Source organism: Triticum aestivum, chromosome 7A (assembly GCF_018294505.1).
Source record: "Triticum aestivum cultivar Chinese Spring chromosome 7A, IWGSC CS RefSeq v2.1, whole genome shotgun sequence".
Taxonomy (NCBI): domain Eukaryota; kingdom Viridiplantae; phylum Streptophyta; class Magnoliopsida; order Poales; family Poaceae; genus Triticum; species Triticum aestivum.
In genome coordinates this window covers 190,024,456-190,096,544 of record NC_057812.1, presented here as the reverse complement: position 1 = coordinate 190,096,544, position 72,089 = coordinate 190,024,456, and the positions used below count along the sequence as shown (strand labels likewise).

General features: G+C 45.9%; 4 protein-coding genes and 1 pseudogene across 4 annotated transcripts; 1 reads left to right on the top strand and 4 right to left on the bottom strand.

The window, feature by feature from the left end:
* Positions 1 to 38,683: 38,683 nt before the first annotated feature.
* On the bottom strand, positions 38,684 to 41,963 carry LOC123153247 (uncharacterized). The gene has a single exon (XM_044572459.1). It carries the CDS (start codon positions 41,480 to 41,482, stop codon positions 38,684 to 38,686), a length of 2,799 nt encoding a protein of 932 aa, XP_044428394.1. The 5' UTR covers positions 41,483 to 41,963.
* A 982-nt stretch (positions 41,964 to 42,945) lies between these two features.
* Positions 42,946 to 45,236, bottom strand: LOC123150312 (uncharacterized). The gene has a single exon (XM_044570169.1). It carries the CDS (start codon positions 44,166 to 44,168, stop codon positions 43,131 to 43,133), a length of 1,038 nt encoding a protein of 345 aa, XP_044426104.1. The 5' UTR covers positions 44,169 to 45,236; the 3' UTR covers positions 42,946 to 43,130.
* A 1,104-nt stretch (positions 45,237 to 46,340) lies between these two features.
* LOC123150311 (uncharacterized) lies at positions 46,341 to 62,001 on the top strand. The gene is made up of 2 exons (XM_044570168.1): positions 46,341 to 47,043; positions 61,769 to 62,001. Exons 1-2 carry the CDS (start codon positions 46,884 to 46,886, stop codon positions 61,999 to 62,001), a joined length of 393 nt encoding a protein of 130 aa, XP_044426103.1. The 5' UTR covers positions 46,341 to 46,883.
* Positions 54,756 to 58,560, bottom strand: LOC123150309 (uncharacterized; annotated as a pseudogene).
* Positions 60,699 to 70,072, bottom strand: LOC123150310 (uncharacterized). Its single transcript, XM_044570166.1, has 3 exons — positions 61,713 to 70,072; positions 61,266 to 61,632; positions 60,699 to 61,150 (listed from the first exon to the last, which is right to left on the bottom strand). Exon 1 carries the CDS (start codon positions 68,149 to 68,151, stop codon positions 65,299 to 65,301), a length of 2,853 nt encoding a protein of 950 aa, XP_044426101.1. The 5' UTR covers positions 68,152 to 70,072; the 3' UTR covers positions 60,699 to 61,150; positions 61,266 to 61,632; positions 61,713 to 65,298.
* Positions 70,073 to 72,089: the final 2,017 nt, after the last annotated feature.

Here is a 72,089-nt window from a genome sequence, read left to right as displayed (position 1 = left end):
GTGCGTCGGGCCACTGACCGGTGGCTAAGGAGCGGTGGCTTTTGTGGCGAGGTCGAGGTGCTTCTCAGCAAAGGTATCCAAGGCTTCCAGACAATTGAGGAAGGCCAACGTCGTAGCGTCCTCACTGGCCTTGTAGATACCTATGTACAAGATTTCCTCATACATGTGGATGTGTAGGTCGACGAATTCTTGCAGGGAGAGACGCCTCGCGGCGAGTGCGACCTCCAGGTGGACATTCTTCATGGCGTCGGCGGGCAGTCGCAGGGCCACCAGTGCTTGAAAGAGGTTCTGGCCATCGAGGCCGATTAGGGTGGCAGGCAATGAGGAGCCCGGGCGCGCGGGCTGGAGGAGTACAACGATGTCGTCTGTGAGCTTCTTGAGAATGGTGAACTTGTTGCTGGTGGCAACGATCATCTGGTCCAACTGAGAGTCATAGTTGGCGTCGAAGGCGGCCATCCACCAGCCGGTCTCTAGCACCGTCTGGAGACAATCCTCGGCGCCATGCTGCAGGCCGGCGTCGTGGACCATCTGGCGCAGCCGCTGGCCGCTCACGAGCATCGCCGCCATGGGTCTGGAGTGAGCTCTTTTGCGCTTAGTGTAGGTGCTTAGGCAAATGCTTAGGTGCGTACGATGTGGTAGATGCATTGGAATGGAGGGGCGCCTTTATATGAGGGCAATGAGGGAAAACTGCGTTGCATTCACATTGTGCAGCCTCTTTTCCTAGACCTCCTCCCATTACTTCCCTCATGCATTAATTCAAGGTGGATGCATTGGCCATTCAACATATCGAGAACCGCTACTCCCTTCCTCGTCTGCATTAAAGCCGTATCGGGAACTGCGCCGCCCGCTATCAAATCGAATACTCCCTCCGTCTAGGTGAGTATTAAGTCATCTTGCAAAAACCAAATAGTAAACACATATGCGTGGTGCATTAACTCTCACGTTGTTTCTTATTTTTTGACATAAATAGAGGAATCAACCAAGAAGAGATGTGGGGCTTGTATGCTTTTAATGTTGAGACTATCAAACATGACATGCAGTGGTCAGTTCGTTGCACAAGAACAAATACAACCCACGTCAGTGCACACACACATCTTATATAGCATCACATCCAATGGCTATAAAAGATGAATGAGACCAAATTATATCTCATGTAGATGAGTTCTAGCAAAACTTTATTAATAATACTTAGTACTCCTGTGCCATGTATCATATATTAGTATCATGTAGTACTTTATTTATTTATGAGGTGTCCAGATGGCACTGCACCGCCAAGAAAAGAGGGTAACATCAAAATTATGGACTACTTTTTTGAGTATGTTGGTAAGGTCCGAATGATTTCAGATTCACTAGTAGTAACAAAGAAAAGGTTGCCTTGTTAATTAACAGAAAACAGGGTGAAAACTATCACATGAGGCCGGTAAAAACAAGGCACACTGGGTTCAGCATCATCGTCACTACAGCTGTGCGCGCGCGAGAAGTCTACATATCGAGGGGGCTATCGAGCGAGCCAACGAGACACAATGTTTGAGAGAGAAACCAATTGACAGATTATGATCAGATCGAGTTGTCACCCTTCTGCTGTCATTGTTGGGGGAGGAGGGAGGGAGAGAAAGACGTATCGAGAGTATGCGCGGTAGGCACAGAGGCACAACTAGCGAGTGTGTGTGTGTGTGTGTGTGTGTGTGTGTGTGTGTGTGTGTGTGTGTGTGTGTGTGTGTGTGTGTGTTTGTGTTTGAAAGAGGAGTAGATAGATTATTATTAAGATCGATGTGCCACCCTACTCCTTCAGTGTCGGGTAGTGTGTGTGTGCGTGTGTGTGTGTATTTGAGAGAGAAGCCAGTCGATAGATTAGTATCAAGATCGAGGTGTCACCCTACTCCTTCGATGTTGGGAAGTGTGGGTGTGTGTGGGGGGGCAGTGACACTCACATATCTCTACTCTTATAAAAACAGAGTTGGTTATGATGGTGTTCCTGCCATCCTGCAATATAGGCCATCCGATTTATATCCGACGGACAGGAAGGAAACTATGGCAATTTTGCAAAAAGATACCCACACCCCTCTCCGCATTTGCAAATAAGGCATTCCCTCGTTCATCCTTTTCTCCCACAAGATAAACTTCTCATACAAATGCATCTTGATGTTCCGTGCAACGCATGGGCATCTTGCTAGTAGGGAGAAGGAGTTTGTGTGACACATATCTAGCTATATTAAGGGATAGGTAGATAGCATATGTGTGAGATCCATTATACTTTGAGACATTAGTGGCTGTGGGTGGGTGGAATTAAAGGGGTGGGCGTGTTAGACATAGAGAGTGTGTGTGTTTCTATGTGAGAGACTTGTAGGACGGGGTAGAAAGACGAATTTAACCCTGACGGAGGGAGAGAAATACACGAAGTGCGTGTGTGTGTTCCGATGCCCACAGGGAAATGAGATATGTATGCGTGTGAGAGAGATTGCACAATTCATTCACGTATCACTATCTAGCGATCGTGGACGTGCATCGCTTGAACATAAGTCAATATCTACTTTGTATCGTGGCCAAAGGTACAATATCGATTCAACGCTATAAAGATTGGACACTCACATATCACATTTTTTTTCTATTTAAATAAACCTTTTCAGTTGTGCATGCCAAAATTACATTGATGTTTCTTCAAACAACCAATGTAGCTATCATGTACATGCACCATTGTTACTCTTGCATTCAAATTCATTAGTCTTGGATGATTTAAGTTTCTATTTTGAAGTAATAGATGTAATATTCATATATGAATTCAACGAGTACGCAATTTATGAAATGGAGGCTATGTAATCATATGAGGTAACACTTTTAAGTAGCTGACTACAATATCCACTTCTTTTTGTGTGCCTCTACACTAACATGTCAATGCATTATGTTTAAAGTAAATAACCAATGGCACTAAATTATCTATTTACATGAGAAATACATAGGCTGAGCGTTTGACCCCTTTTTTGTGAACGCGCCACTACACCCATACGATTGGTCGCGCCCGTGTGAACTTCTAAGTTATCGGCGCATCATCCCGAGTTATTGTCTTTTTTCTGGGTGGACTTCACACCAGTTATTAACTGCTGACGCGTGCCCCGTGTACACAGTCTAGCATGACCTTCCCGCTAGCATGGTCCAAAATGAGTTGAAACTGGATACGAGCGATCCCGCGGGCGGCAAAATCTCCCGCCTCCTTCTAAAATTTCCGCTACCTTAGTCTTTAGCATGCGAAATCTCCCTTTTGTCCATGGTGCACGGAGACCAACAGTTACAATACCGTCCTCATCTACATGATAGGTCAGGGCTGCTTTGGTAACTTCCGGTTCGCCCACTACACGGCACCCCCATTTCCTCTACCCCTCCCGCAAAAACGACTAACTCCACAGCACCAGAGCATCTTACATCACGCCGTCCGTACTTCATCGCCCTTTCTCCCCTTCCCTCTCGAAACCCTAGACTGCTCATCCACCGGCGTACCATAGCCCATTCACTGCCAGCGGCGTCCACCTCGCCGGATCTGCTTCTCCGGCCGCATCTACCCCTCCCACCTCCCCTAGAAACAAGTAGACTGCTCATCCACCACTATACCACAGCCCATTCAGTGTCGGCCTTGTCCATGGCGCCGGATCTGCTTCGCTGATACTCTCGTCAACTGCCACGCATCTGCAGCGGCTCATTCCTACTCCCCACCAGAGACGCTTCGTCCACACCCCCCGAAGCCGCCCCACCGACGCCCCTGTCGACGGCCTCTGATCCTCTTCGCCGACACCTTCCTCAACCCTACCGGAGCCGCTTCGCCGACACCTTCCTCAACCCTACCGGAGCCGCTTCGCCGACACCATCGTCAACCCTACTGGAGTAGCTTCGCCTATACCATTCTCAACCCTACCGAGGCCGCTTTGCCAACTCACAAGTCCACGGCCTCAGATCCGCTTCCTCGCACCCTCATCCAACCTACCGGAGCAGCTTCTGAGGCCCCATCCACAGCCGTAGATCCACATCATTGACACCACCCTTAACCCAACCACCGGAGCAGCTTCTGACGCCCCGTCCATGGCCGCAGATCCACATCGTCGACACCATCCTTAACCCAACCACCGGAGCAGCTTCTGACGCCCCGTCCACGGCCGCAGATCTTTGTCATCGACACCATCCTTAACCCAACCACCGGAGCAGCTTCACATATGCCCTTGTCCACGGCCATATATCCGCTTCGCCCACACCGTAGTCCACCCTACTGGAGCCGCTCCACAAACACCCTACTCGACGGTTCTAGATCTCCTTACCAGACCCCGATAGCCAGCGCAACGTCATCACCCGTCTGGAGAGATGCCAAGCACCTGCCACGGCCTGGGTACTTGTCACCTTTAAACCCGTCCAGCATCACCTGCCCGATGTACTTCAAATATACTAACCGGTCGCTGTTACCTGTTATGCAGCTGGCAAACACTACAAGGACGATGTTTCTTCTGGATCTAACAGCTTGGCCAACCAAGATCCTGGACTGAGGCATTGCTATGATCTTGTAAGCGCGTCTCTCTCTCTTGTATTGTTCTATGCCTGCCAGCGTGCTTTGCTAGGATTTTCGACCAGTAATCCCTATGTGTAGACAATGATTTCTACTACTGGCTTCTAAATTAGATATGTAGATGTCATACATGATACTACCTCGTACCTCCGTTCTTAAATATAAGTCTTTCTAGAGATTCCACTATAGGCTACATACGGAGCAAAATGAGTGAATCTACACTCGAAAATGCATCTATATACATCTGTATGTGGTCCATACTAGAATCTCTACAAAGACGTATATTTAGGAACAGGGGCAGTACATTACACAAAATCGTAGGTGGCATGTAGGAATTCTAGTGCACTACATTAGCCTCCCTTAGAGTGCCTGCTAGTCCAGCATACAGAGTCATGGCTAGTTTATGGTACGCACACAATCGTTAATTGGTGGTTTAAATATGCGCAAGGGATATGCAATGTTGTATCATGTAGAGATGTCTGAAATTAGCCGTGTCAACTTGCAGATAGGGTTACACAATGAAAAAGTACAAGATGTATGTGGCAATTTCATGGAACATCGCAAAAAAAGGAGAGGCAGCGGTGAGCCTATATAGTGTGCTATGGTACATCACTCCTCCATTGCAATCATCATGACATGTTATTTGTATGCTAGTTCTATTAGCCAAGTTTCTTAGGGACAATTATTACGAGTTATCCTAAGAAAATAAGCACATGTGAATATAAGCTCCATGTAATAAGCCAACCAGTTCTTTTCATTGCATTTTCAGCTTATCTTTGGTATGATCAGTGGAAAGTCTAGATTGCATTGTTTTTTTCATTTTACTGCCCATATGGAAATTAATTTGACTTGCAAACATCACAAGTTGAACCCAATGCAGTAATTAATATGATAGGAAAACAAACAATCACTATTTACTCAAAATGCAAATACAAAGATACCATCTACTTGGCACAATCTACTTTGGTCAATGTTTTCCATAGAGATCCTATTGCCTAATTTAAACGAAGAACGCATGACCCACATTTAAATGAAGAACAATTATTTATTGAAATTCGATGGTCCAAGTGGTTGGTTATTATCGTATAGCGGCACCACCTGAAAGCATCATATAGCAGCAGCAGCTCATAGCAACTCATCATACAACAGTAGCAGTCTGCAATTCATCATATACCAGCAGCAGCTCATAGCAATTCATCATATAGCAGCAGCAGGAGCAGCTCATAGCAATTCATCATATAGCAGCAGCAGGAGCAGCTCATAGCAATTCATCATATAGCAACAGCAGGAGCAGCTTGTAGCAACTCATCATATAGCAGCAGCAGTAGTAGCTCATAGCAATTCATCATATAGCAGTAGCAGCAGCTCATAGCAACTCATCATACAGCAGCAGCAACAACAACAACAGCTCATAGCAATTCATCATATAGCAGCAGGAGGAGCAGCTCATAGCAATGCATCATATAGTAGCAGCAGAAGCATCTCATAGAAATTCATCGTATAGTGGATCAGAATGAAAATTTGGCAAAAAATCAGAGGAGATCCTCACCTTGTTGGATGAGCTCATCCTTCAACAGCACCTCAAGGCCATGGCCTGGAAGGAGGGGAGGGGGAATAAGGTGCCTTCTGCCGCAGTGTGGCATCAGCCGTAGTTGTGCAGCGCCCGCCGGAGTAGTGCGTTGGACGAACCACGGTGGAGCAGCTGCTGGAGACCATGAGAATGAGGGGCGGCGCCAGAGGGAGGAGCAGCCAGGGAGATTTGCCCCTACCCACCGGCCATGTAGCCTAGCTGGACATAGCATCGTCGAGGACCAAGCCAGATGGGACCAGTGGCGACGGCTCGCTGGAGGAACCCTAGTGCTGCAGGCAAGGGATCGAGGTAGAGGGAAAGGGGAGAGGAGATGCAAGCGGATAGGGCAATGAATGCTTGCGTGTTTGTTTTTACTTGAGGGTCAGGTGTGACACGGGCGTCAGTAGTTGCATTTTGTGTGTAATATAGGCAGACAACACAGTCATTTCACTATTCCCCTTCCCTTCAATTTTTAGTGAGGTTCTACCCGAAACACCCCCCTCCAAAGCGAAATTAGTTAAGCCCAAGCCCATAACTCAAAAATGACTTCTTTACATCTTTTATGGATTATTTTGACAATATGCCCTGAAAAGGCGGAATCGAACTGGCCCTTAACCTGCAATTCAATTGTACGTGCAATGATGAATCACTCCTACCTGCTATCTGTACATTTAGGCATCATCATACATGGCATAACCTAATACATGTGCATTCCATTGTAGAATCTGGAATATGCAATGTTTATGTTAGTTCATACGTTGCACATGATGTTTAAATGCCCCTTAAATCTGGTCAGTCAAGTGATGGTCTTTAAGCCTCCTTTGCTTCTTTTCTTGATATGTAAGATTTGCTCACACATCTGTTCAATTGCTTGTTTGCATCAGCCAGCCATACTAGGACTGTTTGCTTTGATTACTTGTTGTTCTTGACCTAACACTCTAACAGAGCTTGTCAACAATTTAAACACTAAGGGCTGCTGTAGTGGGGCCTTGTCTAACTCATAGGTGACATAAAGGTTTGGCTGTACACTACAATAGGCTCTCCAAGAGTACCTAGAGATCCAGTTCGAAGGTATGCCTAGTTTTTACATAGTGCAGACATAGTAAATGCTCATTTCATTGTGTGCAAGTGTAAGAGATGCGGCATGTTTCATTATGTGATGTTGTTTTGTTATAATCTCATTCTTTTATGTTCACAGACTGGAAAGTATGCATATTTATCTTCCAAGGAGACGAGTAACTAGTTTGTGTCACCTTGCAGAGGGGGTGCAATGAAGATAAGATTGAGGATTTCCAAGTACAAGATGTTAGGAAGGAGCCTTGCAAGAGAAGTAGGAGCTGCACTGATCCTCTTCAACCTGCTAAGGTAAGTCACTGTATGCAACTCAACAGTTCAATTCCTTGTTTGTTTCAGGCATAGTTAATTTTCTCTTTTCAATTGCTTTATTTGTCCTCAGTTAATGAGATGCCCAAATAATCATGCCTGATGTTCGGTACTTGTATCACTATTAGTTGACATAATTAAAGGCCTTACCATTTAATTACTCTGCCGAAGTGCGCCTGAAGCTTTGAAGTCTATTAACCAACTATTAGGGCATGAGGCTCACAATCTAGTTTATACTAAGCTAATGATTGCATAGTTTTGCCTGTTGTAGTATGTTTGTATGAAACCCTCTACTATTCATTATGCTCCCTAAGACTTTAATTGAGGCACAGAATGGCCAACTGCTTGCTTACTTATACGCAACGTGCTGTCTAAATTTGTAACTTGTCTGTGTTTTCGATTGGGCCCCAACATCATGCTCCTTTGGTGAGCTAAGAGGGATTTCTGTATGCAGGCTGCACAGACTATCTTTTTTATAATTTTTAAAATATCACCTGCTTATGCTTCATGACGTGTAACATTTTTTTTGAAAGTGACGTGTAACATTATTGTTAGTCCTGTTTTGCCATGTAGTACAAAATAGTGTCTTGTTCGCATCACTGTTGTAACTATATTTTTGCCCTAGTCATGTGTACTTACAGAAACATTTCAGGATGAAGTGACATCAACACAAAGATCTGCGAGCAGTGCGGCATGGCAATTACCGAATGATTATGGATTGGAATTGGAATGTGCTGATGTTCTCGAGCATCAACTAGAGGTGGCAAGACAACTTGTACATGATTGTCAACGTATAATCAACAAGTTGAGACTGGACATGCAGATATTAGATGCAGGAGTCAAAAAAATGAAACAAGACACTGAGGTAACCATGAAGGAATTGGAGATTTTGCAAACTGGAATTTGTGCTATCTGAATCCGGCCAATCCAATTTTATGAAGAGATTATAGTTCAAATGGAGTTAAGTTGATGCGCGTCCATGATGTATGAGCTGTATTTGCCCAGTGTATGTAATTTGCTGTTTGTGTATGCTTTATTATCACCTGTGCCGAACCATAATGCCCAGTGGGTATAATCGGCTACAATTTCTTTACTGTATAGTGTAGGATTATTCTACCTTTCTATGCCTTGATCTCTTTGTTGTATAGTGTATGCTTTTTAGAGGTGATAGTATTGAGTAGGATAATTCTTTGAATATGCTATATCATTCAAACGGGGGCCAACTCGCCCGACCATGGCCCTTCACGGGCCATCGGATCCATGGGCCTTCTACGTCTCATAGGATCCATGGGCCTTCTACGTCTCGTAGGATCCATGGGCCGTCGACTCATTTATGGGTCTTGTACGGGCCTTTAATGGGCCTTAGACGGGCCTTTAATGGAAATCGTCCGTCTTATGGGCTGACCATAACGGGCCGTTAAGAGGCCGTATTTGGTGATGCTAGGAAAATGGCCCAACAGACTAACGGTTCACAAACGGGCCGACTGTAACGACGGGCTGAATTTGGTCCACAAGCAGAAAATGACAGTAACGGGTCGTAAGTACCGGAATGCTGCAAATGAGCCCAAGAATAAATGGGCCCTCAGAAGGCCGAAAGTTAACTAGGGCTGGAAATGGCCCAACGGAATAACGGGCCGTCAATGGGTATAAAGTGATACACTGTTCATTACGGGCCAGTTTCACCACGGGCCGTTAATGGATGTAAAGTAATACACTGTTCATTACGGGCCAGTTTCAGCACGGGCCGCTAATGGGCCAAGAGTTACAAAGGGCCTCATATGGGCCGAAAGACGTCATGGGCTATACATGGGCTAGAAGTGAAAATGGGTTGGAATCATATTGGATGGCCCAGATGACGCTACTGGGCCTAATTCGGATAGGGCGTAACGGGCCTTGGGTTAGCGGGCTGTAAATGGGCTATATGCGAACAAGCCGTTAACAGGCTTTCCATGGGCTGGCCCGCCAGCTTTTGACCAAGTCAAACGGGCCGGCCTTTTCACATGAATGGGCCACTATTGGGCCATGCCACGTGTCGATGTATCATAGGCGCCTTCTGTCCAGTGAGTGGATGACATCTGTCCCAACGATGAGCCGACACGTGTTTCCTCTAGCCAATGATGATTTTACACGTGGAAAATCCCCATTGGTCGGGGCTGTTAACGGGTTATCCGATCCAAAACCCGACCTGATAGCTTAACGGCATTCCGTTACGGTGGATGCCACGTGTCGGTCACCCTTGACGAAATCACTTCTGTGACGCGCGATTTATTGTCATGGAAGTGGACACTTCCGTGATGATAATTTTGGTAATGTCATGGAACACTTGTACGACAGCACAGGTATGACTATCTTGATTCTGTCATAAATTTGTCGTGAATGTACATGCATGACAAAAAATGCGACCTACTGTCACAAGCACGTATCATCACGGAAGTGTATTTTTTTGTAGTGTAGGGCATAAGCACGGGAGGCAGGCAACCCAGCTTGGCCAAAACTTAAGTCATATCGATGCATATAATGGCGAAGAAAAGGTGCATATGAGGAAAAAACGCATATGTGATGAGCTTGATGCTCAAAAAATAACAATAATACGCTTGTGTGCAAGAAGCCCCCCAGGTATAATGGACGTACACATTTGAAGATGTGTACGTCATATGTGCATGTTTTGGCCATACGAAAGCTTTAAGGCTAAAAAAGCGAAAAGGAAGGAGAAAAAAATAATAAAAACGATAGGGAGAAGGAGACGAATAAAGAGTTCGGCGCTAGGCATAGAGTCTTCGGAGTCTGGCCGCATTCCAGGGGTTCGGCTCTAGGCGATTGTCTGATGCATCACGCAGGCGGTATGCTCCTCCAGTGAGAACTTCGTCAATGATGAAGGGACCCTCCCACTTGGGCTTCAGTTTGTCCTTTTTCTTCTTCGGCAAGTGTAGAACTAGTTCGCCAACATTATAAGTCTTGGCCCGCACTTCTCTGCTTTGATATTTGCGGGCCTGCTGTTGATAAAATGCGGACCGGGCTTTTGCAACGTCGCGCTCCTCCTCCAGGGCATCTAAACTGTCCTGCCGATCAAGCTCGGCCTCTCTCTCTTCGTACATGCGCACTCGAGGTGAGTCATGAATAATGTCGCTGGGTAACACAGCCTCTGCGCCGTACACCATGAAGAAAGGTGTATATCCGACAGTGCGATTGGGCGTGGTCCGCAGCCCCCAGAGTACGGAGTCGAGCTCCTCAACCCAGTGCTTGTCTGATTCTTTCAAAGACCGCACTAGTCTGGGTTTGATGCCGCTCATGATAAGACCATTGGCTCATTCGACTTGACCGTTTGTTCGCGAATGATAGACGTAGGCGTAATCGAGCTTAATGCCTAGATTAGCACACCAGGCTTTCACCTCATCGGCTGTAAAATTGGAGCCATTGTCGGTGATGATGTTGTGTGGGACACCATAATGGTGCACGCCACCGGATATAAAGTCTATCACTGGTCCGGCTTCGGCCGTTTTAACTGGTTTGGCCTCTATCCACTTAGTGAACTTATCTACCATGACCAGTAGATATTTTTTCTTATGGCTGCCTCCTTTAAGGGTTCCGACCATATCCAGCCCCCAAACCGTAAAAGGCCAAGTAATGGGGATTGTTTGTAGAGCGGTGGGCTGTTGGAAATATGCCCTAGAGGCAATAATAAATTGGTTATTATTATATTCCCTTGTTCATGATAATCGTTTATTATCCATGCTAGAATTGTATTGATAGGAAACTCAGATACATGTGTGGATACATAGACACCACCATGTCCCTAGTAAGCCTCTAGTTGACTAGCTCGTTGATCAATAGATGGTTACGTTTTCCTGACCATGGACATTGGATGTCGTTGATAACGGGATCACATCATTAGGAGAATGATGTGATGGACAAAACCCAATCCTAAGCCTGGCACAAAGATCGTGTAGTTCGTATGCTAAAGCTTTTCTAATGTCAAGTATCATTTCCTTAGACCATGAGATTGTGCAACTCCCGGATACCGTAGGAGTGCTTTGGGTGTGCCAAACGTCACAACGTAACTGGGTGGCTATAAAGGTACACTACAGGTATCTTCGAAAGTGTCTGTTGGGTTGGCACGAATCGAGACTGGGATTTGTCACTCCGTGTAAACGGAGAGGTATCTCTGGGCCCACTCGGTAGGACATCATCATAATGTGCACAATGTGACCAAGGAGTTGATCACGGGATGATGTGTTACGGAACGAGTAAAGAGACTTGCCGGTAACAAGATTGAACAAGGTATCGGATACCGACGATCGAATCTCGGGCAAGTACAATACCGCTGGACAAAGGGAATTGTATACGGGATTGATTGAATCCTTGACATCATGGTTCATCCGATGAGATCATCGTGGAGCATGTGGGAGCCAACATGGGTATCCAGATCCCGCTGTTGGTTATTGACCGGAGAGTTGTCTCGGCCATGTCTGCATGACTCCCGAGCCCGTAGGGTCTACACACTTAAGGTTCGGTGACGCTAGAGTTGTTATGGGAAATAGTATGTGGTTACCGAAGGTAGTGCGGAGTCCCGGATGAGATTCCGGATGTCGCGAGGAGTTCCGGAATGGTCCGGCGGTGAAGATCGATATATTGGACGAAGGGTATTGGAGTCCGGAAGTGTTCCGGGGGTACCAGGCTATGGCCAGCATGACCGAAAGGTGTTTCGGGAGCCCCGACAAGTGTTGGAGGGCCTCATGGGCCAAAGGGGAAGGGGCAAACCAGCCCACTAAGGGGTGGTGCGCCCCCCACACCCTTTACCACATTACTTGGGGAGGTGGGGCGCCTCCACCTGGCTTGGGAGGCAAGCCTCCACCTGCTTGGCTTGGGGGGCAAGTCTCCCTAGGATTTTCCCTAGGGAGATCCAATCTGCCTAGCCGCCGCCCGCTAGGGGAAACCCTAGGGCGCCTCCCCCTCTCCCCTTGCCCCTATATATAGTAGAGGGGTGGGAGGGCGGCCGTGACCTCTTCCCTGGCGCAGCCCTCCCTCCTCCTACACCTCCTCCTCCTCCATAGTGCTTGGCGAAGCCCTGCTGGAAAACCACGAGCTCCATTGCCACCATGTCGTCGTGCTGCTGGAGTTCTCCCTCAACTTCTCCTCTCCACTTGCTGGATCAAGAAGGAGGAGATGTCCCCGGGCTGTACGTGTGTTGAACGTGGAGGCGCCGTCCGTTCGGCGCTAGATCGGAATCAACCACGATCTGAATCGCTGCGAGTACGACTCCTTCATCCGCGTTCTTGCAATGCTTCCGCTTAGCGATCTACAAGGGTATGTAGATGCACTCTCCTTCCCCTCGTTGCTAGATTACTCCATAGATTGATCTTGGTGATGCGTAGAAAATTTTGAATTTCTGCTATGTTCCCCAACATGGGCGGCATATGGCTTTGGTTGGCGAAAAGATGGCATCCGACACAACGTTGGACAAGGTCCTGTGCATCTGCTTGGGCCGTCGGCCAAAAGAAACATGTGCGGAAGGCCTTACTTACAAGGGCACGAGCTGCGGCATGGTGACCACCGAGGCCAGCATGGATTTCAGCCAGGAGCTGTCGTCCCTCTTCTTCGGAGATACATCTTTGAAGTATTCTGGTAGCGCTTTTCTTGTAGAGCTCTCCTTCGTGGACCTTGTAGGCTTTCGAACACCGAACAATCCAGCGAGCCTCATTCTGATCCTCAGGGAGCTCTCGCCTATTAATGTAGGCCAAGAAGGGTTCGGTCCATGGGGCAATTACTGCCATTATCAGATGGGTCGACGATGTTATTTCTATGGCTGAGCCTCCGATGATATCGGTATTGTGTTCGGAATCTGTGGGTATAATCGTATCCGCACTAGTATTGCCGCTCTTGTCCTGCCATGCCACGGATGGCTTGAAGAGACTTTCCAAGAAGATGTTAGGCGGGACGGGGTCATGCTTGGCGCCCATGCGAGCAAGAACATCCGCCGCTTGATTGCTTTCTCGAGACACATGATGAAACTTGAGTCCCTCGAACCAAGCTGATATTTTGAGTACGGCGTTACGGTAGGCCGCCATCTTTGGATCTTTGGTGTCGAAGTCTCCATTTATCTGGGATATTGCAATATTTGAGTCCCTGCGTACTTCCAGGCATTGTATGCCCATAGAGGTAGCCATCCAAAGACCGTGCAATAAAGCCTCGTATTCGGCTGCGTTGTTGGAGTCTGTGTATAATACGTACTGAACCGTGTCTCCAATGGGGGACGTTAAGACAAGCCCGCCCCTAAGCTCGCCAGCATTTTGGAACCATCGAAGTGCATGACCCAGTTGGAATATGTGCCATACTCTTTAGGGAGTTCGGCCTCTGTCCATTCGGCGACGAAGTCGGCCAGTACTTGCGATTTGATGGCCCGGCACGGCTTATATGTTATGTCGAATGGAAGGAACTCAATGGCCCACTTGGCAATCCGGCCCGTGGCGTCGCGGTTGTTTATTATGTCATTCAGTGGTACTTCGGAAGGCACCATGATCGAACACTCTTGGAAATAATGTCGTAGCTTCCGTGATGCCATGAAGACCGCGTATGCTATCTTTTGATAATGAGGGTACCGGGATTTGCATGGAGTTAGGACAGTAGATACATAGTATACTGGCTTCTAGAGCGGGAATTTGTGTCCATCCTCCTCTCGCTCAATGACGAGTACTGCGCTCGCCACCTGATGTCTTGCAGAGATGTATAATAACATTGTTTCACCGACACTTGGCGTGGCCATGATTGGGTTGCTTGCTAAAAGAGCCTTTATTTCTTCCAATCCGTCCGTTTTCGCATCCGTCCACTCAAAGTGGTCGGTGCGTCGGAGAAGTCGATAAAGTGGCAATGCTTTTTCTCCTAGTCTGAAGATAAAGCGGCTTAAAGCTGCCACGCATCCGGCTAGTTTTTGGACCTGTTTAAGGTCTGTCGGTGTAGCCAATTGTGATAAAGCTCGGATTTTGGCTGGATTTCCCTCGATTCCTCTACTGGAAATAATGAAGCCCAACAGTTTTCCAGAGGGAACGCCGAAAACACATTTTTCCGGATTGAGCTTAATGTCATATGTCCGAAGGTTGTCAAATGTGAGGCGTATGTCGTCTATTAATGACTTGACGTGCTTAGTCTTGATGACGACGTCATCCACGTACGCTTCAACTGTCTTGCCGATTTGTTTCCCCAGGCATGTTTGAATCATGCATTGGTAGGTGGCACCGGCGTTTTTAAGCCCAAAGGACATAGTGTTGAAGCAGAAAAGCCCATATGGGGTAATAAATGTTTTTGCGGCTTGGTCGGATTCCTTCATTTTAATTTGATGGTATCCGGAATATGCGTCGAGGAAACACAGTGAGTCGTGTCCTGCAGTGGCATCAATGATTTGATCAATGCGGGGAGGGGTAAGGGATCCTTAGGGCAAGCTTTGTTGAGGTCTTTGAAATCGACGCACATGCGCCAGGATTTATCCTTCTTTGGCACCATCACCAGTTTTGCTAGCTAGTCCAGGTGTTTTATTTCTCTGATGAATCCGGCCTCAATTAACTTGGCTAGCTCCTCCCCCATAGCTTGTCGTTTGGGTTCGGAAAAGCGCCGCAGTGTTTGCTTGACCGGCTTATATCCCTTCAATATATTGAGGTTGTGCTCGGCCAACCTACGTGGGATTCCTGGCATATCAGAAGGGTGCCAGGCGAATATGTCCCAGTTCTCGCGTAGGAACGCTCGTAGTGCGGCGTCCACCATTGGGTCCAGTTGTGCCCCGATGGAGGCTGTCTTCTTTGGGTCCGTCGGGTGGACTTGAAATTTGACTATTTCTTCTGCTGGTTTGAAGGAGGTGGATTTGGAGCGCTTATCAAGGATTACGTCGTCCCTATCCACCATCGAGCGCAGCGCGGTTAACTCTTCGGCCGCGAGGGCCTCAGATAGTGCCTCGAGGGTCAGGGATGCTGTTTTGTTTTCAGCGCGGAGGGCTATATCCAGATCACTAGCGGAAGTGATAATACCGTTGGGCCCGGGCATCTTGAGCTTCATATACCCGTAATGAGGTATGGCTCAAAAGCGTGTGAATGCATCTCGCCCCAACAGGGCGTGGTATCCACTGTTGAAAGGGGGCACTTGGAAGATTATCTCTTCGGACCCGTAGTTCTCCGGCGTGCCGAATACCACGTCAAGTGTAATTTTTCCCACGCATCATGCATCCCGACTGGGAATGATTCCTCGGAAGGTCGTGCTGCTTTGCTCGATACGGCTCTTGTCTATTTCCATTTTTTGAGTGTATCCTCGTAGATGAGGTTTAATCCATTGCCGCCGTCCATGAGCACTTTGGTGAGCCGAAAGCCGTCCACAATTGGATTGAGGACCAAGGCGGCTGGTGCCCGAGCTGTCCGGAATTTTGGTTCGTCACTGGCATTGAAAGTTATGGCCATGTCGTTCCAGGGGTTTGTTGTTGTGACGTGGAAGACTTCGGCGAGGTCGCGGAGGGCCCTTTTGCGCCGATTGTTTGAAGCGAAAGTCTCAAAGACCGTCAATACCTTGAGGTCGTTGTCTTCCGGGGGGTGTTGCTCTGAGGTATTTTTGGTGAGGATATCCTCGCCACTTTTGGCCACTTGCCGGAGTATCCAACATGCTCTAAGGCTATGGGTAGGTATGGTATCCGGTGTTGTGTGTATTTTGCATGGCCTATCGAGCCATCCCTCCAGAATGGTTCCACGCCCTGTAATGGGTTTAGATTTCTTTACTGTTGTGTCGGACGCGCCATGAGGGTGCATCCTTTTTGTCCGGATGAGGTGTTAAGTGGAGAATGGTGGTTCCTAGTGAGCTGCCTGAGTTTTCCAGGCGCTTTCCATTGTGCAGTACTTCTGTACTATGGTTGCCAAGTCAGCGAAGTGTAGTACGTGACGGCAGTTGGTGGCGTTGAGGATTTGTTCGTCCGTACAATTACTGCACAATATTGAGATCACATCTTTGTCGCGGCAATCTTTAATCTTGTCCTTGACGAGGAATCTGGCCCAAAAGTGATGGACTGTTTCCTGAGACTGCTGCCATAGGTATGTGAGATCACGTATATCTGGGTGGGTGAGTGGATTTAAATCCGAACCCTGACCCAATTTGGGATCCGGAGTTTGAGAAATTTTCGAGCTTAATAGTTCGGGCTCCGGGAGATCGACCGATTTTTCAGGTCTACCATCTGATTCCGGGTTTGGAGGACAAGGCATGTCGTTCTGCGACAGGTATCCGTCCCTTCAAGCTCAGAGACCCGAACATAGTTCGTCCTCAGTAGAGGGAGAGTTGTTGTTTTGCTCCTCTATTACTGCTATCTAATGGGTGATCGGTGGAGATTTGATTTCTCTCTGATCGGGTTTAAGCCTAATCCGATCGTAGTCTGTAGCGACCCCCAAGGCGGCGATGCGATCCAAGAGTTCGTTCAAGGATGACAATTCCATTGGATCCATCCGTTTGGGGTATTCAGAGTCAATTCGGAGGCGATTTCCGATGACCCGAGAAGTCATCATCGGCTCACCAGCCGAACGGGCAGTCATGATAAAGCCACCCAGCCGGAGGGTTTGGCCTGAGGCCAAAGCTCCTCTGGCGGTGATATTGTCCTTGATCACAAGGCGAGCCATCAACCCTGACTTCGACGTCACAGTGGAACTCTCAATGAAAGCACCAATGTCGGTGTCAAAACCAGCGGATCTCGGGTAGGGGGTCCCGAACTGTGCGTCTAGGGTCGATGGTAACAAGAAATGGGGGACACGATGTTTACCCAGGTTCGGGCCCTCTCTATGGAGGTAATACCCTACTTGCTACTTGATTGATCTTGATGAATATGAGTATTACAAGAGTTGATCTACCACGAGATCGTAATGGCTAAAACCCTAGAAGTCTAGCATGTATGGTAATTATTGCTTCTACCTCTACGGACTGAACCCTCCGGTTTATATAGACACCGGAGGGGAGTAGGGTTATACAAAGTCGGTTACAGAGAAATGAATCTTCATATCCAGGCGCCAAGCTTGCCTTCCACGCCAAGGAGAGTCCCATCTGAACACGGGGGGAGAGTCTTTGGTCTTGTACCTTCACAGCCCATTAGTCCGGCCCATGCCAATAGGACAGACGCCCGAGGACCCCTTAATCCAGGACTCCCTCAACCGAACATTAAGCATGCAGGCCCTACGGGTTCGAGACTATGTAGACATGACCGAGACATGTCTCTGGTTAATAACCAATAGCGGAACCTGGATGTTCATATTGGCTCCCACATATTCTATGAAGATCTTTATCGGTCAAACCGCATAACGACATACATTGTTCCCTTTGTCATCAGTATGTTACTTGCCCGAGATTCGATCGTCGGTATCTCAATACCTAGTTCAATCTCGTTATCGGCGAGTCTCTTTACTCGTTCTGTAATACTACATCCTGTAACTAACTCATTAGCTACATTGCTTGCAAGGCTTATATTGATGTGCATTACCGAGAGGGCCCAGAGATACCTCTCCGACAATCGGAGTGACAAATCCTAATCTTGATCTATGCCAACTCAACAAACACCATCGGAGACACCTGTAGAGCACCTTTATAATCACCCAGTTACGTTGTGACGTTTGGTAGCACACAAAGTGTTCCTCCGGTATTCGGGAGTTGCATGATCTCATAGTCATAGGAACATGTACAAGTTATGGAGAAAGTAATAGCAACAAACTAAACGATCATCGTGCTAAGCTAACGGATGGGTCAAGTCAATCACATCATTCTCTAATGATGTGATCCCGTTAATCAAATGACAACTCATGTCTATGGTTAGGAAACATAACCATCATTGATTCAACGAGCTAGTCAAGTAGAGGCAAACTAGTGACACTCTGTTTGTCTATGTATTCACACATGTACTAAGTTTACGGTTAATACAATTCTAGCATGAATAATAAACATTTATCATGATATAAGGAAATATAAAAAACAACTTTATTATTGCCTCTAGGGCATATTTCCTTCAGGTAGTAGCTTCTGTCAAACAACATTTGTTTTGGGCCCAGCAACGGATGAAACATATGGCAGATAAGAACAGAACGGGGAGATCTTTCGAAGTTGGAGATTAGGTTTTCCTCAAGTTGCAGCCTTATGTGCAATCATCAGTCGTGCATAAAGCTAACCAGAGATTGGCTTACAAGTACTATGGCCCCTACACCGTACTGGATAAAATTGGTGAAGTCGCTTACAAGCTGCAATTACCTTCTGACAGCAGAATTCACCCTATTTTCCATGTCTCCCAGCTAAAAAAGGTGGTCCTTCCTAACTGCTCTGTTGCTAGTAAACTTTCGTCGTCCTTTGCTTCTCTCCAGGTTCCGCAGCGTGTTCTTCAGCAGCGTGTGCACCATCCCAGCAAACGTACGATCGCTCAACGACTGATACAGTGGAGTGGATCATCTCCAGAAGAGGCGGCCTGGGAAGACCTAGACTCTCTCCGTCAACAATTCCCTCATTCAGCGGCTTGGGGTCAAGCCGTTCCTCATCGAAGGGGGGATGTTAACGGCTCTGTACCTGCTATCCCTGAAGATACTTAAGAAAGCCCTGTATCTGGTCAAGACCGTGCCGACAAGAGCGGAGCGCCAACTTAGAAAGAACCGAGGCCCAAGTCCAACCGGCCCACAAAGCTTCCCTAGTGGCTTGCTAGCCCAAACTGGGCCCGTTGAGCGGGTGTACCGTTGTATAGCTACAGGAGTTGTTGCATTTGTCTTCGGCTAGGATTTGGACGGCTCTGGCCGTGGCTTGTAACTCGCTTATCCGAACAGAGGTGTGGGTGGCTGGGAGGAATCCCTCTGTCGATAATTCAAATTCTAGTTCCTCTTTGCCATGAAATCCCTAGATCGAGAGAGCTGCTAGAGAGATCCTCGCAAAAGGGGGGTGGTGCGGGGAGCAAAGTGGTAGTTGCTACCTCTTGAGCTTGCATTGGATTTCCCCGAAGAGGAAAGGATGATGCAGCAGAGTAGCGTAAGTATTTCCCTCGGTTTTTGAGAACCAAGGTATCAATCCAGTAGGAGGCCACGCTCAAGTCCCTCGTACCTGCACAAAATGATAGCTACTCGCAACCAACGCGATTAGGGGTTGTCAATCCCTTCACGGTCACTTACTAGAGTGAGATCTGATAGATATAATATTTTTGGTATTTTTGGTATAGAGATGCAAAGTGAAAAGTAAAAGGCAAAGTAAAAAAGCAAAGCAAGATTAAAGTGATGGAGATTGATACGATGAGAATAGACTCGGGGCCATAGGTTTCACTAGTGGCTTCTCTCAAGAGCATAAGTATTCTACGGTGGGTGAACAAATTACTGTTGAGCAATTGACAGAATTGAGCATAGTTATGAGAATATCTAGGCATGATCATGTATATAGGCATCACGTCCGTGACAAGTAGACCGAAGCGATTCTGCATCTACTACTATTACTCCACTCATCGACTGCTATCCAGCATGCATCTAGAGTATTAAGTTAAAAACAGAGTAACGCTTTAAGCAAGATGACATGATGTAGAGAGATAAATTCATGCAATATGAAATAAACCCCTTCTTGTTATCCTCGATGGCAACAATACAATACGTGCCTTGTTGCCCCTTCTGTCACTGGGAAAGGACACCGCAAGATCGAACCCAAAGCTAAGCACTTCTCCCATGGCAAGAACTACCAATCTAGTTGGCCAAACCAAACGGATAATTCGAAGAGACTTGCAAAGATAACCAATCATACATAAAAGAATTCAGAGAAGATTCAAATATTATTCATAGATAGACTTGATCATAAACCCACAATCCATCGGTCTCAACAAACACACCGCAAAAAGAAGAAGATTACATCGAATAGGTCTCCACGAGAGAGGGGGAGAACTTTGTATTGAGATCCAAAAAGAGAGAAGAAGCCATCTAGCTAATAACTATGGACCCGAAGGTCTGAGGTAAACTACTCACACTTCATCGGAGAGTCCATGATGATGTAGAAGCCCTCCGTGATGACGGCCCTCTCCGGCGGAGCTCCGGAACAGGCCCCAAGATGGGATCTCGTGGATACAGAAAGTTGCAGCGGTGGAATTAGGTTTTTTGGCTCCTTTCCTATTCGTTTGGGGGTACGTAGGTATATATAGGAGGAACAAGTACGTCGGTGGAGCTTCGGTGGGCCCACGAGGGTGGGGGCGCGCCTGGGGGTATAGGGCACGCCCCCCTACCTCGTGCCCACCTCGAAGCTTCCTTGGCGTAGGGTCCAAGTCTCCTGGTTCATATTTGGGAAGAAAATCATGTTCCAGAAAGGTTTATTCCGTTTGGAATCCGTTTGATATTCCGTTTCTTCGAAACACTGAAATAGGCAAAAAAAATAGCAATTATGGGCTGGGCCTCCGGTTAATAGGTTAGTCCCAAAAATAATATAAAAGTGGAAAATAAAGCCCAATATAGTCCAAAACAGTAGATAATATAGCATGGAGCAATCAAAAATTATAGATACGTTGGAGACGTATCAGGCATCCCCAAGCTTAATTCCTGCTCGTCCTCGAGTAGGTAAATGATAAAAAGAGAATTTTTGATGTGGAGTGATACTTGGCATAATATCAATGCAAATCTTCTTAATTGTGATATGAATATTCAGATACGAAAGATTCAAGAAAAAAGTTCATATTGACATAAAAATAATAATACTTCAAGCATACTAACAAAGCAATTATATCTTCTCAAAATAACATGGCCAAAGAAAGTTATCCCTACAAAATCATATAGTCTGGCTATGCTCTATCTTCACCACACAAAGTATTTAAATCATGCACAACCCCGATGACAAGCCAAGCAATTGTTTCATACTCCAACTTTTTCAAAACTTTTTCAATCTTCACGTAATACATGAGTTTGAGCCATGGATATAGCACTATATGTGGAATAGAATGGTGGTTGTGGAGAAGACAAAAGGAGGGGAAGATAACTAGGTGTATCAATGTGAGTGAGTAGGGATTGCCATGCAACGGATGCACTAGAGCTATAAGTATATGAAAGCTCATCAAAAGAAACTAAGTGGGTGTGCATCCAACTTGCTTGCTCACGAAGACCTAGGGCATTTTGAGGAAGCCCATCATTGAAATATACAAGCCAAGTTCTATAATGTAAAATTCCCACTAGTATATGAAAGTGGCATAACGAGAGACTCTCTATCATGAAGATCATGGTGCTACTTTGAAGCACAAATGTGGTAAAAGGATAGTAACATTGTCCCTTCTCTCTTTTTCTCTCATTTTTTTGTTTGGGCCTTTTCTCTTTTTTTATGGCCTCTTTTTTTCTCTTTTATTTCTCGTCCGGAGTCTCTTCCTGACTTATGGGGGAATCATAGTCTCCATCATTCTTTACTCACTTGGGACAATGCTCTAAAAATGACGATCATCACACTTTTATTTTTCTTACAACTCAACAACTCGATACTTAGAATAAAATATGACTCTATATAAATGCCTCCGGCGGTGTACCGGGATATGCAATGAATCAAGAGTGACATGTATGAAAGAATTATGAATGGTGGCTTTGCCACAAATACGATGTCAACTACATGATCATGCTAGCAATATGACAATGATGGAGCATGCCATAATAAACGGAGCGGTGGAAAGTTGCATGGCAATATATCTCGGAATGACTATGAAAATGCCATGATAGGTAGGTATGGTGGCTGTTTTGAGGAAGGTTTATGGTAGGTGTATGATACCAGCGAAAAGTGCACGGTATTAGGGAGGCTAGCAATGGTGGAAGGATGGGAAAAGGTGCATATAATCCATGGACTCAACATTAGTCATAAAGAACTCATATACTTATTGCAAAAATCTAGAAGTTATCAAAGCAAAGTATTACGCGCATGCTCCTAGGGTGATAGATTGGTAGGAAAAGACCATCGCTCATCCCCGACCGCCACGCATAAGGAAGACAATCAATAAATAAATCATGCTCCGACTTCATCACATAACGGTTCACCATACGTGCATGCTACAGGAATCACAAACTTTAACACAAGTATTCTTTAAATTCACAACTACTCAACTAGCATGACTCTAATATTATCACCTCCATATCTCAAAATAATTATCATGCTTCAATATTTTCTTAGTATTCAATGCACTCAAAAGAAAGTTTCACAAATCTTGAATGCCAAGCATATTATTATTAAGCAAATTACCATGCTATTAAGAGACTCTCAAAATAATTTAAGTGAAGCATGAGAGATCAATAGTTTATTTAAAACAAATCCACCATCATGCTCTTAAAAGATCTAAGTGAATCACATAGAGCAAAATTATAACGCTCAAAAGATATAAGTGAAGCACATAGAGCAAAACTACATAGCTCAAAAGATATAAGTGAAGCACATAGAGCAAAATTATAACGCTCAAAAGATATAAGTGAAGCACATAGAGCAAAACTACATAGCTCAAAAGATATAAGTGAAGCACATAGAGTATTCTATCAAATTTTAATTCATGTATGGCTCTCTCAAAAGGTGTGTACAGCAAGGATGATTGTGGCACACTAAAACACAAAGACACAAATAATACAAGACGCTCCAAGCAAAACACATATCATGTTGGTGAATAAAAATATAGCTCCAAGTAAATTACCGATGGAAGTGGACGAAAGAGGGGATGCCTTCCAGGGCATCCCCAAGCTTTGGCTCTTGCCACTCCTTGTTCCATAATCCATCAAAAAAATTCACCCAAAACTTGAAAACTTCACAACACAAAAACTCAATAGAAATCTCATGAGCTCCGTTAGAGAAAGAAAACAAAAGACCACTTCAAGGTACTGCAATGAACTCATTCTTTATTTATATTGGTGTTAAACCTAATGTATTCCAACTTCTCTATGGATTATAAACTATTTTACTAGCCATAGATTCATCAAAATAAGCAAACAACACACAAAAAACAGAATCTGTCAAAAACAGAACAGTCTGTAGTAATCTGTAACTAACGCAAGATCTGGAACCCCAAAAATTCTAAAATAAATTTCTGGACGTGAGGAATTTATCTATTAATCATCTTCAAAAAGAATTAACTAAATATCACTTTCCATATAAAAATGACAGCAGTTCTCATGAGCGCTAAAGTTTCTGTTTTTACAGCAAGTTCAACAAGACTTTCCCCAAGTCTTCCCAACGGTTCTACTTGGCACAAACACTAATTAGACACCAAAAACACAACCAAAACAGAGGCTAAATAATTTATTTATTGAATAAAAACAAGGAAAAATATTGGGTTGTCTCCCAACAAGCGCTATCGTTTAAGCGAGGATAGATCTAGGTATTGCCATCTTTGGTAGGCAATCCATAAGTGGCTCTCATGATAGTTTCATGTGGCAATTTTATTTTCTTTCTAGGAAAGTGTTCCATGCCCTTTTTAATGGAAATTGAAATCTAATATTCCCTTCCTTCATATCAATATCTAAGGAAAGGTCTACCAAGAATAATAGGGCAAGAAGGATTGCAATCTATATCAAGAACAATCAAATCTACGGGCACAAAATTCCTATTTGCAACAATAAGAACATTACTAATCCTTCCCATAGGTTTATTAATAGTAGAATCCGCAAGATGCAAGTTTAGAGAGCAATCATCAAAATCGCAGAAATCTAGCAAATCACACAAAGTTTTGGGAACAGTGGAGACACTAGCACCCAAATCACACAAAGCATAAAACTCATGATCTTTAATTTTAATTTTAATAGTTGGTTCCCACTCATCATAGAGTTTTCTAGGGATAGAAACTTTCAACTCAAGTTTTTCTTCATAAGATTGCATCAATGCATCAACAATATTTTCGGTGAAGGCTTTCTTTTGACTATAAGCATGTGGAGAATTTAGCACGGATTGCAACAAGGAAATACAATCAATTAAAGAGCAACTTTCATAATTAAATTCCTTGAAATCCAATATAGTGGGTTTAGCAACATCTATATTTTTATTTCTTTCAATCCCACTTTCATCAATTTCATCATAAAGATCTAAATACTCCGAATTTTTAGAACGCCTTCTAGGTAAAGGAAGATCATATTCAGTTTCATCAAGATTCATATTGCAAAACAAAGATTTGATAGGAGACACATCAATAACTTTTAGATCTTCATCTTGATTTTTATAGGAATTCGGTTTAGCGGCCATCTTATTGACTAAGGTGGCTTGCATATCCGAAATTTCAGCAGTCATCTTTTTTAGACGAGCAATTTGGGATCTTATACCATCAAATTCTTTAGACATATCATCAAGCTCTTTATTCATATAACTCATAAAACTTTTTTGTTCCTTAAGCTCGTTTCTAAAGAAATTATTATGCTCGAATTGCAAAACCATAAAATTCCTAATGTTGTTTTCAATCTCCTCTAACCTTTTAAGGTGAAGATCACCAAATCTCGGTTGAGCCATTGCGACAAACAAGCAATCCAACACACGGGCAAACAAAAAGGCAAGCGATAAAAAGGCAAACGGAGAAAGAGAAGGAGAAGGGGAAGGAGATTGGAAAAGAGAGGGCGAATAAAATGGCAAGGGTGAAGTGGGGGAGAGGAAAACGAGAGGCAAATGGCAACTAATGTAATGCGAGAGAAAGGGATTGTGATGGGTACTTGGTATGTTGACTTTTTGCGTAGACTCCCCGGCAACGTCGCCAGAAATTCTTCTTGCTACCTCTTGAGCTTGCGTTGGATTTCCCCGAAGAGGAAAGGATGATGCAGCAGAGTAGCGTAAGTATTTCCCTCAGTTTTTGAGAACCAAGGTATCAATCCAATAGGAGGCCACGCTCAAGTCCCTCATACCTGCACAAAACGATAGCTACTCGCAACCAACGCGATTAGGGGTTGTCAATCCCTTCACGGTCACTTACGAGAGTGAGATCTGATATATATAATATTTTTGGTATTTTTGGTATAGAGATGCAAAGTGAAAAGTAAAAGGCAAAGTAAAAAAAGCAAAGCAAGATTAAAGTGATGGAGATTGATATGATGAGAATAGACCCGGGGGCCATAGGTTTCACTAGTGGCTTCTCTCAAGAGCATAAGTATTCTACGGTGGGTGAACAAATTACTGTTGAGCAATTGACAGAATTGAGCATAGTTATGAGAATATCTAGGCATGATCATGTATATAGGCATCACGTCCGTGACAAGTAGACCGAAACGATTCTGCATCTACTACTATTACTCCACTCATCAACCGCTATCCAGCATGCATCTAGAGTATTAAGTTAAAAACAGAGTAACGCTTTAAGCAAGATGACATGATGTAGAGAGATAAATTCATGCAATATGAAATAAACCCCTTCTTGTTATCCTCGATGGCAACGATACAATACGTGCCTTGCTGCCCCTTCTATCACTGGGAAAGGACACCGCAAGATCGAACCCAAAGCTAAGCACTTCTCCCATGGCAAGAACTACCAATCTAGTTGGCCAAACCAAACGAATAATTCGAAGAGACTTGCAAAGATAACCAATCATACATAAAAGAATTCAGAGAAGATTCAAATATTATTCATAGATAGACTTGATCATAAACCCACAATTCATCGGTCTCAATAAACACACCGCAAAAAGAAGAAGATTACATCGAATAGATCTCCACGAGAGAGGGGGAGAACTTTGTATTGAGATCCAAAAAGAGAGAAGAAGCCATCTAGCTAATAACTATGGACCCGAAGGTCTGAGGTAAACTACTCACACTTCATCGGAGAGGTTATGATGATGTAGAAGCCCTCCATGATGACGGCCCTCTCCGGCGGAGCTCCGAAACAGGCCCCAAGATGGGATCTCGTGGATACAGAAAGTTGCGGCGGTGGAATTAGGTTTTTTGGCTCCTTCCCTATTCGTTTGGGGGTACGTAGGTATATATAGGAGGAAGAAGTACGTCGGTGGAGCTTCGGTGGGCCCACGAGGGTGGGGGGCGCGCCTGGGGGTATAGGGCGCGCCCCCCTACCTCGTGCCCACCTCGAAGCTTCCTTGGCGTAGGGTCCAAGTCTCCTGGGTCATATTCGGAAAGAAAATCACGTTCCAGAAAGGTTTATTCCGTTTGGACTCTGTTTGATATTCCGTTTCTTCGAAACACTGAAATAGGCAAAAAACAACAATTCTGGGTTGGGCCTTCGGTTAATAGGTTAGTCCTAAAAATAATATAAAAGTGGAAAATAAAGCCCAATATAGTCCAAAACAGTAGATAATATAGCATGAAGCAATCAAAAATTATACATACGTTGGAGACGTATCAGTGGTGCAGGAGGGTGTTATCCTGTGCTCGGCGGCATGGCCCCATGCCGCCACGGGTCAATGGCTCCTTGGGCGCATCCTAGGGCGCCGACGTGCTCCTCGGATGGTTTGAGGCGCTGTCGCGCTTCTCGTTCTCCGGTGCGTTTGTGGGATGCGACAGCGGCGGGGCGCCTCTTCTACTAGTGGTGCTCGGGATCGAGCAGCGGCAACAGAGAGGTCTTGACTCCCATTCTCAGGCCCTTCTCGACAGCAAGGAGAGCCGCTCTGACGCACTGGTGGAGGCATGGTCGATCTGTGATGGTTGGCGTTTGACTTTTTTTTCACCTACAGGTTGCTCCTCACTTTCCCCTCTCCACATTTCTCGTTGTTTTCTACACTGTGTTCAAATCCTCGTGGCATGTACTCGTTTTCTATGTGCAGGACTCTGCCGGAATAAAAAATGTTCGTTGTGCATACGATGACAGTGCTTGCATAACAATTTTGTTTCATTTTTTAGTTTATTCTTCTCAATTTTGCCATGCAATGTCCCAAGCAATATGCACAACCGTTAATTGGTATGAGTAGTTGCCATGGGAATTTTCTATAGTAGTTGCGATGACAAATTTTCTGTAGTGGTTGCCACGGGCAACATTCTGTATTAGTTGCCATGGCTAATTTTTGTAAATAGTTACCATGGGCAGAATTTCTGCGAGTAGTTGCCATGGGTAGATACATCTGTATCTAGACAAATCTAAGACAAGAATTTTGGAACGGAGTGAGTAGTTGCCATGGCAAATTTGCTTGGGACAATGGCAAATTCACTTGATGACCCACGGTAAATTCACTTTATTTCACACGGCAAGTTTCTTTTTTTTAGATAATGTCAAGCTTTTTTTAGAAACCATGGCAAATCTAGTTAAACGGAGTAGATTTGTCATACTACATGGCACCCCCCCCCACCCCGAACATGGCAATTCTATTTTTTACCAAGCATGGCAAATTTAGTTAAATGGATTCCTTTTGTCAAGTACAAAATTGTCATGGCGCATGCGATTGATTTGCCATACTACATGGAGTAGTGTCATGTCAATTTTCTATAGTAGTTGCCGTGGGCATAATTGCTACGAATAGTTGCGATGACAAATTTTCTATAGTAGTTGCCATGGAAACATTCTACATTAGTTGCCATGGCAAATTTCTGTAATAGTTGCCATGGGCAGAATTTCTGCGAGTAGTTGCCATGGTAAATTTTTCCGTAATAGTTGCCATGTGCAGAATCCCTACAAGTAGTTGCGATGGCAAAAAGAAATTGGGACAATGGCAAACTTATTTTTACCATGGAAAAATGGTTAGTGAAATTGCCATGGCAAATTCACTTGATGTCTCACGACAAATTCACTTTATTGCACATGGCAAGTTTTTTTAAGATAATGTCAAACCTTTTTTACAAACTATGGCAAATTTATTTTACAAACCATGGCAAATCTAGTTAAATGGAATAGGTTTGCCATACTACATATGCACGAAGCTTAACGATATGATCTCTGATTGATCTGGTTCACACGCGTACGCATGCAGCCATTTCGGCGACGACGCTTCGCTACTTCGCTAGATAATTGGGCCTAACCCATCTCACCTATTTTATCTCTTAGTTTTTTTCACCTAATATTTTGCTGGGCTATACTATACATGTATACCACGTCATGCCCCCCCCCCCCCCCCCCCCCCGCCGGCCTTTGCCCCAGGCAGTCGCCCCTCTGACCATACACCACTAGGGCCGGCGCTAGGGCTATGGTGGGCAGGACTATGGTACTGGCGAACCGTGGTTGTGCAAAGAAGGTCGGTGACTGTGCGTGGGCAGGGTGAGCACGAGGTGGGATGTGTGGTTTGGGGTGGTGGGTCCGAGAAGACAACCCTGACAACGGACACACTCGTGAGCGGAGATGTTCTTTTTCAACAAAGGGCATGTTGCAAAAGAGTCATGTTACTACCGCCCCAAAAAAACAAGCAGCCTCTCAAAAAAAGTCATAGTGCAATTTGCAACAAATGTCATGTTGCAATTGCAACAAGACTCTTGTTGCAAATCATACGCATTATAAATTGGATGGCTTGTTGCTGATCGTATGCATTATAGATTGGATGGCTCGCGAGCCGATCGGTCTTTTAAAAAGATCTGCCGGCAGACAGAAAATATTTTTATGTAGAAGGTAGTGTATGAAAGGTTTGCTCATAACAAATCAATTTTTTTCCGAAACGGAGGCAAAAATATTTGCCTCATCGATTAATTAAGAAGAAGAGAATTGCCCAGTTAATTTACGGAAAACGGGACGAAAACCGATACAGACTCCCAAATGTGGACTACTCGCAAAGTAGGAAACACCAAAACCGCTTAAGCGGCCCTCTAAACAAACAACACCCGCAACCCTCAACACTTGAAGAACACAATGAAACTCCTAACAAGCACACTAACAAAAACTGACCACCCTCCATCATGAAACCACAGACGCCTTTCGGATGGCGCCACACTTCTTGTTTTTCTTCTTCTTTGGTTTCTCCTTACTTGGCATCTTCTTTGCAGGGTCACTTGTCTTGCCAGATGTCGACTGGTGAGCCACCCATTTGTCAAGAAAATCGTAAAACTCATTGAATTTCTTGGTGTCGTTGTCGTCAACCAAGGGGCTCGTGGGAATAGGCACCATGTTGGGGAACGTAGTAATTTCAAAATTCTCCTACGCACACGCAAGATCATGGTGATGCATAGCAACGAGGGGAGAGTGTGATCTACGTACCCTTGGTAGATCGACAACGGAAGCGTTTGGTTGATGTAGTCGTACGTCTTCACGGCCCGACCGATCAAGTACCGAAACTACGGCACCTCCGAGTTTTAGCACACGTTCAGCTCGATGACGATCCCCAGACTCCGATCCAGCAAAGTGTCGGGGAAGAGTTCCGTTAGCATGACGGCGTGGTGACGATCTTGATGTACTACTGTCGCAGGGCTTCGCCTAAGCACCACTACAATATTATCGAGGACTATGGTGGCTGGGGGCGCCGCACACGGCTAAGAATAAGATCACGTGGATCAACTTGTGTGTCTCTGGGGTGCCCCTGCCTCCGTATATAAAGGACTAAAGGGAGGGTGCGGCTGGCCTAGGAGAGGCGCGCCAGGAGAGTCCTACTCCCTCTGGGAGTAGGATTCCCCCCCCCCCAATCCTAGTTGGAATAGGATTCGCGGATGGGGGGAAAAGAGAGAGGGGCCGGCCCCCTCTCCTTGTCCTATTCGGACCAAGGGAGGGGAGGGGCGCGCGGCCCATGTTGGGCTGCCTCTTCTCTTTTCCACTAAGGCCCACTATGGCCCATATAGCTCCCGGGGGGTTCCGGTAACCTCCCGGTACTCCGGTAAAATCCCAATTTCATCCGGAACACTTCCGATATCCAAACATAGGCTTCCAATATATCAATCTTTATGTCTCGACCATTTCGAGACTCCTCGTCATGTCCCTGATCACATCCGGGACTCCGAACAAACTTCGGTACATCAAAATGCATAAAGTCATAATATAACAATCATCATAACCTTAAGCGTGCGGACCCTACGGGTTCGAGAACAATGTAGACATGACCGAGACATGTCTCTGGTCAATAACCAATAGCGGGACCTGGATGCCCATATTGGCTCCTACAAATTCTACGAAGATCTTTATCGGTCAGACCGCATAACAACATATGTTGTTCCTTTTGTCATCGGTATGTTACTTGCCCGAGATTCGATCGTCGGTATTCCAATACCTAGTTCAATCTCGTTATCGGCAAGTCTCTTTACTCATTCTGTAATACATCATCCCGCAACTAACTCTTTAGTTGCAATGCTTGCAAGGCTTAAGTGATGTGCATTACCGAGAGGGCCCAGAGATACCTCTCCGACAATCGGAGTGACAAATCCTAATCTCGAAATACGCCAACCCAACATGTACCTTTGGAGACACCTGTAGAGCTCCTTTATAATCACCCAGTTACATTGTGACGTTTGGTAGCACACAAAGTGTTCCTCCGGCAAACGGGAGTTGCATAATCTCATAGTCATAGGAACATGTATAAGTCATGAAGAAAGCAATAGCAACATACTAAACGATCGGGTGCTAAGCTAATGGAATGGGTCATGTCAATCAGATCATTCACTTAATGATGTGATCCCGTTAATCAAATAACAACTCCTTGTTCATGGTTAGGAAACATAACCATCTTTGATTAACGAGCTAGTCAAGTAGAGGCACACTAGTGACACACTGTTTGTCTATGTATTCACACATGTATTATGTTTCTGGTTAATACAATTCTAGCATGAATAATAAACATTTATCATGATATAAGGAAATAAATAATAACTTTATTATTGCCTCTAGGGCATATTTCCTTCAGTCTCCCACTTGCACTAGAGTCAATAATCTAGATTACACAGTAATGATTCTAACACCCATGGAGTCTTGGTGTTGATCATGTATTGCTCGTGGAAGAGGCTTAGTCAATGGGTCTACAACATTCAGATCCGTATGTATCTTGCAAATCTCTATGTCTCCCACCTGGACTAGATCCCGGATGGAATTGAAGTGTCTCTTGATGTGCTTGGTTCTCTTGTGAAATCTGGATTCCTTTGCCAAGGCAATTGCACCAGTATTGTCACAAAAGATTTTCATAGGACCCGATGCACTAGGTATGACACCTAGATCGGATATGAACTCCTTCATCCAGACTCCTTCATTTGCTGCTTCCGAAGCAGCTATGTACTCTGCTTCACATGTAGATCCCGCCATGACGCTTTGTTTAGAACTGCACCAACTGACAGCTCCACCGTTTAATGTAAACACGTATCCGGTTTGCGATTTAGAATCGTCCGGATCATGTCAAAGCTTGCATCAACGTAACCGTTTACGATGAGCTCTTTGTCACCTCCATATACGAGAAACATATCCTTAGTCCTTTTCAGGTACTTCAGGATGTTCTTGACCGCTGTCCAATGATCCACTCCTGGATTACTTTGGTACCTCCCTGCTAGACTTATAGCAAGGCACACATCAGGTCTGGTACACAGCATTGCATACATGATAGAGCCTATGGCTGAAGCATAGGGAACATCTTTCATATTCTCTCTATCTTCTGCAGTGGTCGGGCATTGAGTCTTACTCAACTTCACACCTTGTAACACAGGCAAGAACCCTTTCTTTGCTTGATCCATTTTGAACTTCTTCAAAACTTTGTCAAGGTATGTGCTTTGTGAAAGTCCAATTAAGCGTCTTGATCTATCTCTATAGATCTTAATGCCTAATATGTAAGCAGCTTCACCGAGGTCTTTCATTGAAAAACTTTTATTCAAGTATCCCTTTATGCTATCCAGAAATTCTATATCATTTCCAATTAGTAATATGTCATCTACATATAATATCAGAAATGCTATAGAGCTCCCACTCACTTTCTTGTAAATACAGACTTCTCCAAAAGTCTGTATAAAACCAAATGCTTTGATCACACTATCAAAACGTTTATTCCAACTCCGAGAGGCTTGCACTAGTCCATAAATGGATCGTTGGAGCTTGCACACTTTGTTAGCTCCCTTTGGATCGACAAAACCTTCTGGTTGCATCATATACAACTCTTCTTCCAGAAATCCATTCAGGAATGCAGTTTTGACATCCATCTGCCAAATTTCATAATCATAAAATGCGGCGATTGCTAACATGATTCTGACAGACTTAAGCATCGCTACGGGTGAGAAGGTCTCATCGTAGTCAATCCCTTGAACTTGCCAAAAACCTTTTGCGACAAGTCGAGCTTTATAGACAGTAATATTACCGTCAGCGTCAGTCTTCTTCTTGAAGATCCATTTATTCTCAATTGCTTGCCGATCATCGGGCAAGTCAACCAAAGTCCACACTTTGTTCTCATACATGGATCCCATCTCAGATTTCATGGCTTCAAGCCATTTTGCGGAATCTGGGCTCACCATCGCTTCTTCATAGTTCGTAGGTTCATCATGATCTAGTAGCATGACTTGTAGAACAGGATTACCGTACCACTCTGGCGCAGATCTTACTCTGGTTGATCTACGAGGTTCAGTAGTATCTTGTTCTGAAGTTTCATGATCATCATCATTAACTTCCTCACTCACTGGTGTAGGTGTCACAGAAACAGTTTTCTGTGATGCACTACTTTCCAATAAGGGAGTAGGTACAGTTACCTCGTCAAGTTCTACTTTCCTCCCACTCACTTCTTTCGAGAGAAAATCCTTCTCTAGAAAGTTTCCGAACTTAGCAACAAAAGTCTTGCCTTCGGATCTGTGATAGAAGGTGTATCCAATAGTCTCCTTTGGATATCCTATGAAGACACATTTCTCCGATTTGGGTTCGAGCTTATCAGGTTGAAACTTTTTCACATAAGCATCGCAGCCCCAAATTTTTAGAAACGACAACTTTGGTTTCTTGCCAAACCACAGTTCATAAGGCGTCGTCTCAATGAATTTTGATGGTGCCCTATTTAACATGAATGCGGCCGTCTCTAGAGCGTATCCCCAAAACGATAGCGGTAAATCAGTAAGAGACATCATAGATCGCACCATATCTAGTAAAGTACGATTACGACATTCAGACACACCATTGCGCTGTGATGTTCCGGGTGGCGTGAGTTGCGAAACTATTCCACAATTTTTCAAATGTACACCAAACTCGTAACTCAAATATTCTCCTCCACGATCAGATCATAGAAACTTTATTTTCTTTCTACGATGATTTTCAACTTCACTCTGAAATTCTTTGAACTTTTCAAACGTTTCAGACTTATGTTTCATTAAGTAGATATACCCATATCTGCTTAAGTCATCTGTGAAGGTGAGAAAATAACGATATCCGCCACGAGCCTCTATATTCATCGGACCACATACATCTGTATGTATGATTTCCAACAAATCAGTTGCTCTCTCCATAGTACCGGAGAACGGTGTTTTGGTCATCTTGCCCATGAGGCACGGTTCGCAAGTACCAAGTGATTCATAATCAAGTGGTTCCAAAAGTCCATCAGTATGGAGTTTCTTCATGCGCTTTACACCGATATGACCTAAACGGCAGTGCCACAAATAAGTTGCACTATCATTATCAACTCTGCATCTTTTGGCTTCAACATTATGAATATGTGTGGTACTACTATCGAGATTCAATAAGAATAGACCACTCTTCAAGGGTGCATGACCATAAAAGATATTACTCATATAAATAGAACAACCATTATTCTCTGATTTAAATGAATAACCGTCTCGCATCAAACAAGATCCAGATATAATGTTCATGCTCAACGCTGGCACCAAATAACAATTATTTAGGTCTAATATTAATCCCGAAGGTAGATGTAGAGGTAGCGTGCCGACCGCGATCACATCGACTTTGGAACCGTTTCCCACGCTCATCGTCACCTCGTCCTTAGCCAATCTTCGCTTAATCCGTAGTCCCTATTTCGAGTTGCAAATATTAGCAACAGAACCAGTATCAAATACCTAGATGCTACTGCGAGCATTAGTAAGGTACACATCAATAACATGTATATCACATATACCTTTGTTCACCTTGCCATCCTTCTTATCCGCCAAATACTTGGGACAGTTCCGCTTCCAGTGACCAGTTTGCTTGCAGTAGAAGCACTCAGTTTCAGGCTTAGGTCCAGACTTGGGTTTCTTCTCTTGAGCAGCAACTTGTTTGCTGTTCTTCTTGAAGTTCCCCTTCTTCTTCCCTTTGCCCTTTTTCTTGAAACTAGTGGTCTTGTTTACCATCAACACTTGATGCTCCTTTTTGATTTCTACCTCCGCAGCTTTCAGCATTGCGAAGAGCTCGGGAATAGTCTTATTTATCCCTTGCATATTATAGTCCATCACGAAGCTCTTGTAGCTTGGTGGCAGTGATTGGAGAATTCTGTCAATGACGCAATCATCTGGAAGATTAACTCCCAATTGAATCAAGTGATTATTATACCCAGACATTTTGAGTATATGCTCACTGACAGAACTGTTCTCCTCCATCTTGCAGCTATAGAACTTATTGGAGACTTCATATCTCTCAATCCGGGCATTTGCTTGAAATATTAACTTCAACTCCTGGAACATCTCATATGCTCCATGACATTCAAAACGTCGTTGAAGTCCCGATTCTAAGCCGTAAAGCATGGCACAATGAACTATTGAGTAGTCATCAGCTTTGCTCTGCCAGACGTTCATAACATCCGGCGTTGCTCCTGCAGCAGGCCTGGCACCCAGCGGTGCTTCCAGGACGTAATTCTTCTGTGCAGCAATGAGGATAATCCTCAAGTTACGGACCCAGTCTGTGTAATTGCTACCATCATCTTTCAACTTTGCTTTCTCAAGGAACGCATTAAAATTTAACGGAACAACAGCACGAGCCATCTATCTACAAACAAGCATAAACAAGCAAGATACTAATCAGGTACTAAGTTTCATGATAAATTTAAGTTCAGTTAATTTACTTAAAGAACTCCCACTTAGATAGACATCCCTCTAATCCTCCAAGTGATTACGTGATCCAAATCAACTAAACCATGTCCGATCATCACGTGAGATGGAATAGTTTCATTGGTGAACATCACTATGTTGATCATATCTACTATATGATTCACGCTCGACCTTTCGGTCTCCGTGTTCTGAGGCCATATCTGTATATGCTTGGCTCGTCAAGTATAACCTGAGTATTCCGCGTATGCAACTGTTTTGCACCCTTTGTATTTGAACGTAGAGCCTATCACACCCGATCATCACGTGGTGTCTCAGCATGAAGAACTTTCGCAACGGTGCATACTCAGGGAGAACACTTCTTGATAATTAGTGAGAGATCATCTTATAATGCTACCGTCAATCAAAGCAAGATAAGATGCATAAAAGATAAACATCACATGCAATCAATATAAGTGATATGATATGGTCATCATCATCTTGTGCTTGTGATCTCCATCTCCGAAGCACCGTCGTGATCACCATCGTCACCGGCGCGACACCTTGATCTCCATCGTAGCATCGTTGTCGTCTCGCCAAGCTTGTGCTTCCACGACTATCGCTACCGCTTAGTGATAAAGTAAAGCATTACATCGCGATTGCATTGCATACAATAAAACGACAACCATATGGCTCCTGCCAGTTGCCGATAACTCGGTTACAAAACATGATCATCTCATACAATAAAAATCAGCATCATGTCTTGACCATATCACATCACAACATGCCCTGCAAAAACAAGTTAGACGTCCTCTACTTTGTTGTTGCAAATTTTACGTGGCTGCTACGGGCTTAAGCAAGAACTAATCTTACCTACGCATCAAAACCACAACGATAGTTTGTCAAGTTGGTGTTGTTTTAACCTTCGCAAGGACCGGGCGTAGCCACACTCGATTCAACTAAAGTTGGAGAAACTGTCACCCGCAAGCCACCTATGTGCAAAGCACGTCGGGAGAACCGGTCTCGCGTAAGCGTACGCGTAATGTCGTTCCGGGCCGCTTCGTCCAACAATACCGCCGAACCAAAGTATGACATGCTGGTAAGCAGTATGACTTATATCGCCCACAACTCACTTGTGTTCTACTCGTGCATATAACATCAACATATAAAACCAGGCACAAGGGAGAGCCTACTCAAAGCAGCCTCTGCCCGCTCCAGGAAGCTCTCAATTCGTGCCTGCCAGCCTTGAAGCAACCCGGTCTGATCAGCAAGGGCGGTCTGAAGAACCATAGAAGATGGGGTTGTCGGGCTAGCAGAAGCAGAAACCACAGACGCCCAAGACCCACGGCAAAGCGCAGTGAAGGGGAGCGTGGATTTCATTTGGCCCTCTCTTGAAGGAGGAGGTGGATGTTGTTGGGTGCCAGGGCGAGAGACGGGCGGGACGACAGGACATGCCAATGAACTGAGAGGACGCCATGGGTTGCGGCAGTTGCACGCACGATGACCGTTCTCCAAGCAACGAGAGCATCGGAAGGGATCTCTACAAACCGCAGCACGGTGGCCACGAGCGAGGCATCTGCAGCAGCGACCGTGAAGCCAAGCGGGGATTGGCCGTGGAGCCAGAGCCAAGGCCGGTGACGCCGAACGACATCGGCCCCCCACCTTCACCCATCCTAGATCCGAAGATGCCTCAGGAGCAGTAGCAACAACAGCAGGAGCAGCCGGATCGCTCACCCCGCCGGAGCATCTGGCAGCCAATGGCGTCAGCGGGGCGAGCTCCTCGTCGTTGTCAATGCTGCAGACTTCATCAGCGAGGGAAACCCACGACACGGCCAGCGGCGGCCGCGAGGCCCGCACAACGGCGTCGGGAGCGAGCACCTCCTTGGAGCTCTGAGAGCCCGGCCGCGCCAGAGCAAGCGCTAAAGGCAGAGAGGGCTCCTCCTCGACAGCAATGGTCGTGACGACCGAGCAGGGGCTCGCCACAGGCAGCAGCGCCCCTTCCAGCAGGAGCTCCGGAGGGGCCACAGAGACCTTGAAGGCGTGCGGTGGAGGAGTCCGCTGCAAATCAAGATCCAGGACGGAGGGCGCCACCAGGAGCAGAGGAGGTGGTGGTGGCGGCGGCTCCAGCTCAGAGAAGACGAGCGGCGGAGCAGGGAGGGCCGTCCGGAGCTCGCAGGTGGCCGAGGATGCGGCGAGCAGCCGGGCAGGGGTCGCCGGCGCCGGGGAAGGCACCGAACGCGGCTGGGATCTCATGCCCTCGTCATGCACACCCCGGGTGCCGGAGAGCAGGGAAGAGTTGGAGGAAGCCGGATCCAGGAGCTGCGGCCTCGGAGGAGGCCGGATCCGGGCGCGGCGCTCGCGGAGGTGGTCGGAGCGGCCGATCCGGGCGGCGGCGGCCGCGTGCTCACGCGGCGGCGGGCACGGTCACGGTCATGTTTTACTGGCTCCCGGTGCGCCGCTATGTGAGATACAAATCAATTTTTGAATAGGAACTGAAACGTGATATGGTTAATGCGAAGCACATCTGAGGAGAACCTGAAGAAATAAAAAGGAGACCAAGCAAAACTTTCCAGATTTTAATTCTGAACCTGACAAACAGAATCTAAAGTATTGCCGTTTTGCTCAGAACATAATCGCTTTTTTGTGTGAGAATGCAAAACCTAAGCACCACTTGAACAGCACCATGCAAGAACTGTGGCACAGTTCAGCGGCGTTTCCTTGTAGAGTCTGAAATTGAGCATCCATGAATAGTTTGGCTACAAAAGCTGGGAAAACTCACAGCAATATGACCCTAGAGTCTAGGAAAAGAATGAAATAAAACGCCGCACAGTAGAATCAGTATATTGGCAAATAATGTCAGCAATGTGAGACAAGAAATGCGCAGTCTGAACTTGGCACTGATCTGATCAAATAAATAAAACAAGTTCTGAAACACTACTAAAACGGATTTGAAGGGAAAAATAAAGCAATTTATAATTTTCACGGAAGGATACATATATTCTGGACATAGATATTTCAGATGATAAAAAAAATCCAATATCAAAATTTATACACACCATGAATACATTGAACAGCACAACTGGTCAATAAACCCCGTAGTTTTAGTTGCTGCTGATGCATTGATATCATCATGATCTTTGATACAGCTGTCCAAACTACAAATAACTAGCATAATGTTTGCGTCAACCTCTCTTGGCAATCATATAGAAGAAAGTGTTTGTCAGAATACCTCTGGAGATGAACGGAAGTACGGGAGTTTCGGCAGATTACAGGAATGCTACATTGAACACAAAATTTGAAACCATGAAGGAACTGCGTTACATATTTGATTTAAAACTATGTCTTGAAAGATTGAAAATTCTCAAACTTTAAAAAGTGGAGAAAATACATTCTTAGCATAACCAGACACTTGAATAAATTGTACAGACAGAGTTAAGATGCACAGCTAGAAGCATCTCTCAAGGCTGTTCAGTAGATGGGTCATGGTTTGAAGGTTCAATTTCAACGAGTACCCATATCTTCGTCAGGCATGGCATCCATTGTTCTCCCATAGTCCTTACCAATCGTGCCATTTTATCGAACGACAGAAAAATGTGAATGACAATATAGATGAAGACAGCAATGACGAGTGCGAAAACATACGCCGACGTCTTCAAGTTCCTACAACTGCCTGCAGCATACGCCCCGAGCAGACCAAGCAAGTCCATCACCATTGCTGTTTTCATTGCAAGTAGAGATCTCTTGTACTTACTTATTGTGCTGTTCAGCAGCATGATGACTATAACCATTGATGCCATAAACGCCGCGGCATTGCAGTAGAAGAATACCTTATACCGTATCGGATGGGTATCATGGATGACTGGATCACCTGTGAAATGGCTATCGCGGTCATCAGGCCAAAGGGCACCTGGAGGAAGGAGCCCAGCTTGGTACGTAACGGACACTGTGAAAGTTCCAATCAGCATCAAGTCTTTACGCCATTTTTGGCTAGGTTTTTTGTTTACTTCGATGCTTCTATCATGATTCTTGGGTGGATTCGGACTCTTGAAATCAGTGATGTGAAACATCCAGTTAAAGAAGTTGATCACCTTATCTTTCGCAAAATTCAGTACCAGAACTAGGATCATGATGCAGGCAAAAACAACAGCCAAGACTAGGATGACATAAACCGACACCGACACTTTTCGGCAGCTTCCAGCGGCAAAAGCACCCATGAGACTGATCAGATCTAGTAGCACACATGCACGCAGTGTGTGCCCCTGCAATCCTTTGTGACACAGCCTTCTACTAACAAGCAGCATAATTACAGCCAATGATGCCATGAAAGCAGTGGAATTCAAGTAGATGAAAGCCTGGTAACGGTGTGGAAAGTCATCACTGAATAATGGGTGACCTGCCTCGTGGCCATCTCTATTGTCAGCCCAGAAGCCCCCTGGTGGGCTTATGCCGGCTTGGTATGTGCTGGATGCTGCCAGAATTGCAAGCAGCATTAGAAACTTGCGCCGCTTCTCCAAATCTTTCAGTTCAGGGTTATCATCTTGCTGCTGAGCTGATTCACCGGGAACTCTTGTGTCCATAAATAGCACAATATGAAGCACAACATAAGAGAAAACAAGGATGACTAAGATTATCACATACATTGATGTGGATAAAGTCCGGCTGCTGCCAGCAGCATATGCCCCCATTATACTGAAGAGGTCAAAAACCATGGCTGTCTGCAACACATATCGTTTCATGGCACCTATGGTGATCAACTGGCTCTGGAGTAGGGTGATGATAACCAATGACGCCACAAATGCAGTGGCGTTGCAGTAGAAGAATGTCTTGTACCGCATGGGATGGATGGCCTCTAGGATTGGATCTCCAGCAAGATGCCCATCTCGACTGTCTGGCCAAAACCCGCCTGGGGGATGCAACCCAGCTTGGTATGTAATAGTCGCAGCAAGGATGCCAAGCAATAAAAGGTATGTGCGCAACTTCCCTAAGTCATCTTTCACAATACTAACAGTTTTTGATGCATCGTTGTTGTATGAATGTTGCCCATCATACTCTAATGGTGTCACCTGCCCATTGGATGTGCTGCAACTATCCATAAAGGAGTTTAGCTTCAAGATCAGCTTATTCTGCTCTCCTTCCATCCACTTGATCCAGTCCCTGATAAATTTTGGCTTGGGCACCATAGGAGCAACCCATTGAATGATGAGGTAGAGAAGGACCGCTCCGACAAGCGAGAACACAAAGATAGACGTACGGACTTTCCTGCAACTCCCTGCAGCATAAGCAGCCATAAGGCCAAGCAGGCTGACCAGAACCCACAACCGAAGTACGTTTGACTTGGCAATGTGATTCGCTCCCGTTTTACTGAGGAGCATGATGATGATGACAAGGGATCCAGAAAAGGCAGTGGAATTGCAGGCCATAAATGCCTTGAAGCGGCCGGGGTAGTGGTCTCGAAGCACCGGGTCACCGGCAGTGTGGCTACCATTGTTGTCAGGCCAGAAGCCACCCGGTGGACTTAGCCCTGCAGTATATGTCACTGCTGCTGCCAATGTAGCAGCAACCAGCAAGAAACTGCGATTCTGCTCCAGTGCCTCCTCTTTATCATGGAGAGGAGCATCTGGTTCATCTCTGATGTTGTGCCTTCTGCTGAAAATTTGTGCCATAGAATCCTCCCAGAACCTCTGGATATTCCTGAATATGTCTCGGAGCCATTCAGGCGCTAGATGCCGGAAGAACACTACATGAAGTGTGACATATGTGAAGATGCCAGCAAGTAATACCCAAATGTAAACGGATGTTCTGACCTCCCTGCAGCTCCCAGCAGCGTAGGCCCCCATAAGTCCCAGCAGGTCAACCAACATTGCAAACTGCAACGAACGGAGCCAAATTGCATTCCGGCTCAGCTCCCTGACCAGGAGCAGGATCAGAACAACGAGTGATGCCATGAATGCCATTGCATTGCAGTAGAAGAACACCTTGTACCGCTTGGCGTAGCTATGTAGCATCACAATGTCACTGGCAAGGTGGCCTTGCTGGCTATCTGGCCAGAGACCACCTGGTGGAGCCAGCCCCGCCTGGTAGGTGATGGTGGCTGATAAAGTTGCCAGCAGGATCAAGTACTTCCTCAGCTTCCATAGAAACTCTGCTTCATCAGCACTACTCGGTGTTTGGTCATCATACTGATGTTGTTGCTGACTTGTGGTATTTTGAGGTTCATGACCAGTATTACCAGGCTGTGGCTCGGACTCCATGACCATGTGCTCATAGACCCAAAGCAAATCTCAGCTGAGAATTTGAAGCCTGAAGATTGCCGCGTTCATTTGTCATCCTTCGGATTTGGAATATTCCCAGGTTCTGATCCTTGTTATTATCTCCAGAAGTTAAGAGGGTGTGAAGAGAACAAACAGTGAAATCAAATCCGATGAATTAAGAGCGTGTGAAGAAAACAAACAGTGAAATCAAATCCAATGACAAATTTACGACAGAAACAGTCAAAGGATGTTAGAAAATAGCTTCAGATTTAGCCCTGGGAAATGACCATGCTAGCGTCAAAAGGGAAAAAGAAACAAAAAATTAATAATGTTTCCATTTGGTTATTCCTAGTCGATTCCCAGCTTTGTGTAACAGTTGCAAAGTATCCCTTGCAGTGGCCCAACATAGACAGTAAAACGGGTTTGAATCCTGTAATGCGGTATTTCTATGCTATTATGTAAGAAGTATTCCTTGTCCTTGTTCAGGAATGTGTGCTAATCACTGATATGACCTTTTTAATTATTATCTCTTGCTGATTATAAGCTTCTTTTATCCCTTTGATGAAATCATCTTCAAAACACTGATTGTGACATTTGCAATTTGTCTGGTAGTATTTATTTTCTCAATCCTGCACAAAGTAGACAGTTCCCGCTTGCTCTTGTCTTTAGTTGACCTGGTTGGTCTTGAGCTTATTGTTGATAGCAGCATCTAATCTTAGTGTCAGAGAATCAGCTTCCAGATTACATATGGCGCAATATTAAAGTCTCATTTTCCAACAATAAGATCTAATAGTATGGGCGTACATTTCTATCTAAATAAATAAATAAAAGTATGGGCGTACATTTATCAGATATTCAGATTATAAAATAAATTATACATTATGAGATATCAACTAACCCTTAAAAAGGACATATGTATTAACTTAACTATAGCTATCTTATTGCCAGTCAAGAAGTGATGTCTGTCCATCCCTCTACTTGCTTTAGGGCCATATCGTGTGATCCAAACATATTGGCACGTCTATTTTCAACCAAACGTTCAGATTGCTTGTCATTTACCAATTTTGTAGGGAATAAATGCATTAATATAGTTTACAACTGCAGACTGAGCCTTGTGCAAACTGATCCACAGGCACTTGTGTTAGCAGGGGGTTCTGCCCTGGTACACTAGTAGTACGCGAGGAATGCAAACTAGTTTCTTTCATTAAACGAGTTTTGCATTATGTAATAAAATATTGTATAATGAGGCAAGATATAGCATGAACAATTATAGATATGTTTAGGACGTATCAGTCACTCAGGCTTCCCCCTCAAAAATTAATTAATGTAAAACTATGTTTGTGAAAGATTGAAAAATCTCAAACGTGGAGAAGATACATTCTTAGCATAACCACACACAGCTGAATTAATTGCACGAAAAGAACTAAGACACACAGCTAGAAGCCTAGAAGCATCTCTCACGTCTGTTCAGTAGATGATGGCCCATGGTTTGAAGGTTCAGTTTAAATGAGCAATCATATATTTTCGTCAGGCATGGCATCTGTTGTTCTCCCATATTCTTCAGCAATAGCGCCATCATATCGAACGGCATCAAAATGTGAATGACAATGTAGATGAATACATCGATTAGAGTGTGAAAATATATCAGATGTCTTCAAGTCCTGCAACTGCCTGCAGCATACGCCCCGAGCAGACCAAGCATGCCCATCATCATTGCTGTTTTCATGGCAAGGGCATATCTCTTGTACTTCCTCATTGTGGTGTTCAGCAGCAGGATAACTACGACTGTCGATGCCATGAACACTGTGGCATTGCAGTAGAAGTATACCTTATGCTGCATCGGATGTGTATCATAGATGGCTAGATCACATGTGAAATGGCCATCGCGGTCACCAGGCCAGAGGACACCTGGAGGAAGGATCCCAGCTTGGTAAGAAAAAGACACTGCGGAAGCTCCAATCAGCATCAAATCTTCACGCCATTTTTGGCTAGTTTTCTTGTTCCCTTTGATGCTTCCATCACAATTCTTGGGTAAATTCAGACGCTTGAAAGCAGTGATGTGAAACATCCAGTCAAAGAAGTCAATTGCCACATCTTTTGCAAATTTCAGTAGTAGAACCTGAATCATGATACAGGCAAAAACAACAGCCGAGATCAGGATGACATAAACCGATGCCGACACTGTTCTGCAGCTTCCAGCGACAAAAGCACCCATAAGACTGATCAGATCTAGTAGCACACATGCACGCAGTGTGTATCCCTGCAGTCCCCTGTGACACAGCCTTCTGCTAACAAGCAACACAACTAAAACCAATGATGCGATGAAAGCAGTGGAATTGAAGTAGATGAAAGCCTTGTAACGGCGTGGAAACGCATCGCTGAACAATGGGTGACCTGCCTGGTGGCCATCTCTGTTGTTAGTCCAGAAGCCACCTGGTGGGCTTATGCCGGCTTGATATGTGCTGGATGTTGCCAGAACTGCAAGCAGCATTAGAAACTTGTGCCGCTTCTGCAAATGTTTTGCTTCAGCGTTATCATCTTGCTGCTGAGCTGATCCATCAGGAACTCTTGCGTCCACAAATAGTAAAATATGAACAAGGATGACTAAGATTATCACATACATTTGTGTGGATAAAGTCTGGCTGCTCCCAGCAGCATATGCCCCCATTATACTGAAGAGGTCAAAAACCATGGCTATCTGCAGCACATATCATTTCATGGCGCCTATGGTGATCAGCTGGCTCTGGAGTAGCATGATGATAACCAATGATGACAAAAATGCAGTGGTGTTGCAGTAGTAGAATGCTTTGTACCGAATGGGATTGATGACCTCGAGGATTGGATCTCGACTGCGTGGCCAAAACCCACCGGGGGGATGCAACCCAGCTTGGTATGTAATAGTTGCAGCAAGGATGGCAAACCATAAAAGGTATGTCTGCAACTTCCCCAAGTCATCTTTCACATTATTAACAGTGCTTGATGCGCCATTTCTGCATGAATGTTGTCCATCATACTGTAATCGTGGCACCCGCCCATTGGATCTGCTACAACTATCCATAAAGGAGTTTAGCTTCAAGACCAGCTTTTTCTGCTCTCCTTCCATCCACTTGATGCACTTCCTGATAAATTCTGGCTTAGGCATTATACGAGCAACCCATTGAATGATGAGGTAGAGCAGGACTGCACCGAAAAGTGAGAACACAAAGATAGATGTATGGATTTTCCTGCGACTCCCTACGGCATAAGTAGCCATAAGACTGATCAGAATCCACAACCGAAGTACATTTGACATGGCAATGTAATTCACTCCTGTTTTACTGAGAAGCATGATGATGATGACAAAGGATCCAGAAAAGGCAGTTTTATCGAAGAACATAAACGCGTTGAAGCCGAGAGGGTATTGGTCTCGAAGCACCAGGTCACCAGCAATGTGGCTATCCTTGTTATCATCCCAGTAAGATCTGCCACCTGGTGGACTGAGCCCTGCAGTATATGTCTTTATTGCTGCCAATGTAGCGGCAACCAGCAAGAAACCGCGATTCTGCTCCAGTGCCTCCTTTTCATCTTGGATAGGAGCATCTAGCTCATGTTTTATGTTCCGCCTTCTGTTGAAAATGTGTGCTGCAGAGTCCTCCCAGAACCTCTGGATGTCCCTGAATACTTCTCCAAGCCATTCAGGAGCTAGATGCCGGAAGAATACTACATGAAGTCCGACATATGTGAAGATGCCAACAAGTAATACCCAGATATAAACGAATGTTCTGACCTCCCTGCGGTTCCCGGCAGCATAGGCCCCCACAAGTCCGAGCAGGTCAAGCAGCAGCGCAAACTGCAGCGAACGGAGCCAAATTGCATTCCGTCTCAGCTCCCTGACCAGGAGCAGGATCAGAACAATGAGTGATGTAATGAATGCTGTTGTGTTGCAGTAGAAGAACATCCTGTACCGCTTGGTGCGGCTAAGAAACATGACAACGTCACTGGCAAGGTAGCCTTGCTGGTTATCTGGCCAGAGACCACCCGGTTGTGCCAGCCCCGCCTGGTAGGTGATAGTGGCTGATAAAGTTGCCAGCAGGATTAAGTACTTTCTCAGGTTCCATAGAAGCTCTGCTTCATCAGCACTACTCGGTGTTTGGTCATCACACTGGAGTTTTTGTTGCTGACTTGTGGTATTGTGAGGTTCATGACCATTACCAGGCTGTGGCTCGGACTCCATGACCATTAGCTCATAGAACCAATGCAAATCTCAGCTAAGAATCTGAATCCTGAAGATTGCTGCGTTCATTTTTCGTTCTTCGGACTCTTAATATGCTGAGGTTCTGTTCCTTGTTATTATCTCCAGAAGTTAAGAGGGTGTGAAGAAAACAAACGGTGACATCAAATCCAATGACAAATTTACCGCCAGAAACTGTCAAAAGGATAGTAGAAAATAGCTTTGGATTTAGCCACTAAGAAATGATTGTGCTTTTCATCGAAAAAATAAAACAAAGCAAAGAAACTAACAGTGTTTCCATTCGGTTATTCCTAGTCGATTCCCAGTTTTGTGTAACTTTTTCTTTTGCAATCAAAGCTTTGTGTAACTGTTTCAGGTAAAGTATCTCTTTGCAGTAGACCAGCATAAACAGTAAATCAGGTCTAAATCCTGCGGTGAGGTATTTCTATGCTATTATGTAATAATCTGTGGAATTCGCAATTTGTCTAGCAGTATGTTTTTTCTCAATCCTGCACAAACTAGACCGTTTCCCCTTGTTCTTGTCTTTTTAGTTGACCTGGTTGGTCTTGGCCTTATTGTTGATAGCAGTGTCTAATCTTAGTGTGTCAGAAATCTGCTTGCAGATCACACATGGCAAAATATTTTAGTCTCATTTTGTAACTACAAGATTAATAGTATGGGTGTACTTTTATCAGATATTCAGTTATACTATGAGGTATACAAAACTAATCCCTAAAACGGAACCAAATGTATTAACTTAACTATACCACTCCTCTACTTGCTTTAGGGCCATCCGATGCATAGATCGCGTGATTCGAATATATAGTTAGCTATTTCCAACCAAAAATTCGAATCACTTGTCATTTATCAATTTTCGGACCCGCTCCTCCGGCCCTGCAGGCTCGCACGCTCGGCCTCCTGGGCGCGCCGGCCCTGCCGTGATTGTCGCGGCATCCTCAAGCCGGCTCCCGGGGCAGTACGCCCAGGTCACCTAGCCACCGGCCCCTGCTGCTGAGGTCCCTGTCCAGGAGGCCCCGCGCCCACGCAGCCTCGCCCGAGTCATCCCGTACCTCTGCTTCCCCTGGCTACCTACCTCGCTAGTTTCCTGCCTGAGGTGGCCCCTGCTTCCCCGACGGTTGTGTCTGTGGTGGCGGCCGTGGAGGTGACCACTCTGGTGGCCTTCCATCCCCACCCACCATGGACTGCGGCCTACTCCAGGCAGATCAGGTCTGCCTCGACACCGGTGACCGCCTCTCGTCGCAGCGCTCGACTTACATGGCGAGACCGGTGGACAGTTCGGCACCGTCCATCCCCGAGCGGGCGGAGATCCAAGAGGCCGTCCAGAACCTCGAGACAGGTACCCCAGACATCACTGCAAGTTCATCAAATTGCTCATTTTCTGCTCTCGAGTCAGCTCCGCTAGGCCATTAGCTGAGACTCGGGCTCGCCTTCTTAGCGCCTCCAACACAGAGACATCCAACCCCCTGATAAACCTCGTAGTCGGGTTGACCTCGACGGAGGTGGTGGAGATCCGTGGCCGAACCCGCTCCGGCACTACTGCCTTGCGCGCGCAAAGTGTCTCCCTCATCCTGGGGTCAAGCAGTCCCCCGATGGCTCCTTGATGCAGACTTTCTTCTGGAACATTCGCGGTTTTGGCCAAGATGGCCGACGCCGCCATCTCATCGAGTACATGCGTGACGAGAGGATCGACATCGTGGCCATCCAAAAAACCATGTGTTTGGATTTTGTTCTTCTGGAACTAGAATGGTTAAGCACCGACCTATTTTCCTGACACTAGCTCCCTTCTAGTTGGACCACTGGCCATTCGGGTGGCATCCTTTTAGGCATAAAGGATGTCATCTTCGAGGTGGGCAGCATGGAGATCTTCGAGAGGGCCCCCAACTTCAAATTGGAAATTGTCATAATCTACGGCCCCGCCGACCACCGTGTTCCGAGACCTTCCTCGACGAGCTTACGAGGAAAGTTTCGGCTTCCGGGTCAACTTCAACTTGATTCGCTCGGTTGAGGATAAGAGCAATCATTTAGTCAACTACCCACGGATGCAGTTGTTGCAACGACTACATTGCTGATCTCGGTCTCCGAGAATTAGATAGGGTTGGTGCCAGGTTCACCTGGACCAACCGCCAAGCTGACCCGACGCGGTCCGTCATCGATCGCGTTTTCTTGTCTCCGGAGTGGGAGCTTTGGTGCCTCCTAGCCTCCCTACGGGCCATCACCTGAATCGGTTTTGACCACGTTCCGCTTCTCCTATCTTTGGAGAGTGAGTGGCCACCTCCACCACCCCTCCCGGTTCCGCTTCGAGACCTTCTGGCTTAACCAACAAGGGTTCGTCGAGGCCGTCCGCGATTGGTGGATTGCGGCCCATGTAACCCCTCACCGGCCCCTTTCTGCTGTGAAGGGTTGGGGGTGACAACCTCAGCCGGAATTTGAGGGAAATGTAAGAAAGCTCTTCTCGCATCCATCCAGACATTAGACCTCCGGGCAAACTCCTCGGGCTTGTCCTCCGACAAATGGTTGTTCCGGTATGACCTTGAGGACCAGCTTACGGTCATTTACACTGATGAGGAGGCATGCTGGAGCCAACGAGGTACCCAGAGATGTGTCCTCAAGGGCGATGCTAATACGGCATACCTCCAAGCCATTGCCAATGGCCGGAGAAGTCGTAACATCATCCCTCTCCTATGGGACAGTGATAACCTCCTCCAACGTCCGGCGGAGATTCGCACTCACGTCGATGGCTTTTATAAAGCCCTCTTCTCCTCCCCTAGGGGGGGGGGGTCTGGCCCCAGACGTTTTGGCCGAGCATCAGCGTGTCTCGGCAACCGAGAATGATGCCCTCACAACACCTTTTTCCGACGCGGAGGTTCTGATGGCCATTAAGGGCATGAATCCGGCATCCGCCCTGGGACCCGATGGCCTACCTATAAAGTTCTTCCAAACATTCTGGAACATCATCAAGCATGAAGTGATGGCGCTCTTCGAGGAGTTCTACGTGGGCTCCATAGACCTGTCCCGACTTAACTACGGGATCATCACTCTCATCCCCAAGGCGCCAGGGGTCTCGGGCATCCGCCAGTTTCGCCCGATCACGGTGATCATTGTGATCTTCCACATTCTGGCGAAGGGGTACGCCAATAGGGTGACCTCACTTGCTGAGCACATCACCCATCCAAATCAGTCAGCCTTCATCCAAGGCCGATATATCCTAGATGGGGTCTTGGTCTTCCATGAAGTCCTTCATGAGGTCCACGCCAGACATTAGAAAGCAATCTTCTTGAAGATTGATTTTCATATAAAGCCTATGACACGGTGCACTGGCCCTTCCTTCGGGAAGTTTTACTCCGTAAGGGCTTCGATGATCGTTGGGTCACCCGTGTCATGCAGATGGTCTCCTGCGGGCGGACCACGATCAACATTAACGAGATCGGCCCCTTCTTCCCCACCCTATGTGGGGTTAGACAAGACAACCCCTTCTTCCCCTTTCTGTTCAATATGGTGGTCGATGCTCTCGCTACCATTCTAGACAAGGCCAAAACCGTGGGTCACATCCGCGGTGTGGTTCCGCACCTTGTGGGAGGGGTGGGGTCTCCCTCCTGCAATACACCAATGACACCATTATCATGGTGGAAGGCTCCGCGGCCGACATCACAAATTTGAAATTCCTCCTCCTTTGCTTTCAAAAGATGTCGGGTCTCATGATCAACTTCGACAAGAGCGAGGTGATGGTTATGGGCTACTCACCTGCCGAGCGTCAGAGCATTGTCGACCAACTTAATTGTCAGTTGGGTTCCTTCCCTACGTCCTACCTGGGGATACCCATTAGTGACTCTCGACTCTCCATGGTGGACCTACGACCGGCTATGACTAAGCTCCAACACCGTGTCGAACCTTGGCGGGGCATATGCTGTCCAAGGCAACTCGGACAGTGCTCATCAACTCCTCACTTTCTAGCCTGCTCTTGTACATCATGAGCTTCTATGGCCTCCATGAGACCCTCCATCATGAGATCGCCAAGTATGAAGCGAGATTCTTCTGGGCTGGGGAGGGCGATAAGCAAAAATACCATATGGTTTGCTGGCCCGATATTTGAAGGAAATATGCCCTAGAGGCAATAATAAAGTTGTTATTTATATTTCCTTATATCATGATAAATGTTTATTATTCATGCTAGAATTGTATTAATTGGAAACTTAGTACATGTGTGAATACATAGACAAAACAGAGTGTCCCTAGTATGCTTCTACTTGACTAGCTCGTTAATCAAAGATGGTTATGTTTTTTGACTATAGACATGTGTTGTCATTTGATGAATGGGATCTCATCATTAGAGAACGATGTGATGGACAAGACCCATCCGTTAGCTTAGCATAATGATTGTTTAGTTTTATTGCTATTGCTTTCATCATGACTTATACATGTTTCTCTGACTATGAGATTATGCAACTCCCGAATACCAGAGGAACACCTTGTGTGCTATCAAATGTCACAACGTAACTGGGTGATTATAAAGATGCTCTACAGATGTCCTACGTTGAGCGGATACTTCAGAAAGCGCGCGTATCTAGCCGGATACTGCCCCGATACTCGGATACTGCCTCGATACGGCCCGATACGTATCCCGTAAGTATCCCTTGATTTTTTTAAAAAAAAGGGCAACCTGGTGCATGTAGCTCCCGCTTGCGCAGGGTCCAGGGAAGGGTCCGACCACTTTGGGTCTATAGTACGCAGCCTTTCCCTACATTTCTGTAAGAGGCTGTTTCCAGGACTTGAACCCATGACCTCATGGTCACAAGGCAGCAGCTTTACCACTGCGCCAAGGCTCCCCTTCTATCCCTTGATTTTTTGATTTTAAAAAAAGAAAATAATGTTTGATACTTCTAGGATACTTCTGTGATACTTTTTGGATACCCGAAACCCCTCGTTTGACGTGAAATCCCCTCAATAGTAAAGGCACACCTTTTGAAGATACCTAACATAGGTGTGAGTTCATGCCAAAACATGACTGGCAATGTTCTTGTTCAATTGAAAGGTGAGCAAGAGAAAGTCAATGCACTGATTGGAACAACAAACCCAGGAAAATCCCACTACCAATTAATGAAAGTGGACCAAGTGCAAGAAAACAAAGGGAATAATCCTATTGAGGCAAGTTTTGACCTAGAAGCTCTATTTTGTTTTCAATCTTTTTCATAATTAATATATGTAATACCTATATATAAATGTATCCCCGTATCCATGTTTTCAGAAAATTGGCGTATAGGGCGTATCCCCGTATCGCGTATCCGATACATATCCAAGTATCCGTGCAACGTAGCAGATGTCTCCGAAGGTGTTTGTTGGGTTGGCATAGATCGAGATTAGGATTTGTCACTCCGTGTATCGGGGAGGTATCTCTGGGCCCTCTCGGTAATGCACATCACTATAATCCTTGCAAGCAATGTGATTAATGAGTTAGTCACGGGATGATGCATTATGGAACGAGTAAAGTGACTTGCCGGTAACGAGATTGAACTAGGTATGATGATACCGACGATCGAATCCCGGGCAAGTAACATACCGATGACAAAGGGAACAACGTATGTTGTTATGCGGTTTGACCGATAAAGATCTTCATAGAATATGTAGGAGCCAATATGAGCATCCAGGTTTCGCTATTGGTTATTGACCGGAGATGTGTCTCGGTCATGTCTACATAGTTCTTGAACCCGTAGGGTCTGCATGCTTAACGTTCGATGACGATTTGTATTATGAGTTATGTGATTTGATGACCGAAGTTTGTTCGGAGTCCCGGATGAGATCACGAACATAACTAGGAGTCTCGAAATGGTCGAGACGTAAAGATTCATATATTGAAAGGTTGCATTCGGACATCGGAATGGTTCCGAGTGATACGGGCATTTTTCCGGAGTACCGGGAGGTTACCGGAACCTCTCGGGAAAAGATATGGGCCTTATGGGCCATAGGAGGGAGGCTAACCAGCCCACAAGGGGCTGGTGCGCCCTCATAAGGGAGGAGGCCGAATTGGACTTGGGAAGGGGGCGCCACCCCCCTTTCCTTCTCCTACTTCCTCTCCTTCCCCTTTTTTCCCCCTCCGGTAGAAGGAAAAAATGGTGGGGCCGAATCCTACTAGGACTGAAGTCCTAGTAGGACTCCCGTCTCCCTGGCGCGCCCCTTGTTGGCCGGCCTCCTCCTCCCCTCCTTTATATACGGGGGCAAGGGGGCACCCCAAAGGCACAACAGACAATCTATTAGCCGTGTGCGGTGCCCCCTCCATAGTTACACACCTCGGTCATATTGTCGTAGTGCTTAGGCCAAGCCCTGCGCCGGTAACTTCATCATCACCGTCGCCACACCTACGTGCTGACGGAACTCTCCCTCGGCCTCAACTGGATCAAGAGTTCGAGTGACGTCATCGAGCTGAACGTGTGCTGAACGCGGAGGTGTCGTACATTCGGTGCTTGGATCGGTTGGATCGTGAAGACATTCGACTACATCAACTGCGTTACTAAACGCTTCCGCTTTCGGTCTACGAGGGTACGTAGACACACTCTCCCCGTTCGTTGCTATGCTTCTCCTAGATAGATCTTGCGTGATCGTAGGTAAATTTTTGAAATACTACGTTCCCTAACAATATTTGGAAACCCAACGACCAAGGCGGGCTCGGGATCATGTCGTCCAAACGCATGAACATCGCCCTGCTGACTTGTTGGTTGTGGCGAATTGCAAATGGGGAGGGCGGCCTTTGGCTAGACATCATCAGGAGAAAATATCCCTAAGGACAACTGCTTGCCTTCTGTCAGTGGTCTGGCGGCTCACAGTTCTTGCAGTCCATCATACAGCTGCTTTCGGTTCTCCGCATCGGGACCTCCATCTCGGTGGTGTCCGATGCATCGACCTTGTTCTGGTTCGACAAGTGGGGTGGGGATCGCCCCTTCACCACATGATTCCTGGACTTGTTCTCCATCGCGGTGGAACCTAGGATCTCCATCGAGGTGGCCCTTATTGACTTAGGGCGCCTCGCGTTCCGGCGGCCAGTTGGGCCTCTGGAGCATGCCGCCTGGCATGAGATCCTTGAGTGCATCACCCTCCAGTCGCCTGACGTGGATCAGTCGAGCGATCTCATCTCCTGGCATCTGGAGTCTTCGGGCCGATTCTCTGCCAAATCGCTATACCAGGCCATTGCGACTACTCTGGGCCCTGAGCCACCGGTCGATATCTAGGCTATTAGACTTCCGTTGAAGATTAGGATCTTCCCGTGGTAATGGATTTGAGGCCGGGTAACTTCAGAGATGGAGGTCCTCAAGAGGAATGGCCCTGGTGATCGGCTTTGCCCCCTGTGTGGGACGGCGGAGGACTCGAATCACATCTTCTTCACTTGTGTATCCGCGCAATTCCTTAGGAGTTGCTTCCAGGAGGTGGTCGGTGGACGTTGGTGCAACAACAACTTCCCCGACATCTTTGCGGAAATCCAGGCTCTGTTGAATCTTGTGGCTCTGATGGTTTGCTTTATATATATAAAGCGAGATGAAAGCCTTTTTCAGTAATGCATTAATATAGGTTATAACTGCACAATGAACCTTGTGCACACTCTCCTGAACCTCAGTCGGTTGTGTTACCATGGGGTACACTAGTACGCGAGGAATGCAAACTAGTTTCTTTCATTGCTGGGGCAGATAGTAATGGGAACACATAAAGGTTCCATTATTCTGTCATCCTGGTCTTCCTCGAATGAATAAATGCTTGGGAACACAATGAATAAACTTGGTTATTCATGGACATTTAGCTTTCACTGGCTTCTAATGTTGATGGCAGGCCGACACTGAAGCAAAATCATTTAGAGCATAGGCCTTCCACTATGTGTCCGGTGCCATACTTCTGAAAAGTATGCCATGTACGCATCGATGCCAAATATAAAAAACTTTTGGCACTGCTCTCACAACGTTAGAGAGTTTGGTACCGCTGTGCACACAGTCCCACATATATATAAACAAATCAATAAACCCAACTACACCAGCCTCTCCCTCTCCCATAAAAGTGCTTTTTTTTATTGCGTGAGTGAATTTGGCACCGAAGCAAGTAAGTGCTCCGATGCCCTGAATTTTTTTGAGGGCACCAGCTGAGCATCATCGATGCCAAATGCATCAAAAGTGAATTTGGCACCTGTTTTGACCTACATAGTGGAGGGCCTAAGCAGATGCCCTGTCCAACCTGGCATTCTGCACCTCCCAAAATCAGGTCCTCATCCCAATCATTCCACTGAGTTTGGGCCACAGATGGCCCATGCCGATTAGTTTTGGCAAGCTGAGACGCAGTGTTATTTGTGCAATCTCCTGGCACTTCACCAAGCAGTTGATGCGCTGTGTTACAGAGAAATTCATCAGACACTGACAAGGGCTCTTCCTCACAGGCCCTGTTGATGGAATTTCATCACAGAAACCAGGGAGGTCCTGGTAGTCCCGCCAAAGATCTACTCCTTCCTTTCTTGCAAAAAAGAAAGGAAGGTTTATTCCTGCCATGTCTCTCCATTCTTGAACAAGTATCTTCCAAACCCCCCTCCCCCCATTGAAATTTTATTTGTAAAAGCAGAGAAAGTGCAGTATGTAGAAATATTGCATACCCAAAATAACCTCATACCTGAACATCATGTACACACAAGAACAGGAGAACTCAACTCAAGAGTCCAATGGAGGTATCAGTGTTCCAGTGCTGATAAAATGCTAGTGACACTGCGCTGCAGTAATCCACTTAATTTCGTCATTTTCAAAGAGATTATTTAGCTAAAATTACATCCTCACTTGGGAACATTACTCCTATTATCTCTCTTACAGTATTGTTCCAAGGATTGAGTATCTATGCAGACTGTTTTGCCCCTCTCCACGAGATGCTTATTCTTTTGTCATTGCAAATTTGGATATTGTCAGTTAGCATTCTCTACCACTAATAAATATTGGCATATTGCATTTCTGGGTTACCATATGATCTGCATATTCGTGCAGGCAAACAATTTTCACTTCAGAAGGTAATTCCACAAATTGTTAACTAAGAAAGAACTACTTCACATCTCACAATTGTCATTTATATCATCTTTTGCTCACATTCAAAGAATGCATCAAATAATACTACATGATGGCCTTGAGCAACAATAAAACACAAATTACAACTTTGGAGGTTGTGTCTATCTCATGATAGACTGAACAAATGTCACAACTGAGACTACTCTTACACAGGCAGAGGACTTTTTCCTGGTTCCCCGTCAGATGGTTGATTGCTTGAATCAGTTGCAACAGAAACACCTTTTCAGACATCGCACCCACCTTTTCCCCTTCTGCTTCACTAACCTTGCCACTTCGTCAAATGACAACAAGACATGAATGACGATGTAGATTATCACGGCAATGACAAGTGCAAAAATGTACGCAGATGTCTTCAACTTCCTGCAGCTGCCTGCGGCATATGCCCCAAGTAAACCAAGCAAGTCCAAGACCATTGCTGTTTTCATGGCAAAGAGAGATCTCTTGTGCTTGCTTATTGTGTTGTTCAGCAGGAGGATGACCATGACCATTGAGGCCATGAATGCTGTGGCGTTGCAATAGAAGAATACCTTGTACCGTGTTAGGTTGGTATCATGGAGGATAGGGTCACCTGCAAAATGGCCATCCTGGTCATCAGGCCAAACTCCTCCTGGCGGAAGCAGACCGGCTTGGTATGTGACAGTGACTGTAAGAGTTCCAATCAGCATCAAATCTTTGCGCCATTTGTGCTCTGTTCTCTTACTATCAGTATCATCTATACTTCTCGTGTGATTCATTGATGAATGTTGGTTCTTAGAAGGCCGCAGCAACTCTTTCCACTTATCTTTTGGTGTCAGAACCAGGACTTGAATTATGACATAGACAAACACTGCAAGAACAACAAGAATGACATAGCCAGATGTTGGCACTTCTCTGCAGCTTCCCGTAGCAAAAGCACCCATGAGGCTGATCAGATCAACCAATACGCATGCACATAGCGCATGGCACCTCAGACCTTTGTTGCATAGCCTCTTGTTAACAAGCAACAGAATTACTGCCAGGGATGCCATGAAAGCAGTAGCATTGAAGTAGAAGAACACCCTATAGCGGTTTCGGAACTCGTCACGAAACACTGGATAACCTGCTCGGTGGCCGTTAGTCCAAAAGCCACCTGGTGGGCTTATACCAGTTTGGTATGTGATAGAAGCTGCTAGAATTGCGAGCAACATCAGAAACTTGCGCCTCTTCTGCAAATCTTTTTTTTCTTCAGGAGTAGGTTCAGAAGAACTAGGATTTTGGGAGGTTAAATCTTTTTTTTCTTCAAGAGTAGGTTCAGAAGAACTAGGATTTGGGGGGGTTTCTGGCATGGAAACCCCAGTATTCCCTACTGTGCTCCCGGTATTCCCTGCTGTGCTCTCAGTACTCCCTGCTGTGCTCCCAGTATTCCCTAGTGCCCTCTCATATAGAATATGAAGTACAACATAGGCGAAAACTAGGAGGACTAGGACGAACACATAAATGGATGTTGAGAACTTCCTGCTGCTTCCAGCGACGTAGGCTCCCATAAGACCAAAGAGCACCAGTGTCATTGCTGTTTGCAGTACATAACGCTTCATGGCATGAATGGTAATCAACTGGCTCTGGAGTAGGATGATGATGGCCAAAGAGGCTACAAATGCTGTGGCATTGCAATAGAAGAATGCCTTGTAGCGCTTGGGACTGATGGTCTCCAAAATTGGATCACCAGCAATATGCCCATCACTGTTATCTGTCCAAAAGCCTCCTGGTGGATTCAGCCCAGCTTGGAATGTGACTGTGGCAGCAAGGATGCCAAGTAATAGAAGGTATGTGCGCAACTTCTGGAAATCCTTACCATCAGTGCCTGGAGTGCTGTTGTCTGACTGATCTTGTACTGGTATGGGAGATTTTAACAAGTCAGTGATGAAATCCCTCAGCTTCCGAACCATTTCTTTATTTCTCTCTTTCACACGTGTGATGGTGTTTGCAATACATGCCAACTTAGACAGAGCAGGTTCAATACACTGGATGATGAGGTAGAGCAAGACTGTGCCAACAAGTGCAAAGACATAGATAGATGTATGTACCTCCCTGCAACTTCCAGCAGCATATGCCCCCATAAGCCCAAATAGACTGACTACCACACACAACCGCAGAGCATTTGACTTGACAACATGATCCACTGCTGTTTGACTGAGGACCATGATGATGATGACAAGTGATCCAGCAAAAGCAGTGGCATTGCAATAGAAGAAGGCCTTGAATCGGCGTGGATAGTGGTCTCGCAGCACCGGATCACCAGGAATGTGGTTCTTGTTGTCATCAGACCAGAAGCCACCTGGAGGGGTTAGCCCTGCCACATATGTCACTGTTGCTACCAATGTGGCAAGAACCAGCAAGGAGCTGCGATTTCTTTCAAGATCTTCCTCTCTGTCTGCAGCCTCTTTCTCCTTTTTCTTCTTCTCTTCTTCTGCAAGAACCTGCACGGAGCTGCCATTTCTTTCAGGTTCTTCCATCTGGATTGAAGTCACTCCCTCATCGGCTACCCTCTCTGCATTTGAAGCCTTTTGCTCATCTGGTTTTGATGACGTGAAAATGTCCCCCGGAGTTCCCTTCCAACGTTTACTAACACCGGATAGAAATTTTCGCAGCCGCTCAGGTGCCAGGTGCTTGAAGAACACCTCATGGAGTGTGACATAGGCGGAGATGCCAAGGAGTAACACCCAGATGTAAGCAGAGGTCCTCACCTCCCTGCAGCTCCCAGCGGCGAAGGCCCCCATGAGCCCCAGTAAGCCAAGAATCATGGCGAACTGGAGCGCGCGGAGCCAGGCGGCCTTGTGGGTCAGCTCCCTCAGCAGGAGCAGTATGAGCACCAGGAGCGAGGCCCCGAACGCCATGGTGTTGTAGTAGAAGAAGGCAAGGTACCGCCTGGGGTAGCTGGACTTCATCACGATGTCGCTGGCGACGTGGCCGTGCTCGTCGTTGTGCTGCCAGAAGCCGCCCGGCGGGGCCAGCCCCGCCTGGAACGTGATGGCCGCCACGAGGATGGCCATCAGCACCAGGTACTTCCTCAGCTTCCATAGGAGCTCGGCCTCCTCGTTGGCGCCCTCTTGTTGCAGCTGCTGCGGCTCGGCCTCGTCGGCACCGTCTTGCTGCAGCTGCTGCGGCTCGTCGAGAGTGTTGCCGGCAGCTACAGGGGCATGGGCATTGCCATTCTGCTCTCCGGGATCCTCCATGGCTCTGAGATTCCTTGAAAATCTCTAGCTCCTCTCTAAAGATTGTAGCGTATGTGGGTTTGCAAGACTGAGGTGAACTACCCGGCGCTGGTCTTGGTCTCTAAGAGTTCCACAGTGTCACTGCACAGGGGGTGGGGGGGAGTGGACAAGATAAAGAACTAAACTTCAAAGCCACATCGCAGTCCCAGCCCACCAATAATATCCCATGGACAAATACGTGGACCGTTCAAATAGCTGAATCTTCGCCGTTGTGGCCATAAAAAGCGCAGCAGTCCTTTTCTGCAGTCTACTCCTAGTGAGTTCTAGCTTCATGCAGCTATTGACTACACTCCTACCTATAATTTGGAGCAGCACAAACTTACTTATGTGGGCAAAATGTGTGCTGGGTTCAGATAATCTCATATTACAGCATATTTACAACATCCATGCATGCCTACCGAATAGCAATAGGATACCTTGTATTATTCGCAATCCATGATACAACTTGCACAAACATTCAAGAAAGCATGTCGACATCCTTCATGCCTTTCCATCTGAATACTGGAGTATATTATACTGTATGATACTCCGTGACTGTGACTGTGCCTATGCCTGTGAGTATCCAGCGAGAATCGTGCTAGATTTACTTTATTTATTAAGTGCAAGCTAATATATAATGCCATTCAAGTACCAGGTTGCCACAGGGACAGAGGTCGGCATGTTTCTAAGTCCGGCCAGGACGACAAGACAACAAGCTGCGACCAGATGTATGCATCCTCGGACCGAAGACTGGGCTGCCAATGCCCAAGTCTGCGTGCCTGTCCCCTGGGTCCTATCACCAACCCCTTAAGACTATGCAAATCCATTTCCCAATAGTTTCACACGGCAAGCAGAGGAGGGAGTGACCTTTTTCTGAACTTTTGCACATTGATAACTGAAATACCCACGTTCGTTGCCTCGAAAAAAGTGTAGAAAATACCCATGCCCAAGCAGCCCCATCATACAGCGCGAGTGCAATGAAACGCAAGAGGATAAGAGCAAGGAGCGTGCACATGCATACCTGCTACAGTAGCAGGCGCCTCGGGCACTGCAGCAGCGGGCCGGGCCGGGCCGGGCGGCAGGCGTGCACCGGGTCCATTGGGATTTTCTTGCACGCGCTACCCTCGAGCACCTGCCGGGCTATGCAGCCGGCGCATTTCGTCGAGCACCTGCCGCGCGCTCCTCGCAAGCTGCACCCAGCCACTCCGTCGCAAGCTGGCCGCCTCCTGCATCGAGGCGTCCCGGCGGCAGCGTCGCCGGTTGGAAACATGCTGTGGTTGCGCTGGTGTCGGGCAGCGCGATCAGCTGGACCATCAGCGAGAGAACTCCCGGAGCCGTCTTGTGTCACTGAGGTCGATGTCACCGATGACGTTCATCGAGTGATGCGAGACCCTGCAGTCAGCCAGACAACGCGTGATGCAAGAAGAGGGGCTGTGTGGGGCTTGCTGGACAGTGGGGACCACCTGTAAAGGCAACTCCAAGCATCAAATCGAAGACGGACACATCAAACGTCCACGGACACGTCCGTGCAAAGGATTGGCGCGGCTATCCAACCCGGTGCATCAAACGCCATTTCAAATTAATCTTTCACAAGAATGGATGAAATTAATATTTATTAAATTTTGATATATTTATAACCAAAAGGACAAAACTTAACGAAGTTCAAGCACTGAACGAAATTTGAACCAAAATTAAACTAAGCGAGGTACCAGACAGTGACCTCGCGGGATGGGCTCCGAGGCCATCAACACCTCCATCACCGGCCAATCCATCATCATCGTCCTTCTAGTGGCGAAAAACCTCTCAGGAGTCGCGGCAGCCCTGATCGATCGTGACGCAACCGCTCCGTCTCGCGCAGACAATCGACCGCGTCCAACGGGCGGTGACGGTCGGGCGCGGACTTCGACCCGCACGCTCCAGCCCTTACCCTTGTTGGCAAGGGCACGAGCGACTCGCTCGAACTTGACCAGTCTGATCTTGTAGAGTTGGTCGTTGATGAGGACCAACATTCCCTTAAACGTTTTTTCCTTGGCGCTTCTATATGTGCAAACTCTTGTTCTTGCTCATGGCGGAGGGAGTGGAGGCACATGTGTCGGAGTGTGTTCTCCGGACACCAGGGATCAAGGATATTTGTGAGTTCTACCAGGGGCTAAACGCCTAGTCAATCCGCTATCAAAGGCACATGAGAAAGTAAGGACACAGGGGATTTTGTAAGGCCCAGTTCGCCATGTTAGTGTAAAAACCTACGTCGTGTTGGTATTGATATAATCTAAGGAATACAAGTGCTCCGGTGTTACAAAGGCGGTGGTCTGGGTGAGACCAATATTGGTCCCGGTACTAGGTAGAGTGCCCGAACACTCCTATCTCTACTCTTCTTCTTAGCTACTAGTCTTCTGCTCAATGGTGGTTGCTGGTAGTGTTGCGGGTGCTAACCTGCTTCTCCCTCTTTCGACCTTGGCCCTCCCCTTATAGGCCTGGGGTACCACATTTGGTTGGTAAAAATATGTGTGTTGTTATACAAATAATGGTCGGTTGAGGCATTCCACTTGCCTCTATCACCTAGCAGTAGATGACCTGACACTGATGACCTGACAGTGGAGCATGTGTCGTGGTTTTGTCACGGCAAATGTCTTCATAGGAGAACTAAGTTGTGAGGACATTGCTGCTAGGTGTAAGTTTGGACGGGGTTGATCGGAACCGAAAGACACGAGTTTATCCAGGTTCGGCCCCTCACGGCGGAGGTAAAAGTCTACTCGTGCTTGATTGCTATTGATGATGATAATCTCAATTATAAGGGTGCTAGTATCTTGCTACCTAGTTTTCGAGAGATTCTAACTTGTCTGTCCCTTTGGACGTCCCAGAAACCCCCTTTATATAATAGGTCGGGTCCCTAGCTTACAGTGGATTCCGGGTTGTACCCATAATCAGAGTCCTATTCTAAATCTTGTAGATCTTCTTTGTCTTCCAAGTTCAGAGAACTCCTTCTGGCTTGGGATTTGTCATAAGCCGGCTACCCTAGGTCGGGTTTTCCTTACAAGCCCATGGACCAGTCGGCATCTCTTACAATGCTACCCAGTGTGGGCCTTCTGGATCTTGGCGGGTTTCAACACAGGCCAGGTTACACTTCCAATCCTTCGCCGGGTTTCCTTTGGCTGGGTCTCACCTGTGGGGAATACCCCCAACATTAGCCCTCGAGTTAGCTTGGATTTATTCCTGCTAAGCTTTCCTTGAAAATAAGAGTAAGCTAAAAGTATTAAGGACCAAAATACGGGTATCACCTGCAAGAGTCAGCTTTGTCCCATGCTTCGAGCTAAGACGTCTCTTATTCCACCTCTCGGCCATTTTTCACCGGTTATGAATACTTCTTTCATACTTATCTTTTATTTTTGCCCATTCTCTTCTGGTACTCCCAATCTAGGCCAAATCATGTCAACGCGAGAATCGAGGTGCCTTCTTAGCAAAAAGTTAGTGTGCCACCTAGGGCTTGACCGTGACGCTTGGGTATTTACCCTGTCTATAAATAGGATGGCAGGGGTCCCAGATCCATTTTTACCTCGCGCCCGCTCGAACCTTTCTTCTTCCTCTCGCCCTCGTCGTTCTTGCGTCCGCTCGAGCCCGTCGACCCTCATCGGCGCCGAAGCTCTCCTGAGATGGGGACATGGCAACCATTGTTACACACGCAAACATCAAAGGAGAAATCATGGTGAACGCTAACTTAAGTTTACCTTGTAACCTTGATGACACAACTATGCTTTCATCTCCTTGTTGTTGGTTATTTCAGGTGCAATATCAAAGGAAGCAAATAATATCTTAGCGCATGAAGAAACAAAGTCGAAGAAACAAGTGTTGTCAAAACAAGTTTCAAGTGAAGCTGATGCTCCCAGTTTTTACCTTTGGTGTTTCGTTGTGCCACACCCATTTGGAGGAGAGACGGGGACATATGGGTACATCACCAGAAGCTACATCAAATTTACTTTCCAATGCAAAAAAACTTCACATCATTTAGAGTTGTGAGTCAAAAGTTCTAGTCATTCTCGTGGAAGGCGACCAGGCTATGAAGCTAGTTATCCCGGTTGCTTGCAGCTAGTTATCCCTCCCGATTCGATCCTACGATGTGAAGATCGGGCCACCCTCGAGTGTGAACTCGTTTTACTGAGAAGCATGATGATGACGACAAAGGATCCAGAAAAGGCAGTTTTATTGAAGAACATAAACACATTGAAGCCGAGGGGGTATTGGTCTCAAAGCACCAGGTCACCAGCAATGTGGCTACCCTTGTTATCATCCTAGTAAGATCTGCCGCCTGGTGGACTTAGCCCTGCAGTATATGTCTTTGTTGCTGCCAATGTAGCTGCAACCAGAAAGAAACCGTGATTCTTCTCCAGTGCCTCCTTTTCATCTTGGATAGGAGCATCTAGCTCATGTTTTATGTTGTGCCTTCTGTTGAAAAGGTGTGCTATAGAATCCTCCCAGAACCTCTGGATGTCCCTGAATATTTCTCCAAGCCATTCAGGAGCTAGATGGCGGAAGAATACTACATGAAGTCCGACATATGTGAAGATGCCAACAACTAATACCCAGATATAAACGGATGTTCTCACCTCCCTGCGGTTCATGGCAGCATAGCCCCCCACAAGTTCGAGCAGGTCAAGCAGCAGCGCAAACTGCAGCAAACGAAGCCAAATTGCATTCCGTCTCAGCTCCTTGACCAGGAGCAGGATCAAACAATGGGTGATGTAATGAATGCTGTTGTGTTGCAGTAGAAGAACATCTTGCACCGCTTGGTGCGGCTAAGAAACATGACAACGTCACTGGCAAGGTAGCCTTGCTGGTTATCTGGCCAGAGACCACCCGGTTGTGCCCCCCGCCGGGTAGGTGATAGTGGCTGATAAAGTTGCCAGCAGGATCAAGTACTTCCTCAGGTTCCATAGAAGCTCTGCTTCATCAGCACTACTCGGTGTTTGGGATCACACTGGTGTTTTTGTTGCTGACTTGTGGTATTGTGAGGTTCATGACCATCACCAGGCTGTGGCTCGGACTCCATGACCATGAGCTCATAGAACCAATGCAGATCTCAGCTAAGAATTTGAAGCCTGAAGGTTGCCACGTTCATTTATCATTCTTCAGACTCTTAATATGCCCAGGTTCTGGTCCTTGTTATTATCTCCGGAAGTTAAGAGGGTGTGAAGAAAACAAACGGTGTCATCAAATCCAATGACAAATTTAGTGCCAGAAACAGTCAAAAGGATACTAAAAATAGCTTTGGATTTAGCCACCAAGAAATGATCATGCTTTTGTCAAAAAAATAAAACGAAACAAAGAAACTAATAGTATTTCAATTCGGTTATTCCTAGTGGATTCCCAGCTTTGTGTAACTTTTTCTTTTGCAATCAAAGCTTTGTGTAATTGTTTCAGTTAAAGTATCTCTTTGCAGTAGACCAGCATAAACAGTAAAGCAGGTCTGAATCCTTCGGTGAGGTATTTCTACGCTATTATGTAAGAGTATTTATTTTCCAACTTACCTTTCTTTTATTATCCTCTCCCTGATTATAAGCTTCTTTTTTCCCTTCGATTAAATCATCTTCAGAAAACTGATTCTGACATTCACAATTTGTCCAGTAGTATTTTTTCTCAATCCTGCACAAAGTAGACTGTTTCCCCTTGTTCTTGTCTTTTTAGTTGGCCTGGTTGATCTTGGACTTACTGTTGATAGCAGTGTCTAATCTTAGTGTGTCAAAAAATCTGCTTGCAGATCACACATGGCAAAATATTTTAGTCTCACACTGTCCAAAAAAAAGTCTCATTTTCCAACTACAAGATTAATAGTATGGGTGTTCATTTATTAGATATTCAGATTATACATTATGAGGTATACCAAACTAACCCCTAAAACGGAACCAAATGTATCAACTTCACTGTACCATTCCTCTACTTGCTTTAGGGCCATCCGGTGCATAGATCACGTGATTCAAACATATTGGCCCACCTATTTCCAACCAAACATTCGAATTACTTATCATTTATCAATTTTGGGAATAAAAGCATTAATATAGGTTATAACTGCACAATGAACCTTGTGCACACTTTCCTGATCCGTAGGCACTTGTGTTACCAGGGGGTTCTACCCTGGTACACTAGTACGCGAGGAATGCAAACTAGTTCCTTTCATTGGTGTGGTAGATAAACTGGGAATGCGAGGTTCTGTTATCTTGTTATCCTAGTCTTCCTTGAATGAATGAATTCTTGGTCCTATACTGGGCTGTTATTCATGGATATTTTGCTTTTAACTTAGATATTTAGCTTTCACTAGCTTCTAATGTTGGTGACATGCCCACACTGAAGCAAAATCATTTAGAGCATATAAGCAGATGCACTGTCCAACCTGGCATTCTGCACCATCCAAAATCAGGTCCTCATCCCAATCATTCCACTGAGTTTGGGCCACAGATGGCCCATGCCGATTAGTTTGGCAAGCTGAGACGCAGTCTTATTTGTGCAATCTCCTGGCACTTCGCCAAGCTGTTGATGCGCCGTGTTACAGAGAAATTCATCAGACACTGACAAGGGCCTCATGGGCCCGGTTGGCGGAATTTCTTCAGAGAAACCAGGAAGGGAGTTCCCTGGTAGTCCCGCCAAATACTCCTTCCTCTCTAGCAAGGAAAAAGGAAGATTTATTCTCATGTCTCTCCATCCTTGAACACCTATCTTCCAACCCCCCCTCCCCTCCTTGAAATTTTATTTATAAAATCAGAGAAAGTACAGTGCCTAGAAATAATGCATACCCAAAATATTCTCATACCTGGACATCATTTACACACAATAACAGGGCAACTCAACTCAGAATCCAATGAAGGTATCAGTGTTACTGTGCCGATAAAATACTAGTGACACCGCCCTGCAGTAAACGACCGAATTGCTTCATTTTCAAAGAGACTATTTAGCTAAAATGACATCCTCACTTTGGAACATTACACCTATTTCTCTCTTTCATTCAGCATTGTTCCAAGGATTGTGTATCGATGCAGACTGTTTTGCTCCTCTCCACATCAGAAGGTCATTCCACAAATTATCAACTAAGAAAGAAGAACTACTTCACATCTCACAGTTGTCATTTATATCATCTTTTGCTCACATTCAAAGAATGCACCAAATAATACTAAATGATGGCCTTGAGAAACAATAAAATACAAATTACAACTTTGGAGGTTGTGTCTATCTCATGATAGACTGAACAAATGTCACAACTGAGACTACTCTTACACATGCAGAGGACTTTTTCCTGGTTCCCCGTCAGATGGTTGATTGCTTGAATCAGTTGCAACTGAAGCACCTTTTCAGACATTGCACCCACTTTTCCCCCTTCTCCTTCACTAACCGCGCCACTTTGTCAAATGACAACAAGACATGAATGACGATGTAGATGATCACTGCAATGACGAGTGCAAAAATGTATGCAGATGTCTTCAACTTCCTGCAGCTGCCCGCGGCATATGCCCCAAGTAAACCAAGCAAGTCCAAGATCATTGCTGTTTTCATGGCAAAGAGAGATCTCTTGTACTTGCTTATTGTGTTGTTCAGTAGGAGGATGACCATGACCATTGAGGCCATGAATGCTGTGGCGTTGCAATAGAAGAATACCTTGTATCGTGTTAGGTTGGTATCATGGAGGATTGGGTCACTTGCAAAATGGCCATCCTTGTCATCAGGCCAAACTCCTCCAGGCGGAAGCAGACCGGCTTGGTATGTGACAGTGATTGCAAGAGTTCCGATCAGCATCAAATCTTTGCGCCATTTGTGCTCCGTTCTCTTACTATCAATATCACTTGTGCTTGTCGTGTGATTCGTTAATGAATCTTGGTGCTCGGAAGGCTTGGCTTTGAACTTGAACATCAGCCCCAGCAGCGAGCAATTCACCTTTTCTTTTGCAAATTTCAGAAGCAGGACTTGCATTATGACATAGACAAACACTGCAAGAACAACGAGAATGATATAGAAAGATGTTGACACTTTTCTGCAGCTTCCAGTAGCAAAAGCACCAATGAGGCTGATCAGATCAGCTAGTACGCATGCACGCAGCGCATAGCACTTCAGACCTTTGTCGCATAGCCTCTTGCTAACAAGCAACAGAATTACTGCCAGGGATGCCATGAAAGCAGTAGCATTGAAGTAGAAGAACACCCTATAGCGTTCTCGGAACTCATCACGAAACACCGAGTAACCTGCTCGGTGGCCGTTTTCATTATCAGTCCAAAAGCCACCTGGTGGGCTTATACCAGTTTGGTATGTGATAGAAGCTGCTAGAATTGCGAGCAATATCAGAAACTTCCGCCTCTTCCGCAAATCTTTGTCTTCTGGAGTATCAGCAGGTCTAGAAGAAGCCCCTATTATGCTCTCCCACCATATCTTGATAATGGGAGGTACATATAGAGTATGAAGTACAACATAGGCGAAAACCAGGAGGACTAGGATGAACACATAAATGGATGTTGAGAACTTCCTGCTGCTTCCAGCAACGTAGGCTCCCATAAGACCAAAGAGCACCAGTGTCATCGCTGTTTGCAGTACATGACGCCTCATGGCATGAATGGTAATCAACTGGCTCTGGAGTATGATGATGATGGCCAAAGAGGCTACAAATGCTGTGGCATTGCAATAGAAGAATATCTTGTAGCGCTTGGGACTGATGGCCTCCAAAATTGGATCACCAGCAATATGCCCATCACTGTTATCTGTCCAGAAGCCTCCTGGTGGATTCATCCCAGCTTGGAAGGTGACTGTGGCAGCAAGGATGCCAAGCAATAGAAGGTATGTGCGCAACTTCTGGAAATCATTCTTAACATCAGTGCCTGGGGTGCCGTTGTTTGATTGATCTTGCATGTCAGGTTCCAACAAGGCCTTGATGAAATCCCTCACCTTCTGAACCATTTCTTTATTTCTCTCTTTCACACGTGTGATGGTGTTTGCAATACATGCCAACTTAGACAAAGCAAGTTCAATACACTGAATGATGAGGTAGAGCAAGACTGCAGCAACAAGGGCAAAGACATAGATAGATGTATGTACCTCCCTGCAACTTCCAGCAGCATATGCCCCCATAAGCCCAAAGAGACTAACTATCACACACAACCGCAGAGCATTTGACTTAACAACATAATCCATCGCTGTTTGACTGAGGACCATGATGATGATGACAAGGGATCCAGCAAAAGCAGTGGCATTGCAGATTAAGAACGCCTTGAATCGACGTGGATAATGGTCTCGGAGCACCGGAGCACCAGCAATGTGGTTACTGTCACCATCAGACCAGAAGCCACCTGGAGGGGTTAGCCCTGCGACATATGTCACTGTTGCTACCAATGTGGCAAGAACCAGTAAGGAGCTGCGATTTCTTTCAAGATTTTCCCTTTCCTCTCTCTCCTTTGCAGCCTCTTCTGCAATTTTTCTCTTCTCTTCTTCTGCAAGATCAAGAACCAAGCTGCGACTTCTTTCAAGGTCTACTACTTCTTCCATCTGGACTGGCGCCTCTTGCACATCTGTTGCAATGTCTGTTTTTGATGGCATGAAAATGTGCCTCAGAGTTTCCTTCCAACTTTCACTAATACCGGATAATAAAACTTGCAGCTTCTTAGGTGCCAGATGCTTGAAGAATACCACATGAAGTGTGACATACGCGAATATGCCGACAAGTAACACCCAGATGTAAACAGAGGTCTTCACCTCCCTGTAGCTCCCAGCGGCGTAGGCCCCCATGAGCCCCAGCAAGCCAAGAATCATGGCGAACTGGAGCGCGCGGAGCCAGACCGCCTTGTGGGTCAGCTCCCTCAGCAGGAGCAGTATGAGCACCATGAGCGAGGCCCCGAACGCCGTGGTGTTGAAGTAGAAGAAGACAAGGTACCGCCTGGGGTAGCTGGACCTCATCACGATGTCACTGGCGACGTGGCCGTGCTCGTCGTTGTCCTGCCAGAAGCCGCCCGGCGGGGCCAGCCCCGCCTGGAACGTGATGGCCGCCACGAGGATGGCCATCAGCACCAGGTACTTCCGCAGCTTCCACAGGAGCTCCTCCTCGTCGGCGCCAGTTGGCTGCTGCTGCAGCGGCTCGTCGGAGGTGTTGCCTGCAGCTGCAGGGGCATGGGCATTGCCATTCTGCCCTCCGGAATCCTCCATGGCTCCGAGATTCCTTGAAAATCTCTAGCTCCTCTCTAAAGATTGTAGCGTATGTGGGTTTGCAAGACTGAGATGAACTAGTAAACGTCGCTGGTCTTAGTCTCTGCTGAGTAAACTTCAAAGCCACATCGCAGTCCCAGCCCACCAATAATATCCCATGGAGAAAACCGTGGACCGTTTCAAATGGCCGAAGCTTCGCCGTTGTAGCCATAAAAGCGCAGCAGTCCTTTTCTGCAGTCTACTCCTCCTGGTGAGTCCTAGCTTCATGCAGCATATTTACTACACTCCTACCAAACTTGGAGCAGCATAAACTTACGTGGGCAAAATATGTGCTTGGTTCAGATAATCAGATTACATAGCCTAAAGAAACAGCTTACATTTTAAGACGGAGATAGTACATTCCTACCTAATTTGGAGCAGCACAAACTTATGTGGGCAAAATATGCGCTGGGTTCAGCCTAATCAGATTATAGCATACTAGTATTTACTAAATCCATGTCTACCAAATTGCAATAGGATATACTCCCTTCTTGTATTAGTATAGTACTCCTGTCAAGCCATGATACTGTAGTACAACTTGCACAAACATCCAAGACAGTGTTCCAAAGCCTGTCAGACATCTCATGTATTTCCATCTGAATATAGTGCTAGTATGTTGCTTTGCAAGAGGATCAGTCATTTGTTCCCTTTAAACTCCTATCCTAGCTCTTTCCTTTTGCCCTTTCTATCTATCTTCCTCATCTTATAACTAAATGAACCTCGAGAATATACGAAAAGTTTTGCAATTCTTGGATTGTGATGCCTGAAGGTTTATCTATCACTATTTCAATTTCAGGGCTACAACAGGTGTGTGAAGTGTGTGTGAACATTGAACCTGAGACTTGGCTCTTCTAGTTTTCTTAATACTACTGCGCAGAGGTTTGTTGGGGTGCTCTGTGACTGTACCTGTGCCTGTGCTTGTGTAGTATCCAGCGAGAATCGTGCTAGATTTACTTTATTTAAGTGCCACGTGCATGGCAAGCTAATACAGTATAATGCCATTCAAGTACCAGGTTGCCACATGAACAGAGATCGGCATGTTTTTAAGTCCAGCCAGGACGACAAGACAACAAGCTGCCACCAGATAGCATCCTCTCACCGAAGACTTGCCAATGCCCAAGTCTTCGTGCCTGTCCCTCGGTCCTAACGCCAACCGCCTAAGATAATGCAATCCCATTTCCCACTAGTTTCACACAGAGGAGAGGGAGTGATCTTTTTCTGAACTTTTGCACATTGATAACTAAAGTACCCATCACAGCGCAAGTGCAATGGAAACGCAAGAAGATAAGAGCAAGCAGGTGGGCGCATGCGTACCTTTTACTGTAGTAGCGGGCGCCTCGGGTACTGCAGCAGCAGTGCAGCTGGGCCGAGCGGCAGGCGTTCACGGCCGCCGCGAGCTGGCCAGGAAGGTCACCCAATAGCCATTTTGCAGGACACTGGAGCGTTATTACCTCGAACACCTGCCGGGCGATGCTGCCGGCGCATTTCGTCGAGCACCTGTCGGGCTAAGCTGCCGGGGCATTTCGTCGAGCACCTGCCGCGCGCTCCTCGCAAGCTGCAGCGTGCGCCCACCAAGCCACTCCGTCGCAAGCCGGCCACCTCCTGCGCCGAGGCGACCCAGCGGCAGCGTCGCCGGTGGGAAACATGCTGCGGTTGCGCTGGTGTCGGTCAGCGCGATCAGCTGGGCCACCAGCGAGAGAACTCCTAGAGACGTCATGTGCGTGTCGTCGCCGATCGAGTTGAGGTGGAATACGTCATCGAGGTCGATGTCATGCCTTTGGCTCCGATGACGTTCATCGAGTGGTGCGACACCCGGCAGTCAGCCAGGCAACGTGTGATGCAAGAAGAGGGGCTCCGTGAGCCGGGCTTGCTGGACAGTGGGGATAGGTGTGCATCAAACCCAACGCCGAGTATCAAATTGGACACACCGTCCCCGAACGGTGGATAGTGGGGACGCCGATAACTGTCATATACGTGGTATATTTGACATGTATTCATATACCATGTATGGTGTGAGTAGAAGGCAGCCCACACGGACTGTGCGTGGATAGACATTAGAATTGTCCATATGTGTGGGCACGGCTACTTCGTGCCACACACTCAACAAGTACTACTCATCTTCATCTCGCGTGTGTGGCACAAAGCAAAAATGCCCACACGTCCTGGTGCAACTGCGTTAGGTACCTCGCGGGATGACAATTTAGTTGTCATCCTGATTAGCAGATGTAATTATTCGAGATGGCAAGTGTAGTTGTAAAAGCATGACAACTCTATCTGTTTTGATTAACTATAGTTGCCATGTCTAATTTCTGATAGTTGTCGCGTGTAATCAAACCGTAGTTGCCGTGTGTGATTAACTACTTGCAACATATAGTCAAACAGTAGTTGCCATGTGTGTTTACCTAGTTGCCACGTGTGGTCCAATTATAGTTGTCATGTATTGTTAATCACAGTTGCCATGTGTGTTTATCTGATTGCCACATACACGCAACTGCAGTTGCCATCTAGCAAAGGATCACAGTTCCCATGTGTATTTACCTAATTGCCACATTCGCGTAACTGCAGTTGTCATCCACAACGTAGGAGTATCATGTGGACGAAAAGCAGTTCGCTCACACGCACATAAACTAGGTGATGGCTGTGTGGACATAAACTAGTTCGGCCACACAGCGCAGCTGGCAAACAGCATGGTGCGGGCGTGTGGGCAAACTCTTCAACGCTCACACACCAACTCCGTCTTACGTGGCACATCAAATTCACCTTTTCGTATCAAGATTCATGCAAAAAACAGTGAACAGCGATTCAGGCGTGTGGGCGAGTTGAGAAACGCCCACACATGTGGGCGTTAGTGTTTCGATTTTAAATGAGATAATTACACCTATCATCCTTATACTCTCTGGCATATAACACGATGGTCCTCAAACTCGTGAAATGCTCCACTGCAGTTTTTAAATACGAGAATACGCTCCAATACAGTCCTAGCTACATCTCCCGCACTCCAGCGCGGCGCCACATCAGCATACAATACATGTGTGGGGTCTGCATGTTAGTACATCAAAGAGGGAGGAACGTGCAGAAAATTTGAGAGAGAATTCAAACCCGGCACCAAAGGCATACCTCACAGCCAGGTTAACCTTCACACTAAACCACGCATCATGTTTAGCTAATAAACAAGTTCCTGGCATCACATATATGGTAACGTACCTCTCTTCATATTCTACTCGTTTTCTTTATATTTTATTTACCAATTTTGCATTAGATCTAAAAAACAAATTCGTGTTTATTTCCTCTTTTTATTTTATAAGAAATACTAATATAGGTAAATAACGTATTAATAATTATTCTAGTTTTTTCTTACATTTATTTTTAAAATGGGAGAAGTTAAAGAGACAAACTTGAAAATAGAAGAATAGGAAAATCTGTAACTGGGCATAGGGTTGGATAAAGATATAAATGTTTTCTAAAACCATGTTGGACACTATAAAATACACACTGTCAAATTTTTAAATAATTTTGTATTTAAAAATACAATGAGGATTCAAAATAAATGCCCGTGCTTGTGGTCCTGAATGAAGATACATAAATTTTCCTACACTTTTTTAAATCAAAATAATTTTATAAGTCATGTTTATCTTTTCAAGGCATAAAAATAATGAGAACAAAATATAGATGCAACAGGACTTGTTTATACGAAAAAGAGAAAATTAACAGAAACTTGTTAAAATAAAACGAAAACGGAATAAGCACCAGGAAAATCGCCTGAAGATATTAAAAAAAAGGTATGATACGCTTCTGGGCCGACTTAATTATATGTATTGTCCCCACAAAAAAAATATGTACTGCTAATGACGTGATACAAAAACAGACTTATAGGTACTTCAGATCAGTTATTCACATCA

What these genes read in the sequence shown, in the direction of transcription:
- LOC123153247 (XM_044572459.1), bottom strand. Translation starts at nt 41,482, where the DNA reads ATGGTCATGGAGTCCGAGCCACAGCCTGGTAATACTGGTCATGAACCT.
- LOC123150310 (XM_044570166.1), bottom strand. Translation starts at nt 68,151, where the DNA reads ATGGAGGATTCCGGAGGGCAGAATGGCAATGCCCATGCCCCTGCAGCT.
- LOC123150312 (XM_044570169.1), bottom strand. Translation starts at nt 44,168, where the DNA reads ATGGTTTTTGACCTCTTCAGTATAATGGGGGCATATGCTGCTGGGAGC.
- LOC123150311 (XM_044570168.1), top strand. Translation starts at nt 46,884, where the DNA reads ATGGACTGCGGCCTACTCCAGGCAGATCAGGTCTGCCTCGACACCGGT. An exon ending in CGTCCAGAACCTCGAGACAG is followed by an intron (nt 47,044 to 61,768) that starts GTACCCCAGACA and finishes TGGTTATTTCAG; the next exon opens with GTGCAATATCAAAGGAAGCA.